This window comes from Lygodium microphyllum, chromosome 12 (assembly GCF_053477565.2).
Source record: "Lygodium microphyllum isolate KBCC chromosome 12, Lygodium_microphyllum_v1.1.10, whole genome shotgun sequence".
Lineage (NCBI taxonomy): Eukaryota > Viridiplantae > Streptophyta > Polypodiopsida > Schizaeales > Lygodiaceae > Lygodium > Lygodium microphyllum.
This window is the reverse complement of record NC_141146.1, coordinates 36,732,174-36,804,262: the sequence shown is the minus strand read 5'-3', so window position 1 is coordinate 36,804,262 and position 72,089 is coordinate 36,732,174. Positions and strand designations below refer to the sequence as shown.

Sequence of the window (72,089 nt, the reverse complement as noted above, 5' to 3'; positions counted from 1 at the left end):
CAATTCTCTCTCGCTAAACAGGTTAAAGAGATGAGCATCTGGTAAATCGTCAGGTATGCCTTGTCCAATAGCTTCTCCTGTGGGTATGCAGGACATGTGGTCAGCTATGTAATGCTGCTTTCCTTTGCGTACAACCACAGAGAAGTCAAACTCTAGTAGAAGGAGTAACCATCTAGCTATGAGTCTTGTAGCGCAAGGCTTGTTCACAAGATATAGCAAGGCTTGATGGTCAACAAAGAAGACAAAGGGAGTGGCCAACAAGTAATGCCTAAATTTCTTTATCGCAAATACCATGGCCAACCACTCCCTTTCTGTCATGGAGTAGTTCATCTCGGTCTCTATGAGCTGCCTGCTGGTAAAACTCATTGGGTAATCTAAGTTATACTCACCAGGTTGGCACAACACTGCTCCCACGGCAAACTTAGAAGCATCGATGTGCACGTGGAAGGTAATGGTCCAATCTGGGGCTCGTAGAATTGGTGTTGTTGTTAAAGCCCTTTTCAATTCTTCGTATGCCCATTGGCATGCCTCAGTCCACTCGAAGATAATCAGCAGCTTGTATAATGGCCTAGCGATCAGCGCGTAGTTCAACACAAACCGCCAATAGTATCCTGTGTGACCTAAGAAGCATTGAACTCCCTTGTAGTTAATTGGGGGTGGAAGGTCAACAATAACCTTGACCTTTGAGAAGTCAGTGGCAATGCCATTCTTTGACACCACGTGTCCTAGAATGCATCTGTGTTTCACCCAAAACTGACACTTCAAGGGGTTCAAGGAGAGACGATATAGGCGGCACCGTTCAAAGACTGCATGGAGTTTGCCTAAGTGTTCGATCCAGGTCGAATAGACACACAGATCGTCAACAAAGACCTCTAACTCCTTGCGAATCATGTCCTTAAAGATGGTGCACATGAGAGGTTGAAAGGTGGCGGGGGCATTGGTCAACCCGAAGGGCATGACTGTGTATGCAAAGACACCCCACTCAGTGGCAAAGGCGGTCTTGTGCTTGTTTGCGGGATGCACTTGCACTTGGTTGTACCCTAAGAAGCCATCCAGAAAACTGTAGGCTTCCTTGCCTGCCACCCTCTCAAGCATGTGCTCGGTGTATGGTAAGGGATAGTTGTCTCTCTTCGTAGCAATGACTATGGGTGATACCCAGTCTGTGTGCTCAAATTTCGTAAATAGATCCAGCTCTCAAATTTTGTTCACCTTCTTGTAATTGACGCACACTCAAATTTTGTTGTTCTTCTTCATCACAATGACTATGGGTGATACCCAGTCTGTGTGCTCAATTTCGTAAATAGATCCAACTCTCATTAGCTTGTCAATTTCCTCTTTGACCGCATGAGCATGCTTTGGATTCATGGGGTATGGTCGTTGCTTGACCGGCATTGCATCTGATGTCATGGGTATGTTGTGAGTCATAACACTTGGATCTACCCCCCGTAGCTCTTCTAAGGACCAGGCAAATACGTCTATGTACTCCCGTAGGAGAGCAACAAGACTCAACTATTCTTTACTAGTCAAGTCATCGGCAATGAACACTGGTCGGGGTATCTCCCCTTCCAGGGCTAGGTTTACCTCCTTGACCTTGACTGGTCCTTCGATTGGTTCGCTCGTCTGCCCTTGACACTTGGCACCTAGTAGAACCACTACCCTATCCCCTTTTTTGAATTTAGTGAAGCGTTTAGGGAGGTCATGCGGCTTTCGCTGTTCTTCTGATCATGCATCCCTGGGGTGCTTTGCCTTATCCTGCCTTAACCGTCTGCACCTCAGGTGGACAGGTAAGTCTCCCTTGGTGCGTCTGGTCATGGGTGGCCTAAGGATCTCTGGGTTGCTATCCGAAGTAACTTCCGATTCAGAGTCAAACCCTCCATCTTTGCTAGAAGAGGTGGTCTTCCCTGGTGGCCACAATTCAGATGGCGATTCGGTTCTAAGTATTGATGTCATTCCTGGTTGGGCTAGGCCTACTTGCTCAAAGTCTACGGCTCCTATGCATTCCAACCAAGCACGATCACATTTCATGCGCATGACTCCTTGGTCCATTCTAAGGGCCTACTTTTTCTGCGGCTTGGCGTCTGCTCGTATCTGCTCAATTTCTCGTCCTTCAGTGTCATATTCTATGGTATCCACTTCACCCTCACTCTCAACACTGAAGGATTGGTAGTCTTCGTACTCATCGCAGGAATCTTTGTCATTCGACTGCTCATCGTCTCCTAGGGCTTGGTATGCCTCCTGTCGTTGGTCAGGAACCAGGGTCTAGTTATACATGAGGTTCAGCTCATGCACCCTGGTCCATTGCCACTTGGAATCCTCTAAAAGGTCCTGGAGTGGTTTGAAGTTGGCAGCTGGGTTGCCAGCTAGCTGGTCCATTAGGTATTCCAATACCCCCTGGAATTCCCTTTTGTTGGATGGCACTTGGAAGGTAACAGGCTTAGGCCTTCCATGGAGGCTTGCTGCCATCATGTAGACTGGTGTAGAGAGTGTTTCATTTGTCTTGCCGATCGTTTTGATGGCCTGCTCATATGCCTCATGGTCAGAGAATGGCAGGTCAATTGTAGCGAGGACGTGCATCCAATCCCACTCATCCTCTGGGCATGGGATATACTTGGTCAAGGACCCATAGGGCTCCCTGACCTGAGTGTTCCCTTTGAGCATAGCAGAGATGGCGTCCAAGTCGACTGGTGAGGTCTTCCAAGTGTCCATCTCTATTCTTACGGCATCAGTTCTATTGCCAAGGAAGATCAAGCCGTTACCCCAATCTTCGATGACTCTAGCGTTGCGCATCCAGGGTCGGCCTAATAGGACATTGTAGTCCACTCCCTTCATGACTATAAAGTCGACAGAGAACTGGACACTTGCGATCTTCACTGGCCAATTCTTCAGGACCCCGAATGGCTTCACTCTCATACCGTTTGCTAGCGTGACGTTAAACCTAGCAGCTTCGACAGGCGGGTTTCCCCAAGTTTGCAGCACTGCGTGGCTAAGCACACTAACCCCTTCTCCCGTGTCTACGATTCCCTTCCTTGTTGTGTCACCCAGGGCTAGGACCGGCACGACTGCGTGCATCTCAGAGCCTTCCCAAAAGGCGTTGACGTGCAAAGATTTAGGCATGGGGTGCAGCGTCAGACAGGGCAATTGTGTTTTTGCATCATGGTCTCGAGGGTCTACGGTGACCTGCTCTTGTGATCCCTCGACCCACTGCTTAAGGTCTTGCCATAGGGCAGGGTGCTGCTTAAGTAGATCTCCCAGGCTAAGTGTTACAGGGGTGGTCACTAACATGGTCAGGAGATCGTTAGATACTCGTCCTTCCTTTAGCCTAGACTATTTGGGCCAATGGCCGCGGCTCATCTACGGCTTTGTTGCGTCTAGGCTTGGTCTCAGCGACATTGCTTGTGGCATAGTGGCTTCGGCCGACTTAGGTTGAGGCGATGACATTGGCGTGCATATGCTGGAGAGATCATCGATCTCGTCCTCTATGATGGGTTCAGCATCTTTGAGATGCTGTTGAGCCTCCCTCACCCATTCCTTCACCTTTTCTATGGCCTCTAATTGTCGCTTTGGATGCGGGTATTCCCCTATCTTAGCGCTTCCCTTTTCGGCTGTCTTAGGGACTAAAGTCTCTGCCTTCGCGTCTGAGACTTTCTTCCCAGTAGGTAAAGTCGTAGCACTCTCGGTCCTCAATGCGACCTTAGCTTCCGATCTCTTATTTTTCTGCATGCGGCTTTTCTTTCCTATTGAGGTTGCGTCAAGATTGCTAGTCATGGCAGAGAGATGCTGGCCTACTTTGTTTGGGCTCGGGTCATAACTCGCAAGGGAATAGGTGTGGCCTCCCTATCAGGATTTTCTACACCAAACAACCCTAATGGGACGGATGGCAAATTAGTTGAGCTAGAGGATGGCTTCCGCTTTGGGCAGTCAATGAAAAGATGGGTGATTTCGCACTCTGCGCACCTTTGGTCAGCCTTGTCCCTATTTTGCTGCTCTCTTTCAGGGCAACGTGATGAGACATGACCGGGGTGTCCGCAAGTCCAACAAGTGACTGAATCCTGTGCCCTCCTAGGCCTCTAGCCCTTCCTCGTCCTAACGCCATCACCGGCACGAGTCGATAATCCATGAGGACCGTGTTGCCCTCGTCGTCATGCGAGACATAAGGGTATATGTAGGTCTCTTCATCGTTCGGCTCCTCCACGTAATGTACTGGAGCGTTACTCGGTGGGTGGGTCACATAAGGACCAGGCGATCTAGGAATGCCTATGGGATTTATGTCCATTCTAGGGACTGCTAGTTTCATATCGTTAGGCGCGGGTAGAGCCAATGGGGCTCCCTTTCCGAAGAATGGCTACGGCCTATTAGCTAGATAAGGCTGGCCGTAGAATTGCGAGTATGGAAGCCTTCTTGGTAGTCTACAATGTGCGATATCATGGCCGAACCTACCGCAGTTAGTGCAAGGTCTTGACCTAGGATCTTGACACTCGGCCAACAAGTGGTTCCCACCACAGTACACGCACTGGATGTGCGGGCGCGTTGGTCGTCTCAACATATCTTGTATCTTGGCTAATTCCATCTTGACCTCAGCCAAGCCTTGGTCTATCTCGGTGGCCTTCCCCTTATCTTGGGATGATGGTTTGACCGCTCACTAGAGGCTGACGTTCTCTCTAAGCTTCTCGGGTTGGTTTCTTCTAGATTTGAGCTCCTAGAGCTCTGCTCTTTCAGCTAGTCATCGACTCTGATGGCTTCCTCAAAAACTCTAGCCACCACGTCCCGTTGCAAGCTTGAATTGCCTGCCCATGCCTTATATAACTCCTTGTCTCTAATTCCACTGCTGATGAATACAGTTGAAACTACTCTGTCAGTCGGTCGCTCACCTAGAGGGATTCTCTTAAAGAGACTTCTCACATGGGTCACGTAGTCGCGGATGTCCTCCTTCTCTTTCTACTTGACATTCATCAAGTGTACTAGCAGGTTATGGGAGTATCCGGGCTCGACGAACCTCTTGACGAAGAGATCCTTGAGATTATTGAAGTTGGCTTGTTCCACGGCATCCAGGCTTGTATACCACATCCTACCCTTGTCGCCTAAGCAAAGCCCGAATGTTTGCGAACGTTGAGTCTGGTCGTTGAGGCCGTTGGCTTCGCAGACTTGCTCAAACTACTCAACAAACCTGTATGGATCGTCATGCGGTTGGTACTTGTCGAGTTGCTTGGCAACAATTGGTATTTTGGCATGGCTCTTCTCTTTAAGTGTAATGTCTCGCAGAGGAACCACCTCTCCCTAAAAAAATTAAAGGAAATTCCCCCCTGTCATCGCTCGTCGACGACAGGTGGCGAGGGGGGGGGAGTGAAAGGACGAGGATGACTGAATGAGGGGAAGATGACGGGAGAGGAGGATGACGTGGCGGTGGAAGGGAGCTGTCGACACAGACGGAGATGATGATGATGGAGAGGGGAGGCCACGTGGCCTATCACCCCCCGCCTCCTTGATTTCCCCCGACCAACCGCAGCCACCTGGAACCCCCACCACCATGCACTTGTGAGAGGTGGGTGGAGGGAGACACAAGTGACTCCACCTCCTCCCCACACCCCCCATAATACCCCTCACCCTTTCCACTATAAACCACCCCCCCCAATCGACACGTAGAAAAAAAGGCAGAGAGGGGATCGGCACGTAGAAAAAAAGGCAGAGAGGGGGCCAAGACGTTGCAAAGAGAGAGAGAGAGAGAGAGAGAGAGAGAGAGAGAGAGAGAGAGAGAGAGAGAGAGAGAGAGAGAGAGAGAGAGAGAGAGAGAGAGAGAGAAGAGGAGGAGGAGGAGGAGGAGGAGAAGAAGAAGAGGAGAAGAAGAAGAAGAAGAAGAAGAAGAAGAGAGGGAGAGGGAGAGGGAGAGGGAGAGGTGAGTAGAGAGAGGAGAGAAGGAGGTGAAGAAGAAGAGAAGAGGAGAAGAAGGAGAAGAAGAAGAAGAAAGGGAGAGAGAGGGAGAGTAAGAGAGAGGGAGGGAGAGGAGAGAAGGAGAGGAGGAGAAGAAGAAGAAGAAGAGAGGGAGAGAGAGGGAGAAGAAGAGTAAGAGAGAGGGAGAGAGAGAGGAGAGAAGAAGAGGAGGAGGAGGAGAAGAAGAAGAAGAAGAGAGAGAGAGAGAGAGAGAGAGAGAGAGAGAGAGAGAGAGAGAGAGAGAGAGAGAGAGAGAGAGAGAGAGAGAGAGAGAGAGAGAGAGATTCTTTCCCTTCCCCTCTGAAGGAGGTGGCCACACACATCTCTTTTCCCTGTGGCTGCGGACCTATACCTGTTTGCAAGATTATCCACCACTCACAAACGACTCCACTAGAGCACAAGGTGCGAAAGACTTGCGCGACTCGCAAAGATCGGGGATGGCCCCCAAGCAAAACATGACGGGCGCGGATGGAAACCCCACAACGAGCAATGAAGCCTCAGGCAAGGACATTGCTACCCATCCAACTACAGTATCGGACGTAAGCAATGTTTTCTCAAGTTAATGAATGCTCGCTTTGTTTCACGCGTGAGATGCATTAGACTTGCGCTAAGCCACATGGGAAGGGATTATTGAAAAGGGTAAGTTTATTGCAGCAATCGAAAGATGGAGTTTACAAAGCACATGTATCTAGGGAAGTTAGCTGCACCTAGATGCTATGTGACAGATCCATATGTAGTATGAATGGCATACAAGGTTCCAAGGTATTTTCGACTCTCCCCTCCTAGCAATTAATAGATAAATTATCTTACTATACTTGAAGTATGTAGAGCTTGCACGCTTGACACATCACATGGTAAGTAATCTATCCTAGAGGAAAATCAATCTCGAAACTCTAGTGCATAGTTAACACAAACAATGACCATAAGGGTTAGGACTAGGTGCCTTGAAATTTGTTCGATAGCGGCTATGCTTATTGATCCTGTTCAGGGTTGGGTTAGATGCAACAACAACTCTAGGGGCAAGCGAAGGCTCAAGGGTTAGGAAACCCTAAGTCAAAGGGAAGACCAATGCTTTTATACTCGTTAGAAAGAAGGTTCGGTTATCAATCAAAGCAAGCGATTATTAGAACTCATGTCTTGAGCAATGCCGTAGCTGAATGGAGGAAGTGTTAAGTAATTTTTGCATGGAATTACTTAGATCCCCATGGAGAGAGCAAACACGCAATGGAAGGCTATCATGACTATTCTTGTAATGTTTGGAAAAGGATACCATTGTTTTGTGGATTGATTAGATAACGTCCTAAATGCTTTTGCATTAAACTGATTGTGGGATGTGAATTAGATGATTATTCTAAGTCCTTGTGTTTGATGGTAAAAGCATGGCAAGGGTCTGTAATGACAAGTTGCTGTAGGAATGAAGGAATGTTCTTCTTAGAAGATGATATTAGGTTGATTGCCTTGATTATGCTTGGTTCTTAATTGGAGTAATTGAGGAAGGATATTTTGCGTGGGTGGATCATCTCCAAGGTCACGTCACGTTTCAACCCGAAAGGGCATTGCTTGATTCACGGGCCATAGGTTGAGTGGTGAAAAGGCCAACCATGGAAAGTGTGTCTCACTCCTAGGTTGCTCGGGGTCAATGGAGCTCTGGACACCCTTTGCCAAGTTCGAAATGGAGCTGTAGACTACTATGAACCCTACGTCTAGGGCATTGGAAGATCCTATTCTAGATAATGGATGGAAATTATGGTGCCATGTGATTTGGATTGGGTACTTTTGTTGGATAGAAGGGATACATAATTCTCCTGTATGGGCAGGAGACAAAGATTAACTTGAAGATAAGTTAAGGAACTTGTTTCTCAAAAGGATTGCTTGTCTTGTTTTTGTGTTTGTGCTGTAAATTATGCGAACGAACCCTGTTCCCTAAAAGGATTAATTAATGAAGCTGATTTTAAATGTTGAACATAAATGTGATAGGACCTAATTAGAAAACTAAAGCTATCAAGGGAAGCAGGTAGATGGAATCCCCGATGGGTCTGTTCTATGGCAGGGTGGTCCTAGAGAACAGGGAGGCTTCTCACAAGGATTTATCATCATTCGACTTTAGGTATTGTTAAGTTAGGACCTGATTCATGCCATTTTAGGGGATTGGAATGGGACTATGTCATATGGGCAGAGAGGTTGAGCGGCGCATCCCTCTCGTTTCCCATTCTCTTTGAACCAAGTGCGGTATGAATCTACTTCAGATTGGGTATCTCTGCGTAAAGTAGGATGTCCAAAACCCGAGGCTAGAATGCTGTTATGAGACCTTGGCCCTAGGAACCAAGATTTTAGGTCGGTCCTAGTTGGTTTGGCCATGAACGTTCCGTTGCGAGGTGGACTCGGGAAACCCTAGGCGACAAACCCCAAAAAATTTCTTGGGAGTACTGGGCGGCGATGCTTAGATTTGTTTCTCGATGGACCACTAAAACGTGCTTGGACAGCCAATAAGCAGGCATGTTACATTAAGGGTATCATTGTTTAACAAACTATGTGTAGGTCTCTCTAAGCTAATGATGGATCATTAGTTGTCAAGTTATAAATTGACTAAATACATATTGCTTGCTAGCAAATTGAACATGTGGGTTGCTTTTCCATTGATTCATAATGATAAAGAGAATGAACCTCTTGCAAAGGTTGCTAGGACTATTTAATACTCAATTGAAGATACCATATGGAGGCATATTCTAAATGACTGATGCAAATATGTTGATATACGTCAAATAACATCTTGACTTTATTGCACATATTTTGCAAAATGCCATCAAGGCCCTATGCCCTCTCTTGTATGCATATGAGTAAAACTGTGCCTTGCTTGTGGAATATGAACTAAATCTCATCCAAAAATATCTTCCTTGACATAGTTATTAGGCATACTTACTTCTACTAATAATGCTTAGGGATGATCATCCCAAGTTGTTGCTATCAATACTAGAATGCTATGCCTTACTATATTTTTAGGTACACATGCACACTATGTGCTTACATCACTCTCTCTTGCCCTCATATGACTTTGAATACATTATTATCCCTCACTAGACTTTTAGGTACATGTGCATAAACTATATGATTATATTCTCTCTCTTGCCCTCATTTGGCTTCGACTACCTAGATGTTATTTTCACCCTTGCTCTTCTTCCACACAAATTGAGAGCGGAATTTTGGTGCCGAAAAGTGCTTAAAAATAGCTAAAAATTATGAATATCAAGGGAAAAATATTCACCGTCAAAGGCGGCGGCTCGATCTAGGACGATTTTAAGCGCCAAAGTGCTTTAGAGGTGCCCGAGCGACACTTGTTGATTTTTCATAATTTTTTAGATAGTTGTGTGGGTTGACACGAGCTACTGGCCAATGCGTGATGCCAAGCCAGACACCTAGGATTTTTCAGAGCTCAATTTGGAGTCCGGACGGGGAAGGAGCCAAGAAACCGGTCAAGATACGAAGGGGTGGACACTTGGGAGGCCAAAATTGGGCATGCCTTTTGAGTTTGGACCCTCCCATCCAAAATTTTATGCACCTCTTGATAAAAAACGTGGAGAGAGAAGGAAGACATGGCGTGATCAAGAAATGGCGCATTTTTCGCTCTCTCTCCTCTCTCATCATGATTGTGGGCTGTGAGTACCCCATGGAATAGACATTGGGGCTGATCTTCTCCTTCTTGGCCGATCTTATCGCCGCCCTTCGCCCGTAGAATGGTGGACTGAATGCTGAGATGGAAATCTAGTCTTTCTCTCTCCTCCCTCCCTCTCTTCTAAGGGGAAATTCATGTGGGAAGAGAAAAGAAGAAGAAAGAATGGTGGAGGCTTGTTCGGCATTGATCGGATTGCTCCATGGGCTGGAAATGGTAATTTGTGATCGTGCTGAGCATAAAGTGCTGCTGATTTTCAGATTTGCAGCCATGGACATGAAATCCGAAATACGCAAATAAGCAGTAATTCAAAAATTTCAAAGGAAAATTGAGATTTCATGGCTTTTGATTGATAAAATGTTGTTCATGTGGGCTAAAAATTGTTTATGTTGCTGTTTTCCATGAGTACTTGTTGATCATAATCAAAAAATCAGAAAAAATATGCATCTTGTGACTCAAAATAATACACTAAAACACGTAAAATATAGAAAATCAAGGAAAAATGATGGGTTTGAGCGTAAAAATGGAAAAATGAATAAGAACACCACTAAATTTTCATTTTGCTACAAGAAGAAACTAAGGGCCACAGCCCATAACCTATTTTGAAATTTTAGTAATAAAATAATGCAGAAAATAAGGAAAAATACAAGGAAAATAGAGAAAAATCACTAAAAATAGGGGAAAAATGCATTTTGGGTGCGAAAAATTAATGATAATTAAGAACAATGTTTGTGAATGTTTGTGGGGACTGAAGCATGAGGACTTTCCTTAGTTCATCCCCACCTTCTTGTTCGAGTGTGTTTTTTCCGCTTTTTACACATAAAATGATGGCAAAATGTCTTATAAATCCATACAACAATGCAACATTTGATCGATGGGAGGGTAGAGTGGTCAAAATGTGTCTAAATGCGGAGTAAAATGATGAAAAGATTGCTGGTTTTTGTTTGCATGCCATATAGGTCGGCGAATAATTATAGAATGAGAGCCTAGTAGCACGAGGGTTTCCTCGGTTCATGCAACGCCGCATAAGAACGGTAGTTGGAAATCATTGAAAGGATGTTTTTCACATGTGCACAATATTGATTTTATAATTGTTTGAGCACTTAGCATCCACAATATGCATAAATCATGGAAATATTTAAAGGTATCAGAAATCCTGGATGCACAACAATTGCTTTCATTAGGACCTTGACCCACGTTGAGTGAGAGACAGGACACCCTAAGCCATAGACTAGTCGTGGGGTCTAAGGGAAAGAGAAGTAAGGACAATGGTACATTCCTGTATATGATTAAATGTACCTTGAGTGGATTTTGTACGAAATGTGTATATGTCGAGCGACTTATCGAGGGGCCAATCCCCAAGGTGTAGGAGAGTCGCAGTGAGGTAGCGGCATTCAGCTGTTGGAGGACCTCCTATGTTTGTACTTTGCATTATTTGGCAATGTGTAAGGGACTCCCTCTGAGGAGTAGTGGGTGAGAGAAGAGTGGACTACAAACGACGTAATGCAAATGCAAGATGTCTAGGAAGGCAATGTATGTGTCATCAACACTCCTGGCCGCGAGGCCGTGGGGTTGTTGAGCGTTGAGATAGAGGTCCGGCTAGTGCACGAGCTAGTGCCGGCCCATTCTAGGTTCCATCAGTGGTGCGTCTGCCGGGAGCCGCTTAAAAGTGGCGGTCCTCGAATCCTGGTTGTCTAGGGACCAACTAGCAGTTTATGCCAAAGGATACTGAGATTGATCCGTTATTTATTGATAAGTATTGTCTAGCAGAAATCCAAAAGCAAGAGAGAGACGAAAGAGCTAGGCGACGTGCTGAAATTTTTAGGAGATATTCCCCTAAGCGTAGCGGTGCTGAACCCTTACGAGGGAGTGGATCTAGTGGTCTTGGGGCCACAAGCAGTAAGTTAGAAGAAGGTGGAAGCTCTAGTGCTCCCCTTCCTTCCATAAGCCAGTCTACATCAAGTGCGGGAGATGTAACCCCATCGTCCCTTATTCCTAGTGCAAATCCAATTCTCGTCATGGCACAACCTATTGCAATTCTTGCAGGAACGATGGATTTGCCGGCTCTAGGTTACCTGCTACCCATTTTTAATGGGCTAGTTGAGGAAGATGCGGAACTCCACATTAGGGAGTTTCAAAAGCTGATGTTTAACTGTTGCATCCAAGAAGAAGGACATTTAATGATGTTCTTCAACATGACTCTCAAAGGAAGAGCTGCTATATGGTATCATGGTTTAGAAGCCGGAACCATATTGAATATTGATGCATTTTATGGAGCTTTTCGAAGGGAGTTTGCCCCTGAAAGGGGTGGGCAATATTGGTTGCGTGTACTCAACGTGATCCGCCAAGAACCACGCGAGGATATTCATGCTTATGCGAAGAAAATAAAAGAGGTTTTTCGTAAGTTGGACACCTCTATTCCTATCCCCGCAGCTGCCCAATTGCAATATTTCCTACATGGTTTGGACTTTAATATCCAGTTGCAGTTGAGTAGTGTCTGTCAAGATTGTGGGAGAGAAGGAAGGAGTCTCGCTTGAAGCTTTCTTGCTTGCACAATGGGGGAAGACACACAAGGGTGGAGGCTGAAAACAGTTTTTCTCTTCTTAGTTGTGTAAGCCAAAAAGAACTCAAGTACAAAGAAATAGAAGAACCCTATATATGGGTCTCAAACCAAACTCAACTAACTAAGGTGGCATACTAACTGAGCCACGAACTAGAGTAGATAAGGATAGCTATCATGTAGCTATTATTCATGGGCGGTGTACCAACCGCGTCTGCAACTGACAAGTCGGTGACATAAATATACAACGGTCACCCTGGCGTATCACGAGTGGAGCTCGATATCTCAACACTCCCCCTCGAGCTCAATCCCAATTCATGCACACCAAGCAGGTCTCTGAACTTGCGCAGCTTCTCTGCGCCCAATGCCTTCGTGAATATGTCAGCTACCTGATCCTCTGTGCTGACATAAACTAGATCAATAAGACCTAGTAAAACCCTCTCTCGCACATAGTGATAATGCACCTCAATGTGCTTTGTTCTAGCATGATAGACTGGGTTATTTGCCAAGTGTATACTACTCATGTTGTCACAATAAATGACAACTGGCCCATCTGTAGACTGATGCATATCATAAAGTAGCTTATGCAACCAAGCTACCTCACATGCAGCCATTGCTGCACCCCTGTACTCAGCCTCTGTGCTCGACAAGGCAACTGTAGGCTGTTTCTTGCTGCTCCAAGTGACTGCAGCACTCCCAAAAGAGAACACATATCCACTGGTAGATCGTCTATCAGAAATACTACCAGCCCAATCAGCATCAGTGTATCCATGCAACTGTATCTGAACCCCAGTCTCATAAAATAGTCCATACTGCAATGTGGATTTCACATACCTGAGTATGCGTCTAGCCGCATCCAAATGTGGTTTCCTTGGAGCCTGCATAAACTGACTTACCAATCCAACAGCATAGCTCAAATCTGGCCTGGTAATAGTCATATAAATCAAACTTCCTACTATGCGTCTGTACATAGTAGGGTCTTGTAGAAGCTCACCTGCATCTGTGCTCAGCTTCACATTCTGCTCCAAAGGAACTGAAATAGGCTTACAGCCTGTCATCCCATATTTGGACAGCATGTCCAATCCATACTGCCTCTGCAAGAGCTGTATCCCACTTGGTGATCTAATCACCTCAATGCCCAAGAAATAACGCAGCTCTCCCAAATCTTTCATCTCAAACTTCTGCTTCAATAGCATTTTCACATGAAGGATATCTTCAACACTGTCACCTGTCATAATCAAATCATCAACATAAATGACAAGTAGCATAATACCTTTCTCTGTTTTTCTCACATAAAGTGAGAAATCTGCCCTGGAAATCTGAAAGCCAATAGTGACAAGATACTGTCCTATCTTGTCAGACCATGCTCTAGGTGCTTGCTTCAAGCCATACAAGGCTTTCTTCAACCTGCAAACAAACTCAGGATGAACAGCATGCACATAACCTGGTGGCTGCTCCATATAGACCTCTTCTTGCAAATCACCATGCAAGAAGGCATTCTTTACATCCATCTGATGTAAAGACCATCCCTTTGATGCAGCCATAGCAATGACTGCTCTTACAGTTGCCATCCTTGCAACTGGACTGAATGTTTTTTCATAGTCAATGCCATATGTTTGTGCATACCCCTTGACTACTAATCTTGCCTTGTATCTGTTCACAGAACCATCTGCATTGTGCTTCACCTTATAAACCCACTTACAGCCAATTGCATTCTTACCTTTAGGCAAAGGTACTAACTCCCATGTAGCATTTTCTTCCAAGGCATCCATTTCTTCATCCATGGCTTTCTCCCATTTTTCTTTTCCCATGGCTTGCTCAAAAGATGTGGGTTCTGGTTCCTGTATCACTTTGACCATATATGCATAGTGAATGGCTGTAAATCCATCATATTTCAGCCTATCCACAGGATACCTAGCTCTCGTAGACCTACGCAAAGTAGGTTCACTCCCAGGTGCTCTCAAAACATCCCTGGTCTTCCTTACTCCAGGTGTAACAATAGAAGGAATACCCAACTCATCATCAATGCTCTGTTTTGAGCCACTGGATTCACCATCCACATAAGAGTGACCTGCATTCACATCAAACATGGGCTGATCAACCTTCTCTTTTCCTTTTCGTGATACCTGCATACCACTATCTGCATTGCTTTGAGAAGATTCTCCTAATCTCAATCTGCCTGTCCATGGCGAAGAATGTGAACCACTGCTAGAGGACGCTCCAGGTCCACTAATATTTTGTGACTGCTGCTGTGAATTCTGTGTAGCATTACCATTTTGTGCATCTTCATCATCAATCACATTTACTGGTTTATACCAGCTACTCATCTCATCAAAAACAACATCTCTGCTCACTGTAAACTTACGAGTAGAAGGGTTATAGCATCTATACCCTTTTTGCTGCAGAGAGTAACCAATAAAGATGCACTTCTCAGCTTTTGGATCCAACTTGGATCTCAGCTCATCTGGCACATGTACATAGGCAATGCAACCAAAAATTTTCAAATGAGAAATATCTGGTTTCCTACCAGTATACCTCTCTTCTGGAGTCATTCCATGTATTGCTGCAGTGGGAGTCCTGTTCATTATGTAGACTGTTGTAGCAACTGCTTCAGCCCAATAAAAATCTGGCAAGTCTTTTTCATTGAGCATGGCACGAGATACCTCTCCAATATGCCTGTTTTTCCTTTCTGCAATTCCATTTTGTTGTGGGGTATAACTGCATGAATATTGCTGCTTTATGCCATGCTCCTGCAAGAACTTTGCAAACTCATTTGAGAGGTACTCTCCCCCTCCATCTGACCTTAGGCATTTTATCTGCAAGCCTGTTTCTTTTTCAACCATAGCTTTAAGAGTTTTGAAATGCCCAAAAACTTCACTTTTCTTTTTCATAAAATACACCCAAACTTTTCTGCTATAGTCATCAATAAAACTGACAAAATAATGACAGCCTCCAAGAGATGCAGCTTTAGTTGTCCACACATCAGAGTGAATTAATTCCAATGCCTTCTCACTCTCTTGAACATGTCTAGGAAATGGTTTCCTTGCCTGTTTTCCAAACTGACAGGCTTCACATACCTTATGCATTTCTGCAACCTTGAATTTGGGCAATCCTGCAACAATATTTTGGGCCTGCATTGATTTAAGTCGCTGTACATTAACATGACCAATGCGTTTATGCCAGATATCAATATCTGCAACTACACCGGTCCCATGTGCAAACATTGCTGCACTCAATTCAGACATGTCTGCATCCAATGTAAACATTTTGCCCTTCTTCTTTCCTTTTGCTATCAAGCGACCTTTATTTTTCATATCCTCAACAAAGCATCCATGAGGATTAAATCTGACCTGCAAGCCCTGTTCAACCATTTGACCAACTGAAACCAGATTCTTGGTGATATTCGGGACATGAAATACATCGGACAGGTATTTCTTTTTCCCACCCTGCATAGACAAGGGAATTTTTCCAATCTGCACAATAGGATGTGCAGTATCATCACCAGTCTCCACAAATCCTGGTTTTTCCATTTTCCTTGCATCCTCCATCCATTCTGCATGACCTGTCATGTGGTTTGATGCACCTGAGTCAACATACCATACATCATTGCTTTCTTCTGCACTTGTCATAGAATTGTTCATGTGCTGCACCATGAACAAATGCTCATTTCTGTCATCACCCTGTCTACTAGAAGATGCATAATTCCCTTGTTGCAGTTTTCCATTCATGATGTCATTCTGCTTTTTATAGCAGTCTTTAGCCATATGACCCATTTTACCACAGTAGTAGCATTCAACATTACTGTTTGCATTTTGGCCTCTTTGCCATCCACCACGACCTCTTTGGCTCCCCCTGCCTCTAGAGTTACCACGTCCTCCTCCATAGGACTGGTTTTCTTGAGTTTGCTGCATATTCTGATTTCTGCCACGGCCTCCAAATCGGCCTCCTCTACCTCTGCCTCTACCTCTTCCAGCATTTGAGTAGAAGACAGCTTCTTTTGAAGTTCCTCCTGAAGAAGATGCACCACCATTTCTCTGTTCCTCAGAAATTAGAAGAGCAATCAACTCCTCAAAATCAGGAAATCTTTCACGAACTGAAATGGATGTCCGAAACTGTGCATAATCCTTTCCTAGACCATTCAAGGTCACGTAAACTAAATCATCATCTTCCACTGGCGACCCAATGGAAGCAAGTGCATCTGCAATCTTCTTCACCTTCATGTGGTAGTCGTTGATGCTCATACTTTCTCTTTGCACATTATGCAACTCTTGCTTGAGCTGCATTTTCCTGGCTTGCGTATTTGTGCTATACATTTTTGACAAAGTATCCCATGCCTCCTTTGGCGTACTTGCATCTTGAATATGCACAATCATAGAGTCTGAAATGCTGATAGACAGCCAGTACATAACTTTCCTGGCTCTCTCATGCCATGTTTTAAATGCCTGCATTTGTTGTTGATTGGGAACATCAGGAAGAACTGGTTCTTCTTCATTTCCTGCAACAAATTCCCAATATCCTTTTCCCATAAGGAAATTCGTCATTCTAAACTTCCATGCCTGGAAGTTGTTCTTGTCAAGCTTTTCAGTGACAATCTGTGAAAGAGAATCAGACGCCATTACAGAATACTGCAAGAAATTCTGTCACTGCAAAAAACACAGCTTCACCCTCACAAGGGCAAATCTGCAAAATTGGCGAAAGTGGTATTTGACCACACAGTCACTTCCTAGTGACGATTTTGCATAAACAGGAACCAAGGATGATTCTGAAACTCCCAATGTCTCTGCGCACAAGCATACGATGCAATTTCTACAGTAACTTTTCACCGACCTGTAGAACAGTGGTCGCACAGCATAAAACTGAGCCTTTTCTTGAGTGCGTGCAGAAAACTTCCGTCTGCAAAACAGGCCCCGAAATGGCCTCAAATCAAAAAAACAAGGTCGCCATGGGCTAAAGCCCTCTCCCGCAGCATATACTGCCCTCTTGCTTCACCGCGAAGGGCGTCTCAACCTGAGACAATGCACTCCTGCAATTTCCGGCTGTGCTACCTGCAGAGATCTGCTCCCAAAACAGGAAATGAAAGCAACACTGCTCCTCTTACCAGACCACCGCGAGCTTGGCTTGCTTTCTTGAGCTCCTTACCACGAACAAGGCTCTGATACCATGTCAAGATTGTGGGAGAGAAGGAAGGAGTCTCGCTTGAAGCTTTCTTGCTTGCACAATGGGGGAAGACACACAAGGGTGGAGGCTGAAAACAGTTTTTCTCTTCTTAGTTGTGTAAGCCAAAAAGAACTCAAGTACAAAGAAATAGAAGAACCCTATATATGGGTCTCAAACCAAACTCAACTAACTAAGGTGGCATACTAACTGAGCCACGAACTAGAGTAGATAAGGATAGCTATCATGTAGCTATTATTCATGGGCGGTGTACCAACCGCGTCTGCAACTGACAAGTCGGTGACATAAATATACAACGGTCACCCTGGCGTATCACGAGTGGAGCTCGATATCTCAACAGTGTCCCCTTGGGGGATATAGATACTGCCATTACACGAGCACAAGAGGTGGAATCCCGACTACAAGCAACCTATGCTTCTCGAGGAAATTCGAATATGGGTTTAGTACTGGGAAAACAATATGGTGACGGCCAATGGCAGTGGTAGCCAAGGGATAGCGATGGCTAATCCTAATGGGAGAGGGAACATGATGCAGAATGTGCCTTTATTACCAGCTCCCCCTAGCATGTCGATGCCTACGAGCAGTCAAATGGCTCCAAATGGTGGAGGCCAGGCGGTCAATTCTAATACCATGCCTGTGGCCCAACAACCAGTGCCTAATCGAATTGTTAGGTCGATGGAACGATATGGTAATGACCAAGGCTATGAGTCGAGCACTTCCAATGTTCTTGGCGAGGTTAAGGACATGATGAAGCATTATACCGACATGATTACGGAGCAGTATTGGCAAATAGCCGTTGATGTCAACTTCCTTAAAAAACAACAAAATTTGATAGGAAGTAGATACCCAGATGAGGGTGCACCTTCGAGGTTTAGTTGCAAATGGTGTGGTGGGCAGCACTATCCAAGAAATTGCCCAAATGTTAAGTGCGACATTTGTGGAAAATCCGGCCATTTAGCAGCTACTTGCTGGAGTAAGATCAGTTCCCTCCAGTGAGGAAGTCGGCAACCAGGGCCTGTTAATCATCGTGTGCAAGGAAATGATTCCCAGCGAGAAGATGGGCCTAAACAAATACTTCAACGACCAAAGACTACAGTGGAGGAGCTACCTAGTGGTAGTGGGGTTAGTTTGATTGAGGCTGTATGCGTTAATGATGCTGAAACCTCTAATCTGCGTGTTGTTTTTACAAGAGGTCAAAAGGGTAGAGAAGTCGACAAGGATAAGCCTGTCGACGGAAACCCTAAACAAGGCGACAAAGGAACACAAGTTTTGGATCTTGCCATGGAAGGGGGACCTTTGAAGCTCGTAGAAAGTAAAGCGGATAAGGAACCACCAAAGAAGAAGGTGAAAGTTAAAAAAGAGGCAATAAAGCCGGTTCAGCGACCTAAAGAGCGGATGGTTTGGCGTGAAAAGCGAGCTCTATCGAACTATCATCAATTCAATTTGGCAAGCTCTCTTTGCGAAGTCAAGCCGGATGTGAATCTTTTACAGCTTATTAAGCTTTCCCCAGGAGTACGCAAGGAATTTAGAAAGATCCTACGTACTGGGTATATCATAGAACCTTTGGGTATTGCGCGAGTTGGTGATGACTGGTTCGAGCATGCTGAGAAGCATTGCCCAAGGGTTGCAGCCTATGTCGATGGAATATTAGTAGATTATGCCATTGTCGACACGGGATCATCTGTTAACATTATGAGTTCTGAACTGATGTCAACTTCCTTAAAAAACAACAAAATTTGATAGGAAGTAGATACCCAGATGAGGGTGCACCTTCGAGGTTTAGTTGCAAATGGTGTGGTGGGCAGCACTATCCAAGAAATTGCCCAAATGTTAAGTGCGACATTTGTGGAAAATCCGGCCATTTAGCAGCTACTTGCTGGAGTAAGATCAGTTCCCTCCAGTGAGGAAGTCGGCAACCAGGGCCTGTTAATCATCATGCGCAAGGAAATGATTCCCAGCGAGAAGATGGGCCTAAACAAATACTTCAACGACCAAAGACTACAGTGGAGGAGCTACCTAGTGGTAGTGGGGTTAGTTTGATTGAGGCTGTATGCGTTAATGATGCTGAAACCTCTAATCTGCATGTTGTTTTTACAAGAGGTCAAAAGGGTAGAGAAGTCGACAAGGATAAGCCTGTCGACGGAAACCCTAAACAAGGCGACAAAGGAACACAAGTTTTGGATCTTGCCATGGAAGGGGGACCTTTGAAGCTCGTAGAAAGTAAAGCGGATAAGGAACCACCAAAGAAGAAGGTGAAAGTTAAAAAAGAGGCAATAAAGCCGGTTCAGCGACCTAAAGAGCGGATGGTTTGGCGTGAAAAGCGAGCTCTATCGAACTATCATCAATTCAATTTGGCAAGCTCTCTTTGCGAAGTCAAGCCGGATGTGAATCTTTTACAGCTTATTAAGCTTTCCCCAGGAGTACGCAAGGAATTTAGAAAGATCCTACGTACTGGGTATATCATAGAACCTTTGGGTATTGCGCGAGTTGGTGATGACTGGTTCGAGCATGCTGAGAAGCATTGCCCAAGGGTTGCGGCCTATGTCGATGGAATATTAGTAGATTATGCCATTGTCGACACGGGATCATCTGTTAACATTATGAGTTCTGAACTGATGGAAAGGTTGGGTCTTGCGATCCAGAAAGGTACCTCCACAATTCTCAGAATGGCAGATGATAGTTTGAGACAGCCGGAAGGTTGCATTACTAAGGTCCATGTCACTGTTGCAAATGTAGAATTCCTGTTGGACTTTAGGGTGATTCGTTTTGCAGGCCGTCCAAGTTACCAAGTATTACTCGGACGACCTTGGATCTTGCAAGCGGACTGCCAAGTGGATATACCCGCCGGTCGACTAATATTCGGCAAAGGTGCCCAGCATGTGGTGGTTGATGCTTATCCTGAGTCCTCGCAGAGTGAGAGAGCTCCTCTATCTTCTACAGAATTGGAGACATTAGAAGATTTATTTGCCAGTGAGACATCATCGAGTGATGAGTCCAAAGAGGGATCCACCACAGAAGACATCTATCAGATCGCTTTGAACGAGCCGATAGAGGGCCAAGATCGTATAAGAGATGCAAATGTTATCGAGATAGACCTTGGTACGCCTGATGATTCGCGGCCAATCAAATTAGGTTCTATGCTCAGCACAGTAGAAAGGGAGGACTATGTGGCCTTGATCCAGGAATTCCGTGATATATTTGCCTGGAGTTATGATGAGTTGAGAGGCATTCCTCCTAGTCTTGCTATTCATACAATTCCGTGGAAAGAGGACAGTCATCCTGTACGGTAGAAAGTAAGGCGTATGCCTTTCGAACTGAGGGACGGGATGTTTGAAGAGTTACAGAAGCTTCGAAAAGCGGGTTTGATTTTTCTTGTGCAACACATGGAATGGTGTTCGCCGGTTGTGATAAGAAAGAAGAAGAATAATCAAATCCGATTATGTGTTGACTTTAGGGAGCTGAATAAGCAGACAGTTAAGGACTACTACCCGTTGCCATTTATTGACCAGATTTTGGATCAATTAGTGGGTAGGGAGATATATTCGTTTATGGATTGCTTTGCAGGATACAACCAAATGGCAATTGCAAAAGAGGACAAGTTGAAAACAACTTTTATCACTGTATTTGGTACTTTTGCGTACCATGTGATGGCCTTTGGTTTATGCAATGCTCCTGGTTCATGGCAACGAACATCAGATAAGACATTTGGTGACATATCCCCTGAAGAGTTGAAGGTGTTTATTGATGACTTAGGGGCCGCTACCGTGAGAGGAAGGCAGTTGACCATTTTAAGAAAATGCTTCGAGCGCTGTAGACAATTTTGCATTGCCCTAAACCCACAGAAGTATGTTTTTGGAGTACCTTATGGGCTATTGCTGGGTCATGTGGTCAGTTCGGTAGGAATTGCGACAGACCCCGAGAAGGTTAAAGTTATAGTTGCCATGGGTCCACCACGCACTCCGAAAGAAGTTCATAGCTTTCTGTCTTCAGTTGGTTACTACCGTAGATTCATCAACGCCTTAGCAGAAAGAACGTTGCCGCTTACAAATTTATTGTCCTTTAGCTGTTCATTTGTATGGGGTGACCCTTGTAAGGTAGCATTCGAGGATGTGAAACAAGAGCTAGCAAGAGCGCCCGTTCTAAAAGCACCTAAAAGAGGTGAGGTATTCTATATATTTTCAGCAGCCACCACGTATAGTATCAGCTGCTGTTTAGCCCAAATTTGGGAAGAGAAGTGATACCACCCGATTGCTTTTGCTAGTCGAAAGCTGGGGTATCCGAAATCAATTATACCTACATGGAGAAGTTGTGTCTAGCGATGGTGTTTGGGACCAAGAAATTCAGGCATTATATTCTCTATGAGAAAGTCATGCTTTATACGAAGGCGGAGGAACTTCGATTATTGATGAATAAGCTACAGCCGCCTGATCGTCTAGCAAAGTGGTTGATCACTTTGTAGGAATTTGATTATGAAATCAGGAGTAAGCCACCAAGGTTGCAAGGCATCGTGGAATGTCTTGTGGACTTTGGGGAGCCGAAAGAATCTGTGGCTGAAGGTAGTGACATGGAGTTGTTATTTAAAATAGATACGGCATCTATTCCCTCCTGGTATGCTGCAATAACGCATTATTTATCAACAAGAGAGGCAGGATCCGAATTATCTAAAGCTGAGAGAAAGAAAATTAAGCAGCAAGCATTAAAGTTTGCTTTGATCGCAGGTACATTATATCGGCAAGGGGTTGATGATATCTATCGCCGGTGTGTGATGCTTGACGAGGTGCCATTCATTTTGGAAGAGTGCCATGATTCTGCTTGCGGTGGCCATTTTGCTGGACGGCTTACAGCACAAAAGGCTTTAAGAGCAGGTTATTGGTGGCCTGCCATCTTCCAGGATGCGTTTGCGTATGTTAAGAGATGCGATATTTGCCAATGACATGATAGTCGAGAGAATAGGAAATGACCACTCACCCCTATTATGGCGATACTTCCATTTGAGAAGTGGGGAATAGACTTTGTGGGTCCTATTACTCCGTCGTCGACTACACAAAAGAGGTACATCATTGTAGCAATTGACTACTTCACAAAGTGGTCAGAAGCACGTGCAACAAGGAAAGATGATGCTAAAGAAACTGCTAGTTTCCTTTTAGAGCAAATAATATGCCGGTTTGGTCCATCGAAAGAATTAGTGTCGGACCGCAGAACCCATTTCCTGAATAAGGTGATTAAAGGTTTGACAGAGATGTGGCAAATCAAGCATAACAAGACAACCCCATATAATCCGCAAGCCAATGGGCAAGTTGAAAGCACCAACAAGCAGCTTGTGGGCATCCTGTCCAAAATTGTGTCGGAAAAGAAACGGGATTGGGATAAAAAGTTATAGTGGCAGTGTGGGCTTATAATACGACCTTCAAACGAGCCACTAGCCATACCCCGTTCAAGTTAGTATATGGGGAGGAGTGTGTCTTGCCTTTAGAAATTGAGCTGCCGACTATTCAGTTTGCCATCAATCATTCTTTGAGCAATGAAGAAGCACTTTTTGAGCGCTTGACGACACTGGCACATTTAGATGAGCTTAAGCTGCAGAGCTTATTGCACCAAGAAGTGGCGAAGCGCCGAATGAAGCAGCTACACGACCTCAAAGCCAAGAAATACACCTTCAAGAAAGGACAGCTTTTCCAGGCAAGCTAGAGCCCAAATGGGATGGGCCCTATAGGATTGTTAGAATAGGAAAGAATAAATCCACAGTCTTGTTAGCTGACCTTGAGGGGATAGAATTTAAAAATAAGGTTAATCTTAATAAGATTAAACCTTATTATTTCTGATTGCACTAATGCTATGACTGCCTTGCAGGTCTAGGCGAGATCGATCAAACATATGCAAGGAAATCGTGATAGAGGTTGATGGGTCGTCTGATCCCTTATTTAGAACACCCATATTTAGAATAGAGGTATCATTAGGGAAAGCTCATTTGGTGGAGCAAAGGATACAAGGTGATTGAACAAGAAGGCGGGACATTTATTTGGGAGATCAAGGTCTTCTGCCATCACTGCCTACAAATTTTGACGAGCATCCCTGTTGAATTCAATGATGATGGAGGGATGGAGCCTACAGTCCACCCGTTGAATATGCCGAATTTTGATTACCATAATTACGAGTAGAGTTCCGGATGGCGGGATATGTAAACCCTTTATGGACGTACACCTTGTACTTTGATGGGGCGTCTAGGGGTGCATGCAAACAAGGAAGTGTAGGAGTTGTCATCCGAGATCCTTAACGATGCATTGTCATGAAGTTAGCTGCTTATCTCGGGGTGAATTTTACCAATAATATGGCAGAATACAAAGCCCTGATAATGGGTTTGAATATTGCAAAGAAGGGTGGTATCTGCTAGTTATTGGTGAAAGGGGACTCTGAGTTGGTTTTAAATCAACTCAATGGGATGTACATGGTACGAAACCCCATCCTTTGCATGTACCATCATACTGCCATAGCCCTGCTAGACGAATTTGATAGAGTGTCTTTTCAGCTGATTCCACGGAATTGGAATCAGTTTGCCGATTCTTTGGCTAATTTTGCGTATGAAGAAGACCTCTTCTTTAATTGTGGCCCTTGTCCCGATATATCTATTGATAGTGAGATAGGACCTGGTCGTTTGTGGGGTATGCTTTCTGAACATGCCCTCTTTGGCAGACGATGGTTGATCTGGGTGATGTAGAGGGTAAGTGAGACTCATCTGCCTTTATTAACTTGGACCCACAGACTGATTAGACGACATGTGATGTGAACACCTCTTGCGATATACGCAGGAGGGATGGGTCATAATTTAATGTACCTAGTTTAGGGCTACGAGCCCTGTTCCCCTGGGAATGGTATGCTTTGATGTCTATCATAGTTGTTTCCAGGAGGATGTTATGCGTAGTATTGTTTGATTTCATTATGCCAAGAGGGCCGATTCAGTTTTGTAGTGAAGTGTTTCCTTTCATTAGGTCAAGAGGGTCATTTCCCTGTCTAGTGCGGGTGCGTTTAAGCGGGTTTTTGTTTTAAGTGTTGTGCTGGACAGGTTTTGTGATTCGTGGAATTTGGTGGAGCCCAGAGGAGCCTTTGCTGCGATGGAAGCTTCTTGTGGCCACTCCAGGTGATACCTCTCCTTTATGAGTACCTTTCTTTCCTGTTATATGTGTATTTGTACTTGTCGAGGGGATACATTTTTGTTGGGGACCGGTAACTAAGGCATGAAGTCCCAGGTGGACTCAGGAAACCCTAGGCGACAAACCCCAAAAAATTTCTTGGGAGTACTGGGCGGCGATGCTTAGATTTGTTTCTCGATGGACCACTAAAACCTGCTTGGACAGCCAATAAGCAGGCATGTTACATTAAGGGTATCATTGTTTAACAAACTATGTATAGGTCTCTCTAAGCTAATGATGGATCATTAGTTGTCAAGTTATAAATTGACTAAATACATATTGCTTGCTAACAAATTGAACATGTGGGTTGCTTTTCCATTGATTCATAATGGCAAAGAGAATGAACCTCTTGCAAAGGTTGCTAGGACTATTTAATACTCAATTGAAGATACCATATGGAGGCATATTCTAAATGACTGATGCAAATATGTTGATATACGTCAAATAACATCTTGACTTTATTGCACATATTTTGCAAAATGCCATCAAGGCCCTATGCCCTCTCTTGTATGATATGAGTAAAACTGTGCCTTGCTTGTGGAATATGAACTAAATCTCATCCAAAAATATCTTCCTTGACATAGTTATTAGGCATACTTACTTCTACTAATAATGCTTAGGGATGATCATCCCAAGTTGTTGCTATCAATACTAGAATGCTATGCCTTACTATATTTTTAGGTACACATGCACACTATGTGCTTACATCACTCTCTCTTGCCCTCATATGACTTTGAATACATTATTATCCCTCACTAGACTTTTAGGTACATGTGCATAAGCTATATGATTATATTCTCTCTCTTGCCCTCATTTGGCTTCGACTATCTAGATGTTATTTTCACCCTTGCTCTTCTTCCACACAAATAAACACACAAACTTGACCTTGCTTTTCTTCCATACATTTAGACACATACAAGGATATTGCTACCCACAAGATTTTGTAGGATAAAAGTGTGCACGATCATTTTTATTCCATGCAATTAGTTCTATGATCTTTACCCCATCCTCATTATTCTCATTTCGTAAAGAAATTATTATCGTGGCATGCCTTGTTCAATAATTCCCTCCTCATGAAGGCCATTAGCAATACTATAAAACACACCTTATCCTCTCTTTGTGCCTCTAATTAAGGTATTCCTCTCTTGTTGCCAATAATGGAGGGAATGATTTCAATACTTTACAAAATATATTTGCTCTGCACTTGGAGGTGTGGTCTCTCATGTTTGCAATATAACAACATACATTATTTTTGAGTAAATCTCCCTCTTGATTTGATTGTAGCATTCAACATGAGACTTGCTTTCCTACATCTCAATACTTCATTGAGTGTAGAAACTATCGGGTTGAAGCAAGTTTTGGGGTGCTAGTGCAACTTGAAGAAAATTAGATTTTCTTAAGCACTTTGATTAATCTAAAGAAGATAGATTTGTTCATTGTTTTATACATCATAGATAAGGCTAGATAACCATTTCAATGGATTCTAGATAGTATGATTAAGAGTATCCAAATGGTTTGAACCCATATAAAAAAACTCTATTGGTACACTACGATTTTCTCATCTTAAATACATACACATAATGTTGATCTTCAATACATGCGCTTGCTATTGCGGATGGTGAAGAGCCTCTTGTATGATGTAAAGACCCTCATGAACTGTTTCAATAGACAACCCATACATGACTATGGAGACTTTTTGTTTCTCTCTTAGACAGAGGCTGCACACAAATCTACCTTCGTGGTGCACTACCAACTATAAGATGAAGCAGGTTTTGGAAACTCTATCTTGTATGTAGTAAGATGAAGTATACGATTCCTTTATGGCCTAAAGCCTTGGAATTTGGTTCTTAAACTAGGACATTATTTGCACTACTCCTCTCTACCTGAATGGCCTCCAGCATAATATGTCTCCTAGATCATGTGTAGCTTAAATTTGTAGCAATATAGATACTTGTGGGCTTGTTTCTAAGCTAAGGATAATGGTATAATAGAGGGTTCAATTTGTGTAAATCAATACATGCATGGTGGCAGGAGAGAAATGGTCATAGTTATGCTAGAATCAGTGTAGCTCAACCCTTTTGTTATCAAATGCTTATGCACCCTACATACCTTGGGACTCCATGACTAATGGTCAACATTATTGCACGTCTTCTTTGTGGTTGTTTATGAGGTAGACAACTTCACTTACAACTTATATTACATGGCTAATTTGATTCTCAGATTGCGATCAACTTTGTGCTAGGGAGGGTTATGATGACTTTGCTAAACAAGTACGATATCTTGGCTCGTAATTTACTTCAACCTTTGGCCAACATACCTTCTATGACTAATGTTGGACTCATTAGTGCCAATAAGACTCTAAAATCATGATTGTGAGGTTGATTTCTTTGAATTAAGATCAAAGGTAGCTTATCTATGAATGTTTTTATGATCCAACATTGGCCACTTTGAATATCAAGGGCAAGTTTCCCAACTTATTTGCTACCTTGTTTAGTACCATACTTACATCCTATATATCCTACAACAATAGTATGTATTAAATTAAGAGGCACTAATCATAGTACTAAATGCAATAATAGTATGTTAGCGAACACTATACTAAGGCCTTGTTTAATTAAGACAAGGCTTAAAGGTAGTTCTTGTGCACCCTACTAGGTAGATCCCCTTGTATAAAATGCTCATGCCACCTTGCATAGTATGCCTTCTTTCTATGCAATAAACCAAATACATAGCTAGTTCTCCAATATCTCAATACAATTATACTATAATACTTTATCTTTTTGTTCTCATGAAGGTGTAACGCACACGCACACACACACACACACACACACACACACACACACACACACACACACACACACACACACACACACACACACACACACACACACACACACACACACACACACACACACACACACACACACACACACACACACACACACACACACACACACACACACACACACACACACACACACACACACACACACACACACACACACACACACACACACACACACACACACACACACACACACACACACACACACACACACACACACACACACACACACACACACACACACACACACACACACACACACACACACACACACACACACACACACACAGTTAGTACACACCCACATCCACACCTATTCCTAGCAATCATTAATACTATGGATTTCATGTCTACTTATATTATGATAGGTTGTTAGCCTTTTGTTTAAAATTGTTTCCTTTTTTTCAAACTATGGGTGTTAAAGATTTTGCAATAATGGCAACTTTTCTACTAGTTACAAAATCTGTTGTTTTTCTTAAGCTATGGTGAAGACATTCATGGAACAATGATTCTCTTAATTATTAATCTTTAAGACTTAGTACTCGTACTCAAATCCTTTCACTTATAATCTTGTATCATATTGATTTGGTAACATGAAAAACATTAGCAAAAATAAAGGAGGCACTGCACATTGATTAGATTGTGTGTGATTGATAAACATTAACATTTATTGTGGTTGTAGACCAATTGACACATACATGATGGCTAAAGTTTTCAACAAGGTATTAAGTTGTATGAATAAGTTATAGGAGCTTATAAGCTTCCTTAAATATGGTTAGATATATATGCACTGTTTTTGCTTGTCAAAATTGACATAAGTACTTAGGGTTTTTTTTTCAACGTCTTTGAAGGTATGATTGAGATGACAACCAAAAATTAATTATTCAATAACCTTATATGATTGAAATTTTTGTGAAGAGATATTCATATTACACACACACATCTCATAAGGTTATAAGGGCTTTTGTTGTCTTCACTTTAACAGCCCCTACATGTTTTGAAATGTGGATTCTTCTCCTTGGGGAAACTGATGTTGCTACCACTACAGAAGTAGAATTTTTAAGGTTGGCACTTGAAGGTATCTCATTATCAAAGACCACCATTTTAAATGGTCCTATTACGATGTCTCTCTTTGAGCCTAACAGATGTCCTTCTTCTTATGGTGTTTATGTGGCTACTAAGTCTAGTAAGGCAAATGAAAATAAGCATGATGCAAGGTTTTTGTATGGGGTCTTCCACCACCTTAGGCCTTTCATGAAATGCTGACGTGAGTGCAAGAACATCATATATTAGGCCTTTCATGCAAGGTTTTTGTATGGGGTCTTCCACCACCTTAGGCCTTTCATGAAATGCTGACGTGATTTGGCTAGGCATCATAATGAGTGCAAGAATAATCCTATATTATGGTATGACAATTCACTATAACTCATCATGAGCGATGTTAATATCATTTTACTAGCTAAATCATTGTGTGGCTCAATGCTTATTTTCTTCAAAATGGTTGTCAAATGAGGCTCATGAAGCATTTAAATCTTCTCTAATATTTTCATATTACAACAATGTGGTCCTTACTATATCCAATAATCTAATGTTATCCAAAAATGAGAGTAATCTCTTTGTGACAACAATAAAGGAGATGGGATCAAACTGATTGAGAGGTGCTTCAATAAAAAAAACCACATAATACTAATAGTACACTGGCTCTTTAGGGTTCTAGTTCTATTACTAGGGGTACTAGATGTCCTCAAGTGCGCTACCATGCTAAAAACTTTGGGAGTCATACTTCTTCATTTTCCTCACAAGCTTCTAATAGAACTATACCTATTAGCCTAAAAAGGAAAGGTGTTGCTATGGAAGAATGTGGTTATACTGTTAAAAAGCTTCTCTTTTATTGAATCATGGTGGTAATTTAGCACAACATGGTCGTTTTTAGATAGTGTCACATAAAGTTAATGCTAAACGTATCCATATTACTTATGCCAATGGTTTACTCAATAAAGTTGCTCCTAACAAATCCTACAAAGAGTTCCTCTTTTTGGTTGGCCTACATATCCCCCTCAACTTATTCCATAATGTGATTTTTGGTTGGTGCTTCTTATATTCTCTTTAGTCCTTGGTGTATAACACTAAAAGTACTTCAAGTATTAGGTATTGTTATTGTCAAGTATTAGGGATTGCTATAGTCACAAAAAATACCCTAGTACTTTCTACCATCCTAACTCCACATCTTGGTACCACCAATTTGGATATTATCCATAGCACTACCTTAAGAAAACTTTTTGCTAAGGGACTTAACCATGTCCCAACTAGATCTTTTAACATTTATGAAGCCAAGAAAGCACCCATGTATGTTTTTTTGTATGTGTGTCACATTTTCAACATCAATGATAGTTATTTATTGCCATTATTTGATAATTGTCTAGATAACATGTTGAGTTCCTTGACTTTTGAACTAACTAAATTTGAGGATTGTGAGCATGAATTAAAAATGCTTTATAGGGATTTCTACAGTAGGAATTGACAAAGCTACTAATAATCCCTCACTTGCAAAAAAATAAAAATAAAAATCGTGACCTTGCCATGTAAAATAGATTTTGAAGTTGTTAATGTGAATCTATCGTCTCTCATACTAATACTATTCAACATCTTTCTAAAGATAATGGCCTCTCTATGCCTTGCTCACCTTCTTTACCCTATCTCATGGGTACTTTTGAAGAGCATAAAAATGAATTCAATTGGCTCACTAATGTTGCTTTCTCTCTCTACTCTATATATACTCTTAAGTTGAGAAGTATCCTTAAATTGTGTAAGGATTGCATGAAAGATAGAGGAAATATATTACAACCCAATTTAATAAACATATTTTCCTCAGCATAGGACTAAAGATACAAGTCTTTTGGCTTATTGAATTAGGGTAGGAACCCTTCATTAACTTATTGATTCTATCTTTAGCTATTGTTCGACCAATATCTCAAAATATTACGAGAATATACCACACTATGGGGATAATGGATTCTTTGAAGTTATTAGCCATATCATTTCTTTGGCTTTTTCCTTCAATAAAGCTATGTTTATCTTTGTTGATAGTAAAGGTGAATTTGCATCATGCGGATACTACCTAAACACAATAATTATGATGCTTTTACTCTAAAATGAACGCCTTTCCCTTAATGCATGGATTAACAACAAGAATTTCATCACTTTGGCTATCTAGTAAAAGGCAATGCTATGGTATACCAATGGGTTTTAGTTGCTCCCCTTTGTGGTGCAATTTATACCTCTTCTTTTTTGAGTATAAATTTTGCAGAAATCTAGCAGATTTGGATTGCTTTGATAAACTAAAACATATAGTGCATACCTTTAGATTCTATGATGACATTCTTTTGATTAACATTCCTAACCCTACCATATTTTTAAGGCAAATTAGCCACTCTCCTTTTATGATATACCTATATATTCCTCTATAAATTGACTTCTTGGATAGCAACATCTATTTCTTCAATATATGCCCTTTTGTTTCCATCTCTGCTATCTTTCTTAATATGGCCATCTCTTGCTCTCATTCTATTGTAAAACTTATGATTAAAAACATATGCTCCCTTTCACATTTATACTATATATACATCATAGTGGCAATAGACCTTTTGCATGGGCTCATAAATTTATTATGTCACAAGTTGGACCCATATTGTATTTCAATAACAAGGTTGAAAATGCCTATAGACATTTGTAAATTCTTATAAAAGGCTCAGTGATAATGACTTTGGTAAGGTTAAACTATGGAAGCTTGTATTAAATGCTCTAGTAGCTAAGCATCCTCTTCTTAAATTGGATATACACGAACTCATTGTGCTATCCACATGATAGTATGGCAATTATCACAGGGACCTCACCAAATGGGTGGTTGTCCCTAAGGTTCCACTAGAATTCATTATGAAGATTTGATTATTTTTATTTTATTCATTACTACAGAGTTTGTCTATTTCTGCATGATTGTGACTTCTTGCACAAATGCGTATGTGTGACACTTGTTGCATATGCCTAGTAGATAGATAGAAGGATACTAATGTGATTTGTGTTGTGGTGATCAAATTGTTGGATGGATTATGTAGAGTATAATTTTAAGGAAATGCATTTTAATGCATAGGAATTAGTCATGGTTGTGCACTTCATAGCATGGAATTATTGCCTTTTTGCGTGCTTCTTAGCATAAAAAAATTGTAAGCACTCATGCACCTCAACAATAAATAAAGTAAAAACCATCTTATTTTTGTAGAGTGAATTGAGGTAAAAATTGTAAATACCATAATTCCATAACATTCTAAAGGTTTTAACCTTTCAAATCAATTTTTTGTAAGAATTTTTTTTCCTTATGCTTTATTGTTGACAGTTAGTCCCCTAGTCATATTATACACCAACCATATTGTCTTATGCACATACAAGGCCTTGTATATGATACTACAACTTGGCCATGCTTTAAAAAACTAATATTAAGCTTTTGCATATTGATGTGATTATACAAAGAAAAGTATGATACTTTTCTCTGAGATTAGGCTATCTTAACTTCTACAACAAATAGTACAACTTGATATACTTAAAGTACCTTAGACTTTTGTGCTCTTATGAGGTGTTAAGTTTGCATATGGTTAGAAACTACATGTATTTTTGGAATTTCTAACCAAGTTTGGAGCAAGATGTAACTATGGTTATTTCTCCTACCATCTTTATTTTGATTATTATCTTGAGATATGATGAAGATTGCACATTTACTTGCTTGCTACACGGGAGATTTCTTGTGTTTTTATGGCCTATAGATTACTCTCACTAACCACCATGCTAACACACCTTATTTTACCCTCACCCTACTCTTGGCATTGCTATCAATTTGCTATTGTTATGTTTCCCATTTTATGAACTTCCACTTGTTAAGGTTGTAGATGATTGTTGTTTTTCTAATGGAACAAAACAAGGAAATCTTATGTTTGTAAGGGTGACATGGATAACAACTAGGGTGTTATCGACACTTGTGAGATAGGTTTTAATCTCTCAATTCTCACTAATGATTTACTTCTTTGGCTTGACGATAACAAATGGATCCCTTCTCTTCTACACACATTTTCATTTTGTTCTATTGCACTCAATTCATAATACAACATTCCTCTACTAGGAGGCTTTCTATTGTTCCATTTTATGTAGTCACTCTCAATGTTTATTTTTATAAAGCATGTAGTCTTTTGAAGGTTAGTTGCAGGCTCATTTTTCTATTATTTCCATGGGACTTTTTTGTTTTGAAGTAACACACACACACACACACACACACACACACACACACACACACACACACACACACACACACACACACACACACACACACACACACACACACACACACACACACACACACACACACACACACACACACACACACACACACACACACACACACACACACACACACACACACACACACACACACACACACACACACACACACACACACACACACACACACACACACACACACACACACACACACACACACACACACACACACACACACACACACACACACACACACACACACACACACACACACACACACACACACACACACACACACACACACACACACACACACACACACACACACACACACACACACACACACACACACACACACACACACACACACACACACACACACACACACACACACACACACACACACACACACACATTCTCATGGCAAGCTATAAATTGCACAAATCAGGCTTTAGATGGTTAACAAATCCCTCTTGCTGTCTTTATTATGAGATCACTACTCTATGCAGTTCACTATTAAACTCATGTAACACTTCAAGCCATGAGTGGGTGCTTCAACCAAATAATTTTCTTAAATACATGCAAAGATGAATCAAAGAGGAGCTATGGACTACCCAATAGAACTTATATTAATGATCCATCAAAATGTTGCTCATCTGATTATATTTGATTACTAACTCCAATATGGAACTAGCCATTAATTTTCTTGATAACATTTTAGTGCTCATTCCCTAGAGATTGAAAAATGCTAAAAATCTATTCCCTTATTAAGGCTTTAAAGATTTAAAAAACACTCATAGCCACAATAATCTCTTGGGTTTTTTTACTTTGCCAAATCCTTTTTCATCTCTTTTCGAAAATCCCCCTCTAAATCTGCACATAGATCTTGGTGCAAGACAAGGAAACCCCCTTCCTTTGATCTCAAATTCTCTTTCATCTCATTTCAAAAAATCCCCTCTAAATATATACATATATCCTAGCACAACATAAGAAAATCCATTTCCTTTGATCTACAAGAAGTTACTTGCATAAATAATTGGCTCATAGATAACACCTATATTCAATTAGATGGGTAAATTAGTAGACAAATTTTTGATATACCCATGAAAGTTTTTTATTTGTCAAATCCTCTTTCATCTCATTTCAAAAGTTCCCCCACTAAATGCACACATAGATCTTAGTGCAACACAGGAGAACCCCTTTCTTGTGATCTATAAGAAGTTATTTGCATATCTATAAGAAGTTATTTGCATAAACAATTGACTCATAAACAACATCTATGTCTAGTTAAATGGGAAGATTAGTAGACAAATGTGTAGTGTATACATGGGATTTTCTTGCTCACCTATGTAGTAGTGTAACCTTTACCTCTTTCACTGTGAATTCTCATTTTGCCAAAGAAAAGCAAAGATGGGATATTCTAAAGTGGTTCTCTCATTGCTTTTCCTTCTATGATGATTTACTCTACATCAATGTTCTAATCCCCTCAATATTTTTCAATACTACAACTAGTGACAAGGAGTGAATATTCTACATCTATTCAAAAGATTTCATCACCTTAGACAACTTTGATAACCATTTCATAACATTGTAGAAAGGTCACTATGTATCTATATATACCTCCATCCTCAACCTAGAAATCTTGATTGTAACGAGCGGGATACATAGAAACTAGTGGTTAGACAACCAATCACACTGACCGGGGTATACAAGGTGTAAGAGTCCCATATTAGGGCAACCAATTATTATCAAGAATATACTCTTCACTTTCATCTTTAGCTTCCATGGCTTCCTCTCTCCTTCTCTCACTTCTCCAGCAAGTTGCCATGGTTGCATGCCACAAAAACCTCCAAGATCTTGCTTGAGGCTACTCAATAGCATCATCCAGCCCTAGAACCTTGTTCATGACCCCACCAGCTCCAGATTAAGCAGTGGAGTGGGGGGTTGCTACCCAAAGGGCCTACAGGGAAGCCCTCGCAATTTGCGACCCGCGCCTACTTCCCTCTAGCACTCTTGCCACTCCAAGGCACTTGCTCAGCACTCCTCTCTCTCCCCTCTTGGCACTCTTGGCCTTAGAACCAACTTGCAAGATGGACAACAATTGACAGTTTGGGTAGCCATGGATTCTTCAACTGAAGCTATCCTCAAACCATTGAAACTCAGCCCAATCCCTCCTATCTTTGCCCAATCCCTCCTATCTTTGCGAGCTTAGTCACCATAAGCCCCTTCAATCCTTGAATTACCTCTTTTACCCAGATTGAAGACATGGAGCTTACTAGCATGTAGAGAGCTTTGTGGGCAGCCATGAAAGCTCCATTTGAAGCTTTCCATCCTCGAAGTTCAAGCTCAGGAACAAGCACGAGAGCCCTCATCATCAGTGGAAGCATTCGAATGTTGAAGTCTTCTCCCATGGGAATGCCCCAACCAACTGGGTTTGCTTGATGGAGCAAATGGCCATCATGATGGGCTATGCTTCAACCATCTTTCCCAAGCACTGAAGAGATTAAAGATCACATAGGCTTTATTAGTTCATTCCCTCTTTGTATGCATGTATCTACTGAAAGTCAATGTTCCCCTTTGCTTCCTAATGCATCATAACTAATCTTGAATCAATTATATGGGCTGACATTAACCCCCTCTTTGTCTTGTGTGCCTTGGATGAGTCTCAAAGTGAGTAATAGCCTTTGTAAATGGGTAAGTAGCAGTCAATGAGTCATTAGACTGTCAAGATAACCCCTATCCAAGCATTTATTCACCCTTGCATCTCATGAAACGACCCAATGTTTCCTTTCCAATGCATCTCATGCTGATTTCTTAATAACAATGTTTGCCATGTATACTCTGGTTTTGAGGAAAAAGGCCGATGCCAGGTGAGGTGGTAAGACAAAAGAGAGGTGACCCTCCCTTACCACTTAAGACCTTGAAGGGGTGCACAATCAGGCCGCTTGAGGGGAACTTTGCCTACCTCCTGGTGATGTAGAGGCCGATATTTGTATGTATGTGCAGGTACTCTCCCATGATCACCACCTCTCATGATGCAATGATCCCCCTTGGACACCTTTTTAGTGCTAATGGCACCCATGCATGATACTTGAAGTGCATCTAGTTAGAAGAGATGTATATGGCAGTAAACTTCACTTATGCATTGATGACATAGTAGGTGGATATGAAATGATGCTTGGGATAGTGATTAGTATGCTCATGATGCTATTCATGTTGTTGGTCAGGCCTCTCAGCATGTGACTCATTCATATAATGCTTTTGCACTAAGGGACAAACAATGTTCGGGATCATAGTCAAGTAGTAGGACAGTCATAAAGACCCTATTACAAAAAAAATTGTATTGCATCTGGGAGTAAACCCTATAGCTCATCTCAAAAGAGGGTTTTGTCCCCTTTGGTTTGAATAAAAAATCTCCCCAATTGGAGCTAGGGTCTAAAAGCTATGCCCATTTTTGTGCACTAGGGTCACTGTGTGGACAGGGTGCAGACCCCGCTCTAGGACAGACACAGAAATCCCATTGTAGAATATTATGATCATTTTTTATCACAAAGATTAACAGCCCATCTCAAAGAGGACTTTTCCCCCTCTGATCTTTGAATCAAAAATCTCACCAATCGGAGTTTCCTACCAAAAGTTGCATCCCATTTACTGACAACAAGTCCTGTGGACTGTATCCAGATGGATGGCCAGAAAGGCAAAAGTAAGGCCCATGAAGAACTCCAAAGGGAGATTAGAGACTCCATGACTTCCATGAAGGATGAGCCAAGCTTAGCACATGATTACCATGGTGATATGCAGGAAGAAATACAGGATACAGATCCCTACAACTTGCTCAACCACACCCTATGTCAGCATGAGCTTCGTCACATGGAACGACATAATTACATGGTCACCAACCACCACCAAATATTGATGTCCAAGTTTGATGAAGGAATTGAGAAAATGGCCCTCTCAAACTGGAGGACTCAACAAACCTTGGAGCAGCTCACCACTCTTGTTTCTCAGTTAGCTAAAACTTCATCCCAAGAGAAGGCAAAAAATGACTCTAGGCATGAATCTAGACATCCACCACCTTAGGAGGAGCCATTTCATGGTCCACAGGGCATACTTGGTGGTGCTAAAGGAATTCCCCCTTCTACCTATGAGATTAGTGATCCCTCTCGTGCGCATGATGAGCCTCTATTAAGCTCCCCCATCAACCATGTAGCCAATGCCCCACTGAGGCCCTCTCCCACCCTTGGTAGAAATTCCCCCACTCTCCCTAGAAGCTCCCATGCAACCTATATGAATTAGCCCCATCATGGACAATATGGTACTAATGGCCAGCATGGCAATCATGGGTAGCATGGCTATAATGGGCAGCATGGGATAAATGCACCACATGGTATGTATGGGAAGCAAGGTATGTATGAACATCATGGGATGTATGGACAACAAGGGTTTCATGGGCAGCAAGGCCCTCATGATCTATGTGACAATATTATCCTTACTAAGTACAATGGGCAATCTCCCTCACCATCAGACTTGGAGGAATGGAGGTCCAAGTTGGAGTCCTACTTCAATATCTATCCCCACACTGATGATCAAAAAATGATCTTTGCTTCTCTTCACTTGGAAGGATTTGCCCACACATGGTGGCATTATCTCAATTGGGAGATAGTGCCACTATCTCAATTGGGAGAATCATCAGTTCATGGATTGGGAAGATTTCAAAATGCATATGGTCCAAGTATTTGTGTCCCTTGTGGAAAAAGAGCGGTTGACAAGATGGTGGTACACTCTTGATCAACATAACCTTGCTATACGTAAGTACACGGATCAGTTTATGAACTTGACCATGTATGTGGAGAGCATTAGCGATGATGCTAAATTGCACAAGTATATCTATGGGTTGGAAGTGAGCCTATCGGCAGATGTCACGGCCCAAAATCCTACCACACTATTTGAAGCAATTGAATTGGTTGAGAGAAATGGAAGGAAGTACCGTAAGATTGAATATTTTCAGCAAGGTTCTGGACAGCCGTGTATCCCTTCAAGATCAGCCCCATATGGAGGTGGTTTCTGAGGCACCTCTATGCCTAATAACAACCCTAAAATACCCACTTACCCCACCTTTCATGTTGAAAGAAAATCGAACTTTTGGGACAACATTTGGCTCTAGTTCTGAGAGAATAAGTATGCTGAAAATAAACAGTCCACTGCATCACCCTCCCATGGCTCCAGTGGGGCCAATGCTTCATTTCTTCGGATGTTGTGAAGGAATAAAAGGAAAAAGGTCTATGCTTTAAATATGGGGATAAGTACACTATTTACCATGCCTCCAAGTGCCCTTATAGGATAGTTAAGGTCAAGGTCCATATCATGTATGTCATGGAAGATTGGCACAATGATGAGGATGATCTACCCACCACTAACCATGTTGAGCATATTGAGGATGTGGATCACGAGCATTTCTATGACCTAGAGGATGGGTTTCCTTTTGACCCAAGCGGCTATCCATCATAGATACTTGATCTGACATCCCATGTGCCTACCATTTCCCTTTTCTCTATTTCCTTGGATGCTTGGATGGGTTCTTGGAGCCCTAGCACCCTGCACATTCAAGGAAGTATCCATGGGAAGCATGTCTTCATCCTTGTGGATAGTGGTAGCACTCATAGTTTTGTTAATAAATTAGCCATTGATTTGTTGAAATGCACCCCTATGGATTTAGACCACCCCTTGAAGGTCCAAGTAGCAAATGGAGAAGAAGAAGTTAGCACACATATATGTCCCATAGTCCCCTTTTGCTTAGCTAAAAATTATGTGGCATTGGTTGACCTAATTGCCCTAGATATGGGCCCTATTGATGCTGTCTTGGGTTGTGATTGGTTGAAACAATTGGGGAAAATTACTATGGACTTCTCTTAGCTCTACATGAAGTTTGGACAACTCATCTGCCTAGAGGGAGTTCAAGATCATGCTGATTTTTAGCTCATTACAACAAAGCAACTCAAACGGGAGTTTAAGAAATGCTCACAAATCTTTGTCTTGCAATGGAATAAGGACAATTTAGGTGAGCCCTTTGAAGTATCTAATGATTTAGCTTTGTAGGCCCTACTTGAGGAGTACAATGATCTATTTTAGATGCCTACAACCTTTCTTCTTAGAGAGACAAGTGGACCATGCTCTTGATTTAGAGCCCATTCCAAGTGCTGCCTTACAAACTCTCCAAGTGTGAATGTGAAGAGGTTGCCAAGCAAGTCGAAGAGCTATTAGAGATGGGTTTCATTGAACCAAGTTCTTCCCCTTATGCATCCTCTGTCTTGTTAGTCAAGAAGAAAGGTAGCTCTTTTCGCATGTGTATGGACTACAAAGACTTGAACAAAATCACAGTGAAGAGGGGTTACCCCATCCCAGGGATTGACAACTTGCTGGATGAGTTGAAAGGGGCATGGTTTTTCACTAATATTAACTTATGCTTTGGCCACCATCAGATTCGTATGAGGAAGGGAGATGAGATCAAAATGGCCTTCAGGACAAATTGTGGGCTTTATCATTTTCTAAAGATGCCTTTTGGGTTGACTAATGCTCTCGCCACATTTCAGAGCCTCATGAACAAGATCCTTCAATCCTTTTCTATTCAAGTTTGTACTCATTTTCTTTGACGACATCCTCATTTACATCAAGTCACGAAAGGAGCACTTGGCACATGTGAGAAGGGTGTTTGACATATTTTGAGAGCATCCACTCTTTGCTAAGGAGAGCACATGTATATTTATGCAGACATCTGTGGAGTATTTGGGACACATTGTGAGCAAAAATGGCATACAAGCTAACCTGAAGAAGGTGCAACGTGTTAAAGACTGGCCTACTCAATCCACCACCACTTCATTGCATGGCTTCCTTGGTCTCTCTTCATTCTATACATGCTTCATTAAGCACTATGCCACCATTGTAGCACCTTTGACTGATCAATTAAAAAATGAATCATTCTTTTGGGATGCCATTGCTGATCATAACTTCAAGCAGTTAAAGGAGGACATGCTTACTTTTGCCTTCATCCTTGTCTACCGTGACTTCTCTAAGATGTTTACCATTCATTGTGATGCTAGTGGTAGGGGTATTGGTGCAGTATTGTTGCAAGAGCATGGTGTGATTGCGTTTGAGAGCCGCAAGCTTAATGAGAAGGAGATGCAAATGAATGTGTATGACTAGGAGATGGCCATCCTCCATGCTATCAAGAAATGGCACCATTATTTGTATGGTAGTCGCTTCCAAGTAAAAAGTGACCACCACTGAGTCCTCCAATACTTCTTAACTCAGTCCACTTTGACTCCTAAGCAAAGGCAATGGGTGGCAACATTACAAAACTATGACTTTGACATTTCTCACACTTTGGGCAAAGATAACATAGTGACTGATTCACTCTCTCGCATGTGGGCATGCAGAGTATCCTCTATGTTAGAGTTGCATAGTGATTGGATTGAAGATCTTCAAGAAGCTTATTTGTTAGATGATCACTTCAGCCACATCTTCTAGAAATTACATCATTAGGTCATGGCTAAAAACTCCCAATATCAGCTCAAGCATGGCCTTATTTGGTCCCATGGCAAGATCTCATCCCACACACTTCCCCCTTCACATAGAAGATCATGGAAGAGATGAATTCTTGCCCCATTGATGGTCAATTGGGTGTTTTCAAAACATATGACAGGATTGCCAAGAGCTTTCATTGAAAGGCTTATGGAGGTATGTTAAAGACTTTGTGACCAAATGTGTTCTTGCTGGTCTCTTGTGGCCCCTCCCTATTCTTAAAGGGAGATGAACTCATATCACAATGGACTTCATCATTGGCCTCCTTGTGACCAAGAAAGTGTGGAACATTATATATGTGGTAGTTGATCGCCTCACCAAAGCTACCCACTTTATCCCCACTAAGACTCAATACACTGCCTCTCAGGTGGCCGCTCAGTTTATGGAATATGTCTTCAAGTTGCATGGCTTACCACAAGTCATAGTACATGATCGGGATGCTAGGTTTATGAGAAACTTTTGGCATATAGTTTTCACATCTATGGGGAACAAGCTTGCCCCATCCACTACAAACCACCCTCAAACTGATGGCCAGACTGAAAGAGTGAACAAATGGCTTGAGACATATTTGAGACACTTTTGCCATGATGTACAACACAGTTGGGATGCATGGCTTCACTTGGCTGAGTTTGCCTGCAATAACTCCACCCACTCTGGCATTGGAGTTTTCCCTTTTGAGGCTTTATATGGGTATAAGGTCCCCCTCCCTATAGTCTTATTCAATAATAAGATAAACCCTCAGACTTAGGCTGAGTTGGATCGCATGGAATCCCTACTTCAACAATGCAAAATGAATCTTCAAAAGGAACAAATGCACATGAAACTCTATGCTGATGAGAAAAGAAGGCATTTGGAATTCCAAGAAGGGGAATTGGTCCTCTTGAAAGTGCCTAAGTCCCGCTACTCCACTCTCAAAGAGGGCTGCAGTAACAAGCTGGCCCACCACTTTTATGGCCCCTACCAGATCCTGGCAGAGAGTTGGTGACTTGGGCTACTGATTAGAGCTTCCCCCTACCACCAAAATCCACAATGTGTTTTATGTCAGGCAGTTGAAATCCTTCATGGGTACCTTAGTGGACTATGTGTGGAAGAACTTCCCCCCCCATAGATGAAGAAGGCATCATTCAGTATATCCCTAAGGCAATCATTGGGCAATGAGATAAGCACTTATTGTCTCGATCCATCAAGGAGTACCTCATCAAATGGTAAGGCCTACCCTTGGAAGAATCCTCTTGGCTCCTAGCCACCATTGTCAATGAATTTCCTCACCTCCAAGAGGCCCAATGGATTAAAGACTAGCCAATTATGCCCCCATTTGTTGCAGATTGCACATTCTTTTAGAACAATTTGGTAGTTACCCAAAGCTTAGGCATGTGCATCCTACCTAGGCTTAAAGTACTCGTCATAAGCTCCATTTTTCGACATGCGGCATGCCCCATTTGGAGCAGCCTATCAAAAGTTATGACAATTTTACCTTAGCAGGCTGGTCATGGACAACATGCTATCCCTAGTTTCTACCCACCCATTTTCATTGTAATGTGGCTTAGAGTAGTACTCTACACCCCTCCCTAAGCTCACCCATCACTCCCCTCCAGTTCTCTTCATTTTTGAGGGCAAAAACCTTGAGGGTGGGGATGGATTGTAACGAGCGGGATACATAGAAACTAGGGGTTAGACACCCGATCACATTGATCGGGGTATATAAGGTGTAAGAGTCCCAGATGAGGGCAACTAGTTATTATCAAGAACATACTCTTCACCGTCAACTTCAGCTTCTATGGCTTCCTCCTTCCTTCTCCCCTCTTTTTTGTCTAGTCTTTTTTTCTCTTCTTCTTGTTCTCTTTCTCTCTCTTCAGCTCCATTCATTACATTGATATTTAAAAAGGGACATCTACTAAGAACCTTTAGAAAAAATACCAAATCCCCTTTGAACGCATATGGTTTATACATACAGGAAGTAATAGATCCTCTAGTTGGGTGTACAAAATTGTTCTATCTCAAAGTCCATTCTTGTTTATACACCACCAATTTAGAAAGGGAGACATAATCATCCATAAGAATCACAATCAATTTTTTTTGCAACAATGAATTTGAAAAAGCAAGAACATGGAGATTATTTATGTGCTACATAGAAATATCGGCTCTCCTTCAAGGTCTAGATAGGAGGGATCCAACTTGTGGGTAGGTCTCTCCATGTGACATGTAACCACTCCCTAGATACCGTTGTTATGAGAGTTAGGGTGGGTATACATCCTTACACATAAACACACACATCTTAGGAGTAAGTATAAGAAATAAGCTTAAAAAATAGTATTGCTACTTCTAAACCTTCATAATGGTTACCTTAAATGCCTAGGACTAAGGGTTAATGATTAAAATGCCTAGGACTAAGGGTTAATAAAATCCTAAGTACTATTACCATTTCTAAACCTTCACAATGGTTATAGCTAACCTTAAATGACTAAGGCTAAGGGTTAATAATTAAAAACCTAATGGTTATGGCTAATCTTAAATGTCTAAGGCTAAGGGTTAATAATTAAATCCCTAAGGGTTCAATATCAAGCCTTATATGCTCAAATTATCTACATAACTACCCCTTGATCAAAACTCCATGCTACTACACAAGATATGTTTTGAACCATAAGTTTGGAAGTTCTCAATTTCTAGAACTAGCATTGCTATGATCATAGCATCAACATGCTCAGTCACAATGGTTATAGCTAACCTTAAATGACTAAGGCTAAGGGTTAATAATTAAAAACCTAATGGTTATGGCTAATCTTAAATGTCTAAGGCTAAGGGTTAATAATTAAATCCCTAAGGATTCAATATCAAGCCTTACATGCTCAAATTGTCTACATAACTACCCCTTGATCAAAACTCCATGCTACTACACAAGATGCGTTTTGAACCATAAGATTGGAAGTTCTCAATTTCTAGAACTAGCACTGCTATGATCATAGCATCAACATGCTCAGTCACCTTGGGTGTTCATTTTCTCACCCCCTTGGCAAGCCTATGTAAGGTGTGAGTCCTCTATAGGTAGTTGTTCATACCTTTGCATCTTCACAAAACCTTAGCTCTTCATGTGCCTATGAATCTCCTCTTTATTGGCCTCTCTCTTTTAGCCTCTTTCACTCCTATACATGCACTACTTAGATCTTCAGTATCAATTAGATCTCTTATCATATGCCTACTATATTTTAGCTTTTTCTAATCATGTACTCCTTCCCACACTCTACTTAGATTTCTAGACTCAATACAACACATCCAACACATATCTAGGAAGTCATCTTTGAGAGACAAACACATCTATGGTTCTTTAGATTATGTTGTGGCTTCTTCTACCCCAAACTTGGTACCATCCACATGATGGGAAGGGGATAACAATTGCGGTAGTTCCCTGACACTACAACCTACTAAAGCTTCTTAGTGCTTACTAACTTAGTGTTTTTGGTTGCTTTGCGAGTAACAAGATTGCCGCTTCATCATGTGTTTGGTAATTTTGTGGTTTTGAAAACTTGCATTTCAAATTGCTGCGTGTCTAATACGTATCATCTCATACATAATTGTCAAATTGAAGGATGACTTAATCAAACTATGTAATCTCTTTGCATTTCATAAGGGTGTGCACATGTAAATAAATAAATAAATAAATAAATAAATGCAAAGTAATGTGAATGTTGTTAATTGTCTTCTTTGTTTCAGATTATATATTCATCTAATAGAACATGTTAGTCTCGAGATCTCAGTTTCATGTATTTTGTGTAGATACCATGTGACAATAGAAGATATATCCCTTGTGGCTACAACAAATATGAATGCTTAAATCTTACCACACTACTTAAAGTGTGGATTTCTTTAGCAAATTGTTACCATCCCTCTTATCACTATAAGGGAAGAGCCATGTCTTGGGCCATAATTGTGGTAAGGAGAACCAACTAATTTATACATGAGGTGTTAAATGGTAGACAAATGTGATCTTTCACATGCATAGAAGACACCTTTGGTCTACTACTGTTGGAATAGTTTCTTACATTACCACAATGCCATTTGAGTAAGCTTTACTTGAATATGCTAAAGAAAACAATGTGAGAAAATCATACGAAATCATGTGAGTTTTCCATTTTTCTTTAAGTTTTGATTTTCAAAGAATAATAGGCATGATGTTTTGAGGTTGTTGATTCAAGCATTGTTGAGTGCATCACTTGGTTATACACAATGCTCGATGTGTTTATATAAGTCTAAGCACTTGACCAATCAAGCACCCACTTGATGCTCCTTCTTGGTGGGGTCACTAAGGAGAGTATTCTCATGTTAATCAAAGTGGATGCTGATGTGATGAAGCTCCATTATTAGCTTATGAGCTATCATATCAATGCAAATGCAACCTTCCTCTTGTTGCTTATATTTGTAGGAAATGCACCCTCCCCTCTCCCTACCCTGTAGACATTCATGTTTATTGTTCTTAAACAACACACATTAAAAAATCAAATGTCTCTAGCTTGGTCTTATGTTTTCAATTGCAATTTAATGCATTGCTTAAATAACACTTTGAATGGTTGCATAAAAAGACTTTCTTAACAAGATTATGTTCTTACGTAAGCATATGGTTATTTTTATGTTGAGTATAATACTTTAAAATATATAAGTCCAAAGATTTCCTTTTTCCTAAAATATTTTAGTAAAAATTGAAGAAGAAGAAGAAGAAGAAGAAGAAGAAGAAGAAGAAGAAGAAATAAATCTAATGGTTGCATTGGCTCCAAAAGGGGGGTAAAACCCCAAGACACTTGTTTAGAAAGCTCTCAGTTCACTCCTTCTTTTCTTTGCTCGAAGTGCTGTCTACTGCCTGTAGACTGCAATCGTGGCGCACGCGATTTTGCCAGTCACTTTCCTTTATTTTTTCTTTTTATAAAATCTCCAAAACTAACTAAAACATCACTTGTCTTTTCTTTTAAATGAGTTTCAGTTCTATCTTTTTAGGATAATATCTAAAATATAATAGTTTTTTTTGCCCAAAAATCTAATATTTTTGGATCATCCAAACTATACACATTAATACTAATGATTAATATGGCTCATAAGTCTCGTTCATGAAGAAGAAGAAGAAGAAGAAGAAGAAGAAGAAGAAGAAGAAGAAGAAGAAGAAGAAGAAGAAGAAGAAGAAGAAGAAGAAGAAGAAGAAGAAGAAGTAGAAGAACAAGAAGAACAAGAAGAAGAACAACACAATGATAATGAGAACAACAACAACAACAGCAAAAGTAACAAATAAATATTAACGACTTAACATTATCCTAGAATATTGAGGTACAAATTTCAAATAAGGGTTATCTTGATGTGGTAATCATACTAGTTGGCCTATAATTGGGCATTTAGCATCATTTGAGGCTTTTGAGGCTATGAATCACTTGTATTGTATTTTTGTGAGAAAGAGAAACAACCAGTTGTTCACGAAAAACATTTTCCATAGCAGATACAAAAACCTCTAGCTCAAATTTTTGCAGGGATTTTTGAATCAAATTACATGTATTTTCCATTTTTATAACTAAAAATTTTCAAAAGTTCGAGGTTTTAAACTTTCTTCCTTCAATTTTGAAGGTTATTTTAAAAAATTTGCAATTCACTTTATATTAAACCTCGGTTTTTCGTGAATGTTGGAAACAACCATGCTTCGCTTTGCTCACAAAAAACGTAACCAACAATAGGCTTCATGTGCAACAAATGGTGTGCTCCACATACAATTATACATTCTTTAAAGCTACTTAAATGTATGATACAAATTCTTAGATATATTAAATGCATGTTTAATGTGATTTAAGCAATTCATACTTTCTATATCTTTATATTTCTAAAACCTTGCAGAGTTAGATGTTGTTGAATGTACCTTGCAAACAAAATGTTGCATGTTCATAATTGTTATTGCATTTTACATGACACTATATTGGGGGAGTTTGTAAAGTGGTACCCATTTTATAGGCCATCTTCATCTATGTGGTGTGTGTTTCAATTTTGAAGCAAGTTCCTAATCAATTCCATGATTAACATCCCTATAATTCTTGAGATAGAAAAGATAAATTAGCAAGCATTTATCAAGATTTACATAAATCCATATCCCATATTTATTAAGAAGGTAGGTTAATTACAAAATACAACATCTATGACCATAGTTATAAATAAATAAGTGCCTTTTAGTGGTTGTATGTTTGACTACAAGGTTGAAGTTCCATTTATATGTTTCTAAGTTAGTTTATCAAATTGGATAATAAATAGATCATAGTACAAAGCTATTAACCAACTCAATTCCTATTCAAGGACAACATATATTAATCAAATAAGAAAATAGTGTCACACTTAATTATTTCACTAATGTAGCATGCATAACATATATAGTAGAGGAAAAATTCCAGTTATCTATATTGGGCAAGTGTACTATACTTTTGTAAGGGTGTATTTGGAGTTGTGTTGAGAGTACATATAAAGAGATGTGTGTCTTGTTGTGAAACTACATTAGTAGAAAAGAAAATTAAAGTGAACATGTGGCCCTAAGAGGGTTGCTGTTGTGATGAAGAATGGCTTTGTAAATGAATCCACATGCATTGTTGGCCTCCTCAAAGAATGAACACACACACACACACACACACACACACACACACACACACACACACACACACACACACACACACACACACACACACACACACACACACACACACACACACACACACACACACACACACACACACACACACACACACACACACACACACACACACACACACACACACACACACACACACACACACACACACACACACACACACACACACACACACACACACACACACATTGATTTATCAAGGCATTGATTTGTTGATATTTGCAATTTGAGGTTCATCCATGGTTGCATTTCGGCTATAATTCTCTCAAGCAAGCTAGACTTATGACGATTCAATCCACTCTACCACTCACATGCTATGATTGGAATGGGACAGTGTGTTAGGGTGAATTAACCATGAGTTCTCTAGCAAGGTGGCTAAAGCAATTGTTGCCACCTTTGTAGAGGGTGTTTACGATGAGAAACGTCACCTTTGGAGAGCCATGTATATCTTTTAAAGAAAAGCACATGATGTGCATGTGCATTCACATATAGTCACACCCAAAATGGTAAAAAAAATCAAAGATTTTTGAATAGTTGGTATACTCATTTTGAAATAATTGTTTACTTGTCACATGGAATAGGGACAAATTATGTCCAAGGGTTGGAACATTGTACAATCTTGCTACTACATTATTTTTCTTGCAGGTTCGAAAAGGCTCGAACCTCTAGAGGGCTTCTTGAACCTACCCCTTTTTCCAAACCTCCCTTTTTAAATCAAAACCCCCTCCCCTCACCTCTTTCACGCGTGTAATCTCTCCTTTTCTCTTCTCCCTCCCTTTTTTCATTAAAAGCCCCTTCCCTACACCCCCTCCCTTTTTAAAATTAAAACCCCCTCTCCTCTCTCTCACTTATAATCTCTCTCTTTCTTTCCCCCCTCCCCTTTTTAATTAAATTCCTCCCCCTCCCCTCCCCCTCCCTCCCTTCCTCTCTCTCCTCTCTCTCTCTCTCTCAGTTAGATTAAAATTTTTAATTTAAATTTTTTAATTAAATATTTTTAAAATCTTTTTTAATTTAAAATATTTTGAGCATAGTTTTTTAATGTTCAAATGGGTCCACATGATAGCTCATTGTTAAGGCGATCATGTTATTTTGAGTTGTAGTCAATCACTCCCAACTTTATGGAAATGTCAAATCAAGAAATGTTCTTCATATAGAAATCAAATGGAATTGTATAAGTTGTGCTAATTGAAAGGTTTGGAAGTATAAGAGATCATGGACCTTGTAAGAGGACTTTGGAATGTATGTGGTGGACTATAAATGCTCTAACTTCGCTAGCAGTTCAGAGGGTAAAACAATTTCTACTTTGGTTCAAACTTTTGAAGTTTCTCAAAGATATACTCCTTCACTACTGTTGTTGAGATTTTTTGAAGTCTTGGGCAAGAAGAAGTGGTAGAGATTTGCAAAGAGAAAGAGTTGTTTGTCAACTACTATGATGATGGTTGTGTAAGATTATTTACTATCAAAGAAGGGGAGAGCATGGTCTATGCTTGTACATTCTCTTGAGCCCCAATTGTCCACCTATAAGAAATCATTTACATGCTAGAAGGCCTTAAAATGACTCCTTTTACTTTACTAAACTTATAATTTTTTTAAAAAATTTAATTAAAAACTCCCTTTTGTTAATGTAATCCTATAAATTATATTAAATATAATGCCCTTTCTTTTGAACTCAGGTGGTATCTTACATGTTCTCTAAGGTGGACCCCCTAGGCTCTTGAGCTGAAGGAATCATCTTGGATGTCACATGCATGGAGAGTGTTTTCTGTTTCTTAACTGCAATGATGGTTGTGTAAGATTGTTTACTATCAAAGATGGGGAGAGCATGGTCTATGCCCATACATTCTCTTGAGTTAAAGGGCTTTTCGTGAGTGTCACATGGAGTGGTTATGTAAAAAAGTTCTTTTTAGAGGATTGGATTGATGCATTAGAAATTTAAATGTGAGAATAGGATCACAATTGCATCAGGGGAGGAAGGGGTTCTTGGTTTGTGGGCTAGGGTTGGTCCTATAATCATGAGAAATTGTGGAAATCAAAAACCAATTTCTAGATCTATTGGTGGGATTGTGGAAGCATTGTATCTGCAACCAATAGATGTCATCAAGACATGGCTTTAGTTAGACACAAAGGTGGCCATTATAAGGGGATATTGCATTGTGGAAAGTCAATTGTCCAACAAGAAGGAGTGAGAGCTTTATGGAGTGGTACTACTCCATTTACAACACATTGATGGGGTCAAATGTAGCTCTATAGATAGTGTTCAAGGATCCTGAGATTGGAAATATTAACCCTATTGATAGATTGGCTGCGGAATAAGGTGTAGGTGTCCTCGAGACCCTCAGGATTGTGGCTCCTTTTGAGGTTGTGAAGATCAAACATTAGCAGCATATTGAGGATTGTCTCCATATTTTCAATGCTACAAAGGTCCTATCCATTGTGCTGCAACAATTATCCAAGAAAAGGAAGGGTAGAAAAAGTTAAAGTGGGTGATTTAGAAATAGTTGATTGAACATTGTCCCAAGGAAAGTGTGAGCAAATGCAGTTAGACTTGAGCTTTGAGAGAAAGTCACTCTTTCGCATAATAGTACTTCCAACAGTGTCTATTTGTGTAGATACAAAACGCATTTTGTTGGGGATGAATCTGATGACTTTGATGATGAAGACTCATAAGAGGAAGATTATGTGATGAGGAAGACAAACCAGGATGAAGACTTTCGAGCAAGAGGCGAAGCCAAAACTAGCTGCAAAGGCTCCTACAGCAAAGGATGAGAAAGTACTAAAAGAGTCAAACACTCAATATATAGGAGGTGAAGCCACACGAAAAAATAACGAGAAGGCTAAAAGCAAGCTACAATACCTAAAGTTGTAGAGAAAGATGAAGAAAGTGATGAAGAGCAAGAAGACGAGTAGTATTTGGAGGAAGTACTTTAAGGAAGAAGAAAATTCATGATAAGGTGCATATAGCCTAGCCACTTTTTCTAACAAGCTTAGAAAGGAAGGATGATCATTTGCAAACAAAGAATAAAAATGAGGAAGATCATTAAATAAGTTTAAGAAAAGGATTGTTTAACAAAAAAATTCAAAGCCTAAAATGAAACAGTTTTGGCTCTTAGAAAAGTAAAACTTAATGAAAAGCAATTAAACTTTTTGTGTTAGAAAAAACCTATATATAAGAGAGAGGACAATGAATCACGGGCGCTTCTTCAAGTTAATTTTCATACTTCTTATGTGAGAAGAGAGGTGGGATGATGATAAGCTTTCGGGGGTTTGTTTTGTCAAAATTCTGTAAGCCTAAGGCTGGAGGCTCAGTGTATAACCGCTACCCAAAATAGGTATGAAGAATACACATAGCTTTGCTCTTTTGAACTGGCATTTTTTAATCTTTTGTTTAAATGTCTTAGAAGTTATACTTTGTGTGTGTGTTTTGTTGTAAATAAAGTTACAAGTGGCATAATCCTTCGTTTTTGTTTGTGTCTTGGTTGTTACTTTTCAAGAATTCTCATTGAGTGTAGTAAGAGAGAAAATGACAATGAGATAATAAACACTCATTTTCATCTCATTTTTGGATTGTGTGAGAGGATTATCTTTTATTACAGCTTGTGAAACATATTTTTTGGTCCCCCTATTGAGGAGTGCCAAAAATGTTGACTTTGTTGAGATTTGTTGAGTTGTTGAGACTATGTTTCAATGGCCAGTTCTTTTCCATAAATTCACGATACAAAAGGAGAGGATCATTAGTGATTGGTTTGAGGATTAAAACAGACTCGACTTTAAAATTCCAAATTTTAAAATTTTAGTTGTTGGATGAAGAAAGAAATTGGTTTGATGATTATGAAAAAACTCTCGAATTGCAAAATCCTCTTGTTCCTATAGAATATGAAGCTACCAAACATGCATTTCTTGACCAATTTAAAGAAAACTAAAACTTCTTGAAGACCCTTGGAAAAAAATAGAAGCTTGTTAAAAAAAAGAAGACCAAACCATATTTGTTTTACTTTAGAATACACTTGACTTTGGGATCGGTTGGAACACATCCATAGGCCCAAGAGAGGGAGCACCTAAAATGGTAAAAATAAAACATTTTGTGGAAAAATAACAAGGAGAGGTGAGAAAAAAATTAGAAATTAAAAAACAAATCACCTTTGAAGAAATAGTGATGATAGCAATAGAAAAAGAAAGAAATTTTGAGAAACTTAGAAAGAGAAAACCATATAGAAAATCTAATAGTGAAAACAAAGATCAAAACTGGCACAAGGATGGATAACAATATTAGATTTTAGCAAGACAAGCTACTCAATTAGCTCCAAAAGTTGAGGATCAATTGTCAAGACAAATGTACATCATGGAGCTAGGAGCTTTGAGAGGCAGGCCATTAAGAAGAGGTAATGGGGGATTGATGGGACAAAGTAGTCAAGAAAATATGAGAGGAGGAAATGGAAGAGGATATTTTAGAAGAATTTTGACTTGTTATTTATGTGGGGAGATAGGTCACATAAGCAAAAATTGTCCATATCCACCAAGAGTAGAAGGGGAAATGTATTATTTGCCTCGGAATCTTCACAATTGACAAAATGATTATGGTATAGAAATAAAATCCCATACTTCTTCTTAAATACCAAAGCCTATGAAAGAAGAGAAAGGAAAGACGGCCATAAACTATATCCTATTTAAAAAAAGGGGCAAGGAAAATAAAACTATAGATGTGATGGCAACAATGAAAAGGAGGAGAAATGTAGCGAGAGGTGAACCTAAGACTAGTAAAGTTGGAGAGGAAAGAGGGAGAAAGATAAAAAAGAAGAAAAGAAAGAAGGATAAAGAAATTAGTAAATCCAAAAGAGAGAGAGAGAAAAAAAGGAACAGTAAGAGTTTTGAGTGTAGAGGAGTTATCTAATAAATACCATATTAGAGAATATGACAATCTCCCAACTTCCACTTTTAAATAAGGATTAAAGATTTGACCAAGTGGCTAAATCTTAACCCCATATTTGAGAGTGGGACTTGGGGGGATTGCTTATATGGTATCTAGGAAAAATTTCACGTTTAAATAAGGGGATAAGAATTTACCATGTGTCCAAATATTAATAACATTACAAATTCTTAAACTTTATGAAAATTTTCAAATTCCTAAATATGTGGTTAATATTTGTCCTGTGATTGATGCCTGATATAAAAATCAAAATATAGAAGAGCCATATATTGATGGAGGAGCACAAGTTAGTGTAATTACACAAGTGTGTGTAGAACAATTTGGACTTCAAATAATTGCATCATTAGTCCATGCACCTAATTGAGAGAGGGCATTTTTTGTGAGTCCATCAGTAAGAGAAGGTGCTATTGGAGCAATCCTTATGCAACAAGGAAAGAATTCATGATACATGACACCTATCTATTTTGCAAGTCGAGTGAAGTTGCAAGTAGAAAGAACATATGCTGAAATTGAACTAATAATGATTAGTGTAATATTTTCTTGTAGAATTTAGGAGTTATTCACTACCAAAACCTCAGAGTCTGGCAAATCAAGAATCTCAAACTTAAGAGAATGTATAATAGAATTAGAAGAGATCTAAATTAGTTTGAGGCTTGGAGTTTGAAACATATATCCAAGAAAGAGAATTAGGAAGATCATGATGCAACCCAACAAGCAAATTGTCAAGTATTTTTTATGAAAGTAGATTTTTCTCTATACAAAGGAAGAGATACCTTTGAATTGGAAGAGTAATTTATCTTAATTGGGAAAGTACAATCTAGTGTTCTTAAAGACACGAAATACGAGTTCTTGAGAAGATTTGGAAGGTACAAGTTAGTGAATGATATTCTTTATGTAAAGAGAGTGGATTTAATCTTGGGAAAAGTGTATTGGAAGGAGGAAATATATCATATTCTTGAAACAAATCATGAGGGAGATGTGGAGGACATTATTCCTACAAAATAGCTCTTCAAAAAAATTAATTAAAGGGCATATGCTACCAAGTGTTCATGAAGATGTAAATCGTTGGTATAAATCATGTCATGAATGTCTAAGAATGAGTAAGAAAATATAAACACTAGAAACAAGCTAAACAATTCTTGCTTATGATATTTTTGAAAAATGAAGAATAGATACAATTGATCCATTATCGCATACATCAAGAGTAAAGATATACATTTCAACCACAGTTCATTATCTTTCTCACTGGGTGGAAGCTAAAGCTCTCAAAATCATTAGAGCTATATAGATGGGTAAATTCATATATGAGGACATATGATGTAAGTTTGGGACACCTTTAGAGATTCTATCTAATAGGGGACAAGTTTTCAAGGAGAGCTAATTGAGTAACTTTGTGAGAAAATGAAGATAAAAAAGAGGTTTGCTTCACTATATTATCTATAGTGTCATGGACTAAATTGAGTGATTCAATGGTGAGTTAATAAGAAAGTTGAAAAAAATGACAAAGGACCATCCTCAAACATGGGACATTGATTTTCCAAGTGCTTTGTGGGCTTACCGTTTAGACAAGAAAGAGAGGACATGTTTTTTTCCATTTAAAATGGTTTATGGAAGAGAAGTCTTGTTACCTATAGAAGTGGAAACTTGGGCAAGTTACTATATGTATATCCTCTACATCGCATGCATTCATGGTCTACTTATAAATATCCTTATCTATGAATTTTTCTTGAATAAAACATAACCCTTTTCTATTCAATCTATAAATAACCCCTTTATATTACACCCTTCTATATATTAAAAATGTATAAACATGGTATTTTAAAAATACATTAATATACACTCACGTGATGCACACGTATATTCATGAGTAGTATAATCGAGAGTGAAAATAATAACTTCAAGGGCGTTTGTAAAAATTGAGTGAGAGTGAGGACAAAAATTATCTCGTAGAGAAATTATCGCAATTACAAGAAGAAAAACTGAATAGACAAGAGGTGTGTGATCATTACAAAAGAAGCCACGGAAGAAATCTTCAACAAATTAATCAAAAAATAAGAAATAAAAATATAAAAAAAGGGTATTTGGTTTTGAGATATAACAGCAACTTGGATCATATTTTCCAAAACAAATCCCAAATGAAATGGGAAGGACCATTTAGGATCACAATAACTTATAAAAATGGGACTTATGCATTAAAATATCTAGATGGAAAGGCACATAAACAAAGAATCAATGGATACATATTAAAGAAGTATGTCTCAAGGTTGATGACAATTCAACTGGAGAAGTGGTGAGAATAGAAACACATAAAACAAAAGAATGAGGAAATTGAATGGATGATAAATGTAGCATCATTTTATGAAAGCAACTACTACGAATGAATGCTTGGAGACTAGGGGGAGGGCTAAGTATGTCAAGCACTTTTGTGTAAATGAAAAACCCCTTAGAACACCTTTAGATAGGTAAGATTTTTGTAGCTTAGTTATTGTGTGATTGTTTGTTTTGTTGCTTTGTAGCCGGATTTTTGTGTTTGTTTAGATCAAGAATGGTTCTTGTCATTTTGTTTGGATTTTTTGAGTGTGAAAACATGATAGCCTTGGTCAAGATTGGTGTTTCCTTGGATAGGTTGGAATTAGAGTTTGTTGATAACTACTAAACATCTTAAAGCATATGTATTTTCTTGCATATATTCTTACACATCATGAGGATTAATGATTCATGAGCACTTCACATTGCACTTGTTTAGATACACTACACCCAGGGGTTGTCTCTAGATTTTATCAATTACTTACATGCCATGGGTTGGGTTGATACATGTTATGCACCTCGTTGAGTACTAGCATGGCATGATGCCTGCTATAGTTATATGCAGTAACTTTTAGATGTAGGCGCACTTGAGAGAGCACCTTCATTGTGCACGCATAGCTCTTTGTACGCAACACGAGAATGAGATATTCATCACAATACTTAGAAATACTAGTTGAGTGGGAAAGGTGGTGGTTAGGTGAGTCTTGAGAGTTGTGTAGGATGCCTTTAGTTGTGACATGTATTGTTTTCTTGATCAATATCATGAGGACCATATTTTCTTGAGAGATTGTGAGATTTTGGGAGAGTAGAGTAGAGTACAACATTTTTCGTTGCCGAATGATAAGAGGTGAGGTTAAGAATTTATAGTAATTAAAGAATTGTATTTGCATCTTGCATAGCACACGGGAACATGTAGATCGGCTAGGCACTATGTTTTTACCAATGCATACATCTTTTTGAGTGTAGCATTGCTTGTATGATTGCATAGCATTGATTTAATTTTGTAGTTCTTCTCAATGTCATGTATAATTGTTAAGCATGAAATTTAATTTCAAAAGTATACTTTTAATAGGACACAATGCATAAACAAAGGTAAGTACATCTGAAGCAAAAGTTGTTTTTGAAGACTCAAAGTGTGTGTACATTATAGTGGTTTTTATGGAAGAATACATGTGGAAAATTATGAAGGATTTTTCAATTTGTCTTGAATGCACAAGGCAAGTATCGTTCCTGCAAAAAGTGCTCATATGGGTCCACATGATGTCGTATTGCTGCGCATTCGAGGTGTGAAAACCACCCAAAAGTTGTGTGTGTGATTTGATACTTTGTACATACTTGGTTGTTGTGTTTACATTTATTTTCTGCGTATGAGTATAGTGGCAAGCATGAAGGGTTGCTTTCAGTCTATGTTGAGCAGGGTCAAGGAGAGAAGACATTACAACTATACAAACAAATGCAAGAGGAGGGCATTTTCTCAAATCTGTACACGATCAATCTTATTGCTGTGAATAGCAAATACTGCAATGTTTCCACTGACAATAAGCGTGTAATTAATATCGTCAACATCAAGGAATTTGGAAAGGTTTCGGTTTATGTAAGGATCTTCTCACAGAAAGAAAGTTGATTGTTTAAGATGGCTTTTGCGGCGTTTGGTACAACAATGGTGGGAAGCATTACTTTCATTAGAAATGAATGGGATTGCATTATCAGATGTACAAAGAGTAGAAAAGCTGAAATGTGCTGCTAATGCAGTTTTCCCACTAGTGCTGAACACCTTTTCGGTTCCATGTGATGATTGAAGGGTCTAAGAAGGTTCTAAGGCACTTGTTGGGACATTTTTGGGTTCTAGTGTTTCATATTTAGTGGAGGCATATTCGAGCCCATGAAAGGGCCGCCTTTCTGAGGCTATTGTGGGGGGAGAAAAGAAAAGCTTTATTGGGCATTTTGTTTTTTCTGGGAGGAAGGAATCACAAGGCGAATGGAGGTGAAGAAGCTAAGGAGGGTGGATCTCTGCTTTTAGGCTACATATTGGACAGTTTCAAAAACTGCGAGGGTCAGAGAGAGAGAATCAAGCTTTTTAATGACGGAAAGGGGTGCCAAAAGCCTGGATGTAATAAAGGGGCGGAAGAAAATCAGAGAGGAAGAAGCGCGGGAGAATAGGAACACGTTAAGGAGATTAGAAGACTGCAATGAAACCATTGTTACGGAATCAGAGGAATTTGCTGCGACTGAGAAGAAATGAATCAAGAGTGAAGACGACAAACAGAAAGACGGACAATGCTGTCAAAAAGCAATAGTAATAAGAAGAGACGGACAGAGGAGGATCGTGAGGATTCTTCAAAGTAAAATACTTTAACACATACAACCTGGACCTCCTTCTCTTTCTCCGTTTCTCATATCCGTTTCTCATATCAATCAAATAAATCATGTGTGGAAATGCAATGCTCTGGGGAGCGAAAAGCTGAAGAAGACAACAGATCACAGAATTATTGGGTCCTTATGGTCTTCAGAATAGTCTACGATTGTGATCCTCTACGGCAACAATTCTGAATTAAGGAATTGAGTTTGTTGTTGTATCAGCCTCGAGTTTGGGCTTCAAGGAGGACAGCGCAGGAGATCTGAACTAAAACTGAAGTTTGATTGATTAATCAATAAACCTTTGCAACGTCTACACCTCATGGATGAAGCCTTGCAGTCATTCAGACACCTTCTGGAAATTAACACCCAGGATGATAGCTGAAGAGGTTGTAGATAGAAAGGAGACAGAAACTCTGATAGATGAATCGAAAGATGCTTCTGAGGGTGGGTGAAGATGTCGACAGAAACTGTGATTAATTCGTATGAAGTTTCTGTGTTTGGCCACAGGTTTGGGCAGTCTGCATAACAACTAGGGAGTGGAATTGAGAAGGAAAAGGAAAGCTTCCCACAAAGATGAAATTGAGCCTTTCGAAAGTGCTTCACAGAGTAACGGCCTGCTGTACATGGCAAACAACTAAATGTCAGGATTGACAATGGCATCGACCATCACCATGGAAGAATCTCATGCAATAGAAGACAGCCGCACTGCTCTGCTATACCAATGAATGATCATCAATCTCAAAATCATCTATTTGTAACCCTCAGGAAGACCTTGCTTCCATCGGATCTGTATCACAATCAGAGTGTAAGGTTTATGATTACCTCTTCAAAACTCCAGCAAGTACCCAAACTCGAGAGAGTCTGCAGAAGTTTTTTTTTTTCAAACAGAGTGAACTATACAAGCTAATAAAAATAGAGCGTCAGCTAGTTGCCAATCTTAGGCCTTCAACAGCTTTAGAAATCCATTCGTTTGTTGAAGACTGTGAGGAGAGGATGTTTTCTGAGATTGTTTCAATCTCTTGAGTTAATAGAAAACTGTTTACCTCCTGTTCCAAAGAAACCTCCTCGAAAGTCAGACGGTGTGTTCGCAGGACATTGGAGTCATAACATGACAACATATTCTTGATTTCTTACCATCACCCACAAGTCCCAAACTTATCAAGGGAAAGTTGTAAAGGATAGAACAATGATGAAAGATAAAGAAAATAAAACAAAGACTTGGCATCATTTTCTCATTTTGCTTACTTGCATGATGGATCTTCTATCTTGAAATTTATGAAGAACTTCTGAAGTTGCGACTTTGCTTTCGAAACCCTTCGACAATGATAGCTCATTGTTAAGGTGGCCATGTGATTTTGAGAAATAGTCAAGCACTCCTAACTTTTATGGAAATGTCAAATCAAGAACTTATGTTCATGCAGAAATCAAATGGAGTTGTATAATTTGTGCTTGATTGAAAAGTTTGGAAGTATAAGAGATCATGGACCTTGCATGAGGACTTGGGAATGCATGTGATGGAGTATAAATGCTATTAGTTGGTTAGCAGTTCAAAGGGTAAAACATTTTCTGCTTTGGTTCAAAGTTTTGAAGTTACTCAAAGATATACTCCTTTGGTGTTGTTACTAAGATGTTTTGAATCCTTGAGCAAGAAGAAGTGGTAGAGATTTGCAAAGAGAGATAGTTTTTGTTTGTCAATTGCGATGATGGTTGTGTAAGATTGTTTACCATCAAAGATAGGGAGAGTATGGTCTATGATCATACATTCTCTTAAGCTGAAGGACTCATCTTGAGTGTCACATGGCATGCTAATGTAAAAAAGTCTTTTTTTAGAGGATTGGATGGATGCATTAGAAATTTAATTGTGAGAATAGAATCAAAACTGCATCAGGGGAGGAAGGAGTTCTTGGTTTGTGGTCTGGTGCTGGTCCCACAATCATAAGAAATGGTGTAAATCAAGAAGCAAATTCTAGATTTGTTGGTGGGATTGTGGAATCATGTTGTTTGCAACCAATATATGTCATTAAGACATGGCTTTGGTTGATAGAGGTGGTCATTATAAGGGGATATTGCACTATGGAAAGTCAATCATCTAGCAAGAAGGAGTAAGAGATTTATGGAAGGGTCTCACTCCATTTGCAACACACTTAACCCGAAAGTATACTCTCCTAATGGGATCAAATGCAGCTCTACATATGACATTCAAGGATCCTAAGACCAAAAAGAGTAGCCCTATTGACCCCTTTTGAGGTTGTGAAGATCAAAGTTCAGTAGCATTGAGGATTGCCTCTACATTTTTTATGCTCCAAAGGTCCTATCCATTGTGCTACAACAATTATCCAGGAAAATGAGGGGTAGAAAAACTCAGAGTTGGTGATTGAAAAATAGTTGTTGAAACATTGTCCCACGGAAAGTGTGAATAGATGTAGTTAGAATTGATATTTGATAGGAAGTTCACTATTTCTCACTTGTAATAGTGTTTATTTCTATGGGTATACAAAATAGATGTTGTTGAGAAGGAAGACAAACCAAGCTGAAGACTTACAAGCAAGAGGCCAAGCCAAAACTTGTTGCAAAGGTTCTTGCAGTAAAGATGAGAAAACACTCAAAGAGTCAAAGACTGAAGAGGAAAAGTAGGAAGTGAAGCCATAGGAAATAAGTAGCAAGAAGGCAAGAAGCAATCTAAAGTACCTAATGTTGCAGAGGAAGATGAAGAATGTGACAAAGAGAAAGAATATGAAAAGTAATTTAAGGAAGAAGAAAATGTAGAAACAAATGGACATAGCTAGACCACTTTTTCTAACAAGTGTAAAATGAAGTGTTCTTGGCTCTTATAAAAGCAAAATTTAATGAAAAGAAATTAATTTTTCATACTAGAAAAAACCTATATATAGGAGAGAGAACAAAGAATTAGGGACCCTTCTTCCAAGTTAATTTTCATACATCTTATGAGAAGGGTTTCTTATAAGCTTTTGGGAATTTGTTTTGTTAAATTTTTGGAAGCATGAAACTGAAGGCTTGATCTATAACCACTACCCAAAAGAGGTATGAAGAATATATGTAGTTATGTTTTTTTGAGCTCACGTTTCTTAAAAATTTGTTTAAAGGTCTTAGAAGCTCTACTTTGTGCACGTTTTTCATTGTAATTGAAGTTACAAGTGGCATAGTCCTTCTCTTTTGCTTGTGTTTTGGTTGCCAATTTAAAAAAATTGTCACTGAGTGTAATAGATAGACAAATTCAGCTAGATAATGGACACTCCTTATCATCTCATTCTTGGGCTATGTGAGAGGATTACCTTCAATCATTGCTCATGAAACAAGGAGTGTTGAGTGCATCCTATTGAAACAGACTTCTCACACTCTTGAGTATACAAGCAAAATATGGATGGAGCGATGAGAGTGTGACCAAGCTATTCACATGCATAATACATTGATGGTGTTTGAATTTCTCAAGAATTGAAATAAGACTTAAATTTTACAATTGGCATAGGATATGCTAGGTTTGTAAATGCCAAGATAGTCACTAATTTGATTAAGGGGTCTTGCATTTTCTATTGTATATTCATTTATAATATACAATGTGTTAGAATTGGGACTATTTATATTACCAATCAGGATTGTGAGTTATCTCACTTCAAAGATATAGCTAACCATTTATAAGTTAATTGAACTTAGAGTAGTGAATCTCTCGAATGGAGATAAGGACATCCTCAATTCAAATGGTAGGCAAGGAGTGATGGAGATAGTTTGTCTTTTTAAGAAGTACTTGCTTGGAAGTATTCTCATGATACAAATCCATCTCCTACTACATATTGTGGATGAACTGGAGCTTGTGTTACCTATTTGCTATTATTGTGTTGCCATGGCAGTCATTGTGGTGGTTTCCCTAAAGTGACAGTCAATGATAGCTCTTAGTCGATGTTATCTCCTCCTCTACAACATGTTCCTTATTCTCATGTCTATCTCCTTTCTCCTTTTCTCATTACTCCTCAACTACATAGGTTGCATCATCTCTCCTCTTGAACAAATTGATTCTCTGTCCTGCAATCAGAATCCACAAGGCCTTTAAGCTGTGCTAAGGAATACGTAGCATTGTCATGGACATGCTACACCAAATAAGGCCCAAACCATCCTCTTGAAACCTTGTGGATAGCACTATACTAATTGCCTAGACTACTGTAATAGACCAACACCCAATCTTTCTTCTCAATTTCTCTAGGTCTCAATCTGTGTCTACTATCAAATCGGTCTTTGCTTTGAATTTTGGCCACTCTAAGAGCTTTTGAAAATCTCTCTCAATATTCTTAGATCTCCTCTCCAACTAATGAATACGAAGAGCCAAAAGATCCTCTCTAGTCATCTAATCTTGCTGTCATGGTAAAGCACTCCAAGTAAGTGTGCAAGTCCCTGTAGGCATGACTTGTTTCTGTCCATACATAAACTCAGTTGGCATATAACGTGTGGTCACACTATGGGTAGTGCAATCAGCCCATAAAGCATAATGTAACAATCTAGGCCACTCCTTGACCCATCTACCACACGCATGCTTTGGCCAAGGCTTTCACAATCGGTAGATGTCCTTTCACTCTTCCCATGAGTCAAAGAAAGTTTAATGCTAAGGTATAGGAAAAACTCCCTAGCCTCATCAACATTGAACTCACCTCTATTTTCTATAATGTTTCCAAGTCTTCGTCCTTAATTCTCTTTCTTCCACTTGATTTGTGAGATCTTCTTGTGCAAAAAAAATGTAACACATCTTCCACAATCCAATAGGCATAGTAATCAAATCAAGAATCCACTTGTAATGAATACATAGTGGGTAAGTAGGGTGAAGCTCGTCTCTATGCCTCACTGAAGAAAACAACTAACAATCAATGCATGTCTTAACAAACTATGACATACCTCTGTACATGCCTCTCCACCAGTAGCGCTCTCTAATCTTCTCATAGGTCACCCAAACAACTCTGTCCATCCCAAAGGCTTTCATGAAACTCTTTCATGATTCGCACTTGTGAAGCTCTATCACATACAACTCTCAATGGTTGTCCTCCTCGCTTCCATGGATGCTTCTAAAGTGGTCCACTCTGCAAGAAGAAACCATAAGCTTTTCTCCTAATCTTCTTGAAGTTCGCATCAGTCCATCCATCCTGTCTAGACATGGGATTCAAATAACGACCAATATACAATACTCTCATGTATACAAAGACTCATTAAAGATCTCCAAAGTAGATACATAACAAGTATGATCAGCATACATGGCTGAAAGATTAGCCCCATCATCAACTTCATCAATGCAAGAAAAATCCATATCATCATACCTTGCTCATGAAAGCATATTGGCTACTACTAGGTTGTCTTTACCTGCTATGTGCTTGAACTCAAGATTCATGGATGTTATGTACCCAATCCACATAATCATGGCAATGTTTGGAGTAGAACAACTCGTGATCATAGCTAGAAGAGGAAAAAAATCAGACTTGACCACCATAGTAGCACCAATGAAGTACTCTTTATCATTCTTGAGAGCCATGACAACTCTCAAGAGCTCCCTCTTAATCTATGGATACCTTCATTGTTATTTTTTTAGGACTTTCACCCTAAACCAAATAGCATACCTATTCCCATCTACATCATCTTCGCCAACAGCCCATCCAATGCCATAGGACTAGTATCAATAGTGAGTATAATAGGTCTCCCACACTCATAATTTACTTTCCAAAGAGCTAAGCAACTCTCTCAACAATCTCTTCAGCTTCTACATAGCTCTATTGTGCCTCATGTCCCAAGAAAAACGATGCCCTTTCCTCGAGAGCTGGTAGAGATCATCTGCAATATGAGAAGAATGAGGAATCCAAACAAGATAAAATACACAAGCTCCAAGAACCTACCTCTGAAGTAGCAAAGCAAGTCTTTGTAATATTTTCTATGGCATCAACCTTCGCAGGGGAAGGCCTCCTGCCATAATAACCACACATATGTCCAACAATCAAAACCTTTCTAGCACCAAAAATAGACGTCAGTCCCCAACAAGGTCAAATTCACTTCCTCTAGCCTGCAAACAATCGTCTCAACATCTTTGATATGCACAACCACAAAGTACGTGCATCCATGATCATCTAAAGTATCATCTTTCTCTTTCTCAAACAACCCTTAATAGGCAGATCATCAATGAAAGGCATAGTAAGCTCAGGACTAAAATCCTGTAAGACCTTGTTCATCCCATTCATCATATGAGCATCCGAATTAGTACTCTCAATGGATCATATCATGTGTCAGCTCTTCAATAATATGAGATTTTCTTTTAATGATGTCAATGATAACATCATGAAATTCTATTTTGGCGATCCCCAAGACTTCTCAAAGGTTGAATTAAATTTTGTAGTTAAGAATCTGATCCTTAAGCACCTTCTTCAAAGTCCATAGTCCTCTCAATGTTGAAAAGTAGCTTGAATCGAGGTTGCTTTTTTGGATTTGGATCGTTTGTCTTTGGGCCTTTCTAATCTTCCTCTACTTTCAGCTTCTGAATATCAGCCAAGCTTTGCTCTAAACATGAAGAAGAAGGACGAGAAACTGGATCATTCCTCCTAGTCAACCTCTTTGAACCTTCAGGCTGATCATTATCTATTTTCCACTTCTCCTCAACAAGCATATCAACTCAATCATCCCATCGAGTCCCTTTCTTGATCACATCACCTACAGCTGAAAGCTCAGATGTTGAAGCTTTCCCCTTTTTCTGTGCATGCAATGCATAGGACCATAAAGGAGATTTGTCCTTCAAAATTTTCTCTAATTCTAGGCCATAGAGAACCTCGGGAGGTTCACTATATATATATCCTCTATATAACGTGCGCTCACGGCCTATTTATAAATATCCTAATCTGTGAATTTTTCTTGAATAAAACACAACCCTTTTCTATTCAATCTGTAAGTAACCCCTTTATATGAAACCCTTCTATATGTAAAAAATTGTATAAAAATGGTGTTTTAAAAACCCCTTATTTTGAACTCATGTTATATATACATATATTAACGAGTGACCCCCCCCGAGTAGAGAACAGCTTCTCTTACCACCTCTCACATCACATAAGAATAGTGCAAAAGAGACTCCTCCAACAATTTCTTCATACCACCCTTACCAATATTTGGTTTAATCCGTTGCTCTGTATCTCCAAACCATATCATCTTGTCCTTCCAAACTATAAGCTTTAGCCTTTTTGCCTCTTCAAAATCTTAACACTCCTTCTATTCATGACCTAGACTATCAGATCACATGCAACGATACACAAGATCATTCCTGGAAGAATTTGCAAGAATAGAAGAAGTTGGGGCTAAAATTGGAGCTGGATTAGGCTGCTACTCCATTCTAGTCAGCTTGATTGGTAGATCTTTTAAGTTATTTGAAATCTCCTCTACCATATCTTCGATAGTCAGTTTTGCAGATGGTTTGACAATTGCAACATGAATAGGCATAGGAATAGACACCGGATGAGAAATAGGAGAAGTAGTGGATGGTACAACAAGAGAAGTAGGAGAAGTCAATGAGGAGAAGACATTGTTGATGGTGACTACATTACGTTCTGCAAGCGAGCCTTCCATCTCTCCCTCTTTGTCAATGTTGTAGAAACTGCATCAACAGCATCTTGCCAATCCGTCTTCAATCCCATAGGTTGCGTACGGTCCTCTATAAGCTCTTCCAACTCATCCTGAAGTGTAGGATCAGCAACCTGCAAGAATAACTCCACTTTCTCTGAGTTCGGAGCTCTTTGCTCTACTGCATCCAATTGGTTGTATCGCTCTTCAAACTCTTGCAACAACTCAGAAGCAACAAGTCCTTTGTTGGGCTAATAGATCCACTCTCTAAATATCTTCCATGTAGCAATATCATAATCCTCTAGAAAAGATTCGTCTTTGAGCGCTTTCTTGAAAGAATTCCAGCTAGAGTCCTATACAAACAAATGTGTCACTCTAACATGCAAAGCATGCATGACAAGTCGTAAGAAATAATTGCTCCAATTGGTCGAAGCTTTGAGAGGAAGACCTTAGGAAAGAAGTGGACGACCTGTATGACAAACAAGTCAACAAAATTTAGGAATATACAAAACTTATAAAAGATATAAAGCTTAACATATTTCCTAAATGTTTAAGTTTTTAAAACATTTAGAAAGTAAAATCTTTCAAAAATCTCAATGTGTGCATAGACATCTATTTAAGGAGGACTAAGTAAAGAGCAAGTGGCCTTCATGCTTTGAATGAAATTTGTTGACTTTTAAGAGGAGGGTCCCATACCCAACTTATGATTCTTCATGAAAAGTTAATGAGTCACTGCAAGAGTTTTGGCTCGGGGAAGTTATTATATGTATATCCTCTACATCACATGCATTCACATTCTATTTCTAAATATCATTATCTATGAATTTTTCTAAAATAAAACATAACCCTTTTCTATTCAATCTATAAATAATCCCTTTATATTACACCCTTTTGTATTTAAAAAATGAAAAAAATGGTATTTTAAAAATACCTTATTTTGAACCCACGTGATGCCCACATATTCATGAGAAACTTACTCAAGAGTTTTGGACACTACTGAGATGACGCTTCTTGTATCAAATATTTAAGAGATATGAAGAAGATTATTTGTTTTTGGACTCAATATTTTCATGTTTGAATGTTTTTGTATGCTTTACCCAATGTGTCTCTTAAAATTTTTAGAGCTATAGTAGTTTTGTTTGGGTTTGTGTGCTGTTCTTTGTGAAACTTTCCAAATTTTTGTTTTGAATTGTTTGATAACAAAGTCAGTATCCTATCCAACACACCTTAACATCTCATTATTGGTGGGTAGTGAGTGAGGCATGTTGTTTATCACTACTCAATTAACATCACTTTTTCAGTGCCCACACTATAAGGAGTGTCGAAAAAGTTGACTTTGTTTGTGCTTTATGGATCAATTTCTTGTTTGAGATTGTTTTCTGATGGCCAGTTCATTTCTTGAATTCTATGGAAAAAAAGGAGAGGATCCTCTAAGCGATTCTAAAATTTCAACTATTGGATGAAGGTTGTAATTGGTTTCATAATTATGAAAAAATCTCTAAATTAGAAATCCTCATGTTCCTATGGAATATGAAGCAACCAAGCATGCATTTCTTGAACCTTTTAAGGAAACTGAAACTTCCTAATATCTTTGCAAAAGAATACAAACTTGTTAGAAAAAAGAACACAAGACTGTAGAATTTCATTGCCTTAGAGTACAACAGACTTCGAAATCATTGGAATGTATCTCTAGACCCAAGAGAAAGAGCACTTGAAATGCTCAAAACAAAACATTGTGTTAAAAATTTACAGTGAAAGGTGAGAACAAAACTGGAAATTAAGGAATTGGGTACTTTTCAAGAAGTTGTAGTGATTGCCATTGAAAAATAGAGAAAATTTGAGAAAATTAGAAAGAGAGAATCATTTGGAACACCTAACATTGAAAACAAAGACCAAAATCGACAAGGGGATGGACAAAAGTTTTAGGTTTTAATAGGAGAAAATGCTCAATTAGCATGATCAGAGGTTGAAGGTCAATTGTCACGTCAAATGCAAAACATGAGATTAGGAGCTTTGAGAGGAAGAGCTTGGGGATGAAGAAGTGGAGGACCTATAGGACTAATAAGTCACAAAAATTTAGAAAATAGAAGGGGAGGAAATGGGAGAGGATATTATCGAAGACCAATGGTGACTTGTTTTTCTTGTGGAGAAATAGGTCATGTAAGCACAACTTATGCTATATGCCTAAAGCAAGTGGGGATATGTATCCTCTACCCCAAAACTTACCAAATAGACAAAATGATTTTGGGATAGAATTAAAAAATGTTTCTACAACTCAAGTTTTTAGGTTGACTAAAGAAGAGAAAAGAAAAAGTGCCACTAATTGTATTCTTTTAGAAAATCAAAGTGAGAAAAATAAAAATGTTGATATAATGCATGTTGTAATAAAAAGAGGAGACATCCTGAGAGAGATGAACCTGAGACTAGTAAAGCTAGTGAAGAAAGAGGAAGGAAAATAAAGAGAGGAGAGAAGAGAGAAGAAAATAAATGGAGAGTGCCTAGAAAACATTATCATGCTACTATACCGATATTCCATTGGGACAAGGAGAGAGAGATTATGATCTTAAAACGGATATGATGGGTAAGAAAGCTTATATATATTTTTCTCAATTGATGGAGTTGTGTCCTAAGATGAGAGGACAGTGGATAAAATTAGTAAATTCAAAGTTCAAAGAAAAAATAAAGGAACAGTGAGATTTTTGAGTGTAGAATAATTTCCCGATATTTATCCTATTGTTGATGATTGGTATAAGAATTAGAACATAGATGAAGCAAATATTGATGGAGGAGCATAAATTAGTGTGATTCCTTAGGCTTGTGTAGAGTAGTTTGGACTTCGAATTGTTGAATGATCAAAACTTTGAATCTATCATTCTAATCATGCTAAAGTGAGGTGCTTAGGTATCATTCAGAATTTGGAAGTGGAGGTTTATGGAGTGTCTATGAAAATTGATTGTCATGCTATGCCAGTAGGGTTTGGAGCTTTTCGGCTCATATTGGGTAGACCTTGGCTTAGGAAAGCAAAATAATAACCTACATATATTATGCAAACAGAGTTAACAAACTGCGAATATTGTCTAGAAGCATTTATGAATTAATATCAAATGATACATACTTCAATAATGCATTCAAGCTAGCATTATTCCATCCATAAATAGTTTGTAAGTTCAGTATCTCGAGAGATGCACGTAGAACAGAGTAGGTGCAACCTTTGTACAATGGAGTTTTCGACGTTATGTGTAGCAGGTCATCTATCTCTCTAGTGGCGCCCTCCCCCCAAACCTCATGGGAAAATAAATCGTGCACCATGTTGTCCAAAATCTCTTCCTCCAAAACTTGATGGAGCATTTGAAGAGGGCTGCTATCGTCGTCATCAGTCTCTACTTTTCTTGAGGACTTTGCCTCCTCGCGTCCACGCTTCGCAGCCTCTCGACGCCCTGGAGGGACCATTTGAGGATGTGGTACCACATCCTACTCAATTTAAAAAAACGAGGTTTAGTTTAATGGTGAAGAAACAACATAAACCAATAATATTTGTGCAAATAAAGCAGTAAAAATTACTGGGCCTTTTTCTTGGTCTCACTCTCCGTACATGCTAAGGTGTGACATTGTGATTCGACGTGCTAAAAAAAACCATCCTCGACAACGATCACACATACATTTGATTTTTCGTCGTAGCCAAGCGTCTTGATTGTGAAGATGCAATGTCTCATCCTCATTGGAGGATGTAGTGTTTGTTGACTCAGCATGTCCCATACTAGTAGAAGATGATGACATAATTACACCTAAATCATAAGGACATATATGATTTCATTTGGTATATATGTCATATTCCCTAAATGCATTGATACTTACAACATGGAGGCAAACATTTTGATATTGAAAGACTAGGAAAGTTATGTTGATCAAAAAACAACCAAAAGCTAGCATCTAATCAGTTTAATTGTAACTGCACGTCTATCAGCGCGTGTAATATGTCTTATCTGTACATATACACACACAATTACACGCGCTTACAGAGGCGCCATGAAAATATTAAAAAAAGTTAAAAAATTTTGTGGATTTCTTTTCAAACCAGTGCTTTCCTGCGTTTTTTGCGCATTTTCTGTAGTTCGAGCTTGACATCACTAATCATGTCTATCTATCACTTCATGAAGACAATGAGGGAAGGAAATAAGAGTAAAAAGAGGACAGGAGGAAGGAAGAGCCAAAGAGTAAAGAACAAGAGCCAAATAGCAAGGAAGAGAAGAAGATTCAAGAAACCTACCAAGGGAAGGGAGAAGGAGGACAAGAAGCTTGCAACCTAGCTGCCACCTGTCGGAACAAGCAAAGAAGGTGAGTTCTTCTTCTCTCTCTCAATCTTGTTTGCTTTCTCTGTCTCTTTGTCTCTCTCTCTCTCTCTTTTTACATGCTATAGACTGTCATCTATGGATGTTTTTTTGCGTGTTTTTTATAACAGTTTGCAAAATATGGTCCAACTATGCACGTCTGTCAGCGCGTTTAGATGACAGTGTAGATGAAGGTATAGACGTAGGAATAGACAGGCTGACAGACTCGGGTATAGACGCAGCATGCAATATGTTTTATCTGCACATGGTAGTAATGGATTTTTGCTTGTGTAGATGTGGAATCCTGGATCTTCCAACACTGATCCTGAGTTGGAACGCATGAACAACACCTTAGCGGAGTTTTCTAGAGGTGTTAGTAGCTTTTTTGGAGGTTTTCCGAACAAGGAGCAATTCATGGGGGAGATGACCAGTTATCTTGGTCGCCCTCCCACTGTAGAGGAGATTTTTAGTGTCATGTCTGGGACACCTATCACATCTTTGCCTAGCACTGCCGCACAAACACGAAACCTTGGTACACCTCTACTAACAAGTACTCCACGCACTATGCATACACACAGATCAGTTGATGCATAGGGATCAGCTGAAGTACATGGATCGGCCGAAGCACGTGCATCTGCAGAAGCATGTGCATCGAGTGAGGTAGAGGGTAGTGTGCATCGAGGGAGAGTCGTGCGGGAGGACGAGGAGGTCGAGGGCTTTGTGGGGGTTGCCTAGGAGGTGGCTCTCGATCACCCTCACCGGAAAATGAGAGAGGTGAGCCTCCACAAATGTACTACTCTGTCACAGATGTTTGTGGTATCTTGCATAACCTTGAGGGGAGGGAAGTGATAGCCTACTTGAGGAGTGTCGTGCATGCCACATACAAAGATTGTATGATTCCCTTCAAGCACAAAAAAAAAGATTTGTGGCAAGAGGTGCTGCGGGCAGTACATAGAAGGTACCCTAATCCCGATAATTCATGATTCTCAGATGATTGGGGACGGTCAAAGGTGAGAGATGTGCTTCATAACAAGAGGTCTCACCTTATGACGCGCGCCAAGGAGTCACTGTGGAGACAAGAGCAGGGGCGCCCTGGATATGGCCAACTACCCAATTGCCACCGCAAGGAGTGGAAAGAGGCCAAGAAGAGAGCATCAGAGAAAATGATAAGTCACCAGCATGCAGAGGCGTGACGTATCTAGATGGCAACCATGGGATCGTCGCATTATGGATCGGGTGGTAGGGAGTCATGGGAGGCTGAGTTTGTAAGTATTATTTGATTTCTTTTTTTAAATTAAATTTTGTAATTTGTTTCAATTCATTATGTAGCGTATTCTAATACATTGTATGTTCAAATTGTTTTGTAGTATCATATCATTGGTAGGATGCCTACTCCTAGAGAGGTAGGCTACCATCGAGGTCATAACCGGGCGTCCACTTGGCAGCATTTCTACGAGGAGGAACTCATCACGGAGGATCAATATAATCGTGCCATGAGGATTCCACAACCAAAAGAGGTATGTTTTATTTTTTACATGAAAAGTATAGGTAACTCTAATTTAAACACCATATTGGCGAATATGGGATTTTTTCATAAGTTTGGGACACGTGGTCAAATGTTTGTATTTGTCATAACTTGAACACTATAACTCCAAATGAAGCGCTCTACAGCTCAATAGATTCCAATTTTCAAGTGCTTTCCAATGATAGGTCACATCATATGGTTTTGAGAAACTTACAGGCATGTTATTTGGATGCAACCTTTTTAGTATTCAAAAAATGGGAATTGGGAGATTCCCAAACTCACTAATATTGTGTTTTTATTGTTTGTAATGGTATTTATATACCTTAATCCTTTGTGTAGGCAAACCCTGATGTAGTTGAGGATAGCGAAGGGGGGACTAGCAGTAGCGGTAGCGGCAACGATTGCGGCACCGACAATGGTGGTGGTAGCGATGATGATGCCTCTTCTGAGAAGATGTAGAGGAGCCCCGTGCATACATGCCTCCCCTTGGCTTGTAGTTTTCATTTTTGATATGTATTACTTTCAGCTAGTGCTTGCGACCATGACCATACTTGAGGTCACAAGCACTAGAACTCATCATGTAAAAACGTTTCATCTATATATATGAAATTTCGTGTTCTACATACATTGTTTTGTTTTCAGTACAAAAATCTTTGAAATAATCTTTCTCTGTTTTCCCTAAGCATACAATTTGATGTTGATGGGGGGAAAAAAACCAGAGAGCATGTGGCTTGCAAAGCCACATGCTCTTTGTTTTTTTTTTAATACCTCCATTTTGCGCGTCTATTAGCGCGTCTAAATTGCAAGAAAAATGCGCGTCTATTATCGTAAAAAATTTGCAGAGTACACACCTTTGTAGACGCGCAGTAACACGCATGTATAGACATAGAATATGAATATATCTAATTTTTTGTAAATATGATTATATATTTTGCGGAGCGTGTTAATAGGTGCGTCTATATGGGCGTGTGGGTTTCACTATAAGCGCGCTTTTAGACTCGAAATTTTAGACACGGTAGTAGATGCGGTAATAAATGCACTCGACATTTTTTAACACAGTTCAAATATTGCTTCTACAAGTGCATCTATGGAGCCTTTTTGTTGTAGTGTGTGATGTGCTAGGACTCCCAAGCTTTCTTTCTATTAAATCTGTGCTCAATTTGATGTTTGTGTCAAAAGTTATGTCACTTAAGATAAACTGGACTAGAAACACGAAAAGAAACATGAAAATAGCTTTTCATACAAACTTCTATGGCACATGTTTCATTATGATTACTCACTCTTGTGTTTTTGTGTTTCTGTTAAAGTTACCCGGATCATCATCTATTCTTGACCAAAAAGTAAAATGATAACATTTTCAGTGTTGTGTATATTTCTCTTCTATTTTGAACCAATTTCTTCTCTTACACGTTTTGTCTATCTTGGGTATTTTTCTTTTGGAGTATGCTTTTTAAACTAAACACCTTTTCTTACAGCATAGCTTCTATGTACAATTTGTTGTGCTGTTCTTTCATCTTGTCATTTTGTATATGGTGTGCAGATTCTGTGATATCATATTGTACATATTCTCTCAGCCAGCTATGTCGAATATTGTAATCATCAACTAATTTCCTTTTGGACAACATTCCATTCCTCACTTTCAAGGGCAAGGATTCCCTCGGTGGAAAGTAAAGATGCTGCTAATTCTTGAAGGCGATGACTTGCATGATATTGTTCTTGGTAATTATGAATGTCCACCTCATCCAATTAATTAGGCTCATAATAAGACCCTTGAAATTGAAGGATCTATCTTTGAAGAATAGCAAACTATTTATAATGAGTGGGTTGTCAAACGTGACAAAGCAACTCATTAGTATATTCTTTTTGCTCTTCAAGAATTGATGTTTGTAATCTTTCAACCTCAAAAGCTATATGAGAGTATTTTATAGTAAATTTTGAGAAGAAATATATCATAGAAATAATTTACCTTCGTAGTCAACTCACTAAATTACCATACAACATTGGAATTTCGATGACAATACACATCGAATCATTCAAGAACTTTATGAATCACCTTGTTCATTTGCTAGTGATGCTATTCTACGAAAGCAATTGGTAACACAGGTTCTTGATAAAGGATCTTGCTTATGATAATATTGTTACC

The 72,089-nt window shown here is 39.8% G+C and overlaps 2 pseudogenes; one reads left to right on the top strand and one right to left on the bottom strand.

Moving 5' to 3' along the window:
* Positions 1-48,929: 48,929 nt before the first annotated feature.
* Positions 48,930-58,752, top strand: LOC148027643 (mitochondrial succinate-fumarate transporter 1 pseudogene; annotated as a pseudogene).
* A 5,316-nt stretch (positions 58,753-64,068) lies between these two features.
* Positions 64,069-72,089, bottom strand: part of LOC148027642 (mitochondrial succinate-fumarate transporter 1 pseudogene) — a 60,565-nt pseudogene continuing 52,544 nt past the window's right edge.